Source organism: Pan troglodytes, chromosome 10 (genome assembly GCF_028858775.2).
Source record: "Pan troglodytes isolate AG18354 chromosome 10, NHGRI_mPanTro3-v2.0_pri, whole genome shotgun sequence".
NCBI classification, from domain to species: domain Eukaryota; kingdom Metazoa; phylum Chordata; class Mammalia; order Primates; family Hominidae; genus Pan; species Pan troglodytes.
The window spans coordinates 73,428,633-73,500,721 of record NC_072408.2 but is presented as its reverse complement, the minus strand read 5'-3'; the positions used below and the strand labels follow the sequence as shown (position 1 = coordinate 73,500,721).

Sequence of the window (72,089 nt, the reverse complement as noted above, 5' to 3'; positions counted from 1 at the left end):
AAAAAAAAAAAAAGAAAGCTACAGAACACACTAATATCCCCGATGAACATGGATGAAAAAATCTTCAATAAAATACTAGCAAACTGAATCCAACAGCACATCAACAAGATAATACAACATGATCAAGTGGGTTTCATCCCAGGAATGCAGGGAGGGTTCAACATATTCAGCTCAATAAATATGATTCATCACATAAACAGAAGTAAAAACAGAAACCGTATAATCATCTCAATAGATGCAGAAAAAGTATTCAATAAAATCTAGTTTCATTTTATGATTAAAAAAAAACCTCAACAAACTAGGAATAGGAGGAAAATAACTCAAAATAATAAAAGCCATGTATGACAGACTCACAACCAGCATCATACTGAGTGGGGAAAGGTTGAAAGCATTCCCCCTAAAAACTGGAACAAGACAAGGATGCCCACTTTTACCACTTATTTTCAATATATTACTGGAAGTCTTAGCCAGGGAATCGGGCAAGAGAAAGAAATAAATGGAATCTAAGTTGGAAAAGATGAAGTCAAATTATATGTTTGCTGATGATATGATCATATACCTATAGAATCCTAAAAACTCTTCCAAAAGACTCCTAGATTTGATAAAGGGATTCAATAAAGTACCAGATTACAAAATCAATGTACGCAAATTAGTAGCACTGCAATACATCAATAATGACCAAGCTGAGAATCAAATAAAAAACTTAGCTCCTTTTACAATAGCTGGAAAAATAAAATAAAACAGAATACCTAGGAATATACTAAGTCAAGGAGGTAAAAGATCTTTACAAGCAGAACTACAAAACACTGCCAGAAGAAATCACAGATGACACAAACAAATGGAAATACATACCATGCTCATGGATTAGAAGGATCAATATTACAAAAATGACCATGCTGCCCAAAGCAACCTATGGATTCAATGCAATTCCTAGCAAACTACCAAAATCATTTTTCTTGAAATTAGAAAAAACAATCCAAAAATTTATATGGAACCCCAAAAAAGAGCCCAGATAGCCAAAGCAATCCTAAGCAAAAAGAACAAACTTGGAGGCGTCACATTACCCAACTACAAATTATACTATAAGGCTATAGTAACCAAATCAACATGATACTGGTATAAATGTAGATACACAGACCAATGGAACAGAAAAAAGAGAATGCAGAAATAGAGCCAAATACTTATAACCAACAGATCTTTGACAAAGCATGCAGAAACATAAATTGGGGAAACGACACCCTATTCAATAAATGGTTTTGGGAAAACTGGATAGCCACCTGTAGAAGAATTAAACTAGATCCCTATCTATCACCATATACAAAAGTTAACTCAAGATTGATAAAAGATTTAAATCTAAGACCTGACACCATAAAAATTCTAGAAGAAAATCAAAAAAACTCTTCTGGACATTGGCCTAGAGCAAGAATTTATTACTAAGACCCCAAAAGCAAGACAACAAAAATAAAAATAAATAAATGTGATCTGATTAAATGAAAATGCTTCTGCACAGGAAAAGAAATAATCATCAAAGTATACAGACAACCCACAGAATGGGAGAAAATATTTGCAAACTATACATCTGGCAAAGGACTAATATTTAGAATCTACAAGGAACTCAAACAAATTAGCAAGGAAAAAATCCCATCAAAAAGTGGGCAAATCATATGAATAAATATTTCTCAAAATAAGACATACAAATGGCCGAAAAACATATAAAAAAATCAATATTACTAATTATCAGGGAAATGCAAATTAAAAGCCCAAAGAGATGCCACCTTACTCCAGCCAGAATGGCTATTAATAAAAAGTCAAAAAATAATAGATGTTGGCATGGATGTGGTAAAAAAAAAAAAAAAAATGGAACACTTATGCTCTGCTGGTAGGAATGCAGATTAGTACAAACTCTGCAACAAAAAGCAGTATGGAGGTTTCTTGAAGAACTAAAAGTAGATCTACCATTTTATCCAGCAGTATCAAAGGAAAAAGAAAAGAAGTCATTACATCAAGAAGACACCTATATGCACATATTCATCACAGCACAATCCACAATAGCAAAGATGTTGAACCAAGCTAAGTGCCCATCAACCAGTGAGTGCATAAATAAAATGTGGTGTATAGACACCATGGAATACTAGTCAGCCATAAAAAGAATCACATTATATTTTCACTATAAGTGGGAATGCAGAGGCATACAGAGTGGTATAATGGACATTGGAGACTCAGAAAGGGGGAGAAGAGGAGTGGGTGAGGAATTAAAAAAAACATATATTGGGTACAATGTAGACTACTCAGGTAACTAGTGCAGTAAAATCACGGACTTTACCACTGTATAATTCATCCATGTAACCAAAAGCCACTGTACCCCTAAAGCTATCAAAATTTTTTTTAAAAAGAGAAAGAGACTTGGCCAAATTATCAAAGCTGGGTAAGTTAAGAACCAGGACAAAGTATTGAATTGATATTGAGGTGATGAAGCTAAAATATGACATTTGACTGAGTTTTAAGTTCTCTTTTTTAACCAGTTTTATTAAGGTGTAATTGACAAATGAAAATGATATATATTCAAAGTGTACAAAATGATGCTTTGATATATGTATACACTGTGAAATGATTACTGCAATAAAGCAAATTAACATATTCATCAAATTTGGGTCTGGGTAAGGGAATTAAGAAGGAAAACTTGGTATGATAAACATGCAAGAGTAGCATAAGGGACGGAGTCTGCATGTCTTGTTCCAATGGCTATCTTGAGTTATTGTCAGTCTGGTACACACTTGTATCATCTTGACAATGGCTGTGTTGTTAATGAACCAGCCTGAGGTAATCTCTAGATGGGGAGGATTTCACAGCCGGATCTCCATGCTGGGTTTATTTCAAGATTAGCCCCTGTCATTTCTAAACAAGTACATAATTAGATAAACTAGCCCAGTGCAAAAAGTACCCAGTGGGAGGGGAGGGAAATAAAAGGCTTCAAAGAACATTCCAAGGCCAGAGAGAAGAAAAGAAGCATTTTAAAATGAATTATGAAGCTAAGTTACTTGGTTATGTTATTATGCATTATAAATTGAAATTCAATGGAATACTTAAAAATATTTTATTAGTAAAATCAAAATTACAAAAATCTTTAAATAAATACAGATTAAAGCCAGGCATGGTGGCTCATACCTGTAATTCCAACACTTGGAGGCCAACGCAGGCAGATCACTTGACTCCAGGAGTTCAAGACACCTGGATATCATGGTGAAACCCCATCTCTACAAAAAAAAAAAAATGATACAGAAGGGGGTCAGGGAAGTGCTGGGTAGAGAGGGTGAGGTCTCTGGCAAGCAGTCCACACTTGGGCCTGTGCCAACAGACTTAAGTGAGAACAGGCACTCCTGATTTCATGCCCAAATGTTGCATTTTCCAAGACCATTCTGGCCTACCATTCCCCCCATCCTATGCCCATATAAACCCAAGACCTTAGTGGGCACACATGCAAGTGGCTGAACGTCGAGACCAGCAGGCCAGCAGACCAGACATGGCAGAATGACATGACAAGAAAGAGAGAAGAGGAGGGATGTCTGGATGCTGAGGGGAGTTTGGCTGGGGGCGTTCATAGAAGAGTCTGGCCACTGGGCAGCCCGACTCCAAGGAAAGACCACCATCCCACTCCACCCCTGCTTCTGGCTTCCCATCCTTCTCATTGAGAGCCACCTCCACTACTCAATAAAGCCTTGCACTCATCCTTTAAGCCCATGTATGATCCAATTCTTTTGGGACACTGGGCAAGAGCTCAGGGTACCGAAGGCTGTCACACTGGCCCTCTGCCCTTGTGATAAGGCAGAAGGTCCATTGAGCTGATTAACATACAGGCTGTCTGCAGACAGGAAATCTGAAAGAGCCATGCCCATGCCCACTTGGGCTTCTGGAATTGCAGACACCCACCCCTAGACACTGCCATGGGGCCAGAGCCCAAAAGCACTTGCCCTGGCCTCTGCACCTGCCTGTCTGCATGCTCTCCCTACCCGCTACGGGTTTGAGCTTTGGGGCAACCAAGCAGGTGAGCCACACCCCTGTCACATGCCCTGAGAGGGGAATAAAAAGCTCTTCTGTTTCAAAAATACAAAAAAATTAGTAGGGTGTGGTGGTGCGTGCCTGTAGTCCCAGCCACTCAGGAGACTGAGGTGGGAGGATCACCCCAACCTGAGGCCGAGGCTGCAGTGAGCTGAGATCATGCTAGTGCACTCCAGCCTGGGTGACAGAGTGAGACCCTGTCTCAAAAAATAAAACAATAAATATAGATTTGTTGCTTTCAAAGACTACAATTACTATAAATTAAATATTGCTATGGCTTAATTAAATGTTTATGTCCCCTCAAAATCCATATATTGAATTCCTGCCAAGCTGTCTCTTGTGGAGAAAATCTACAATCTGAAGAGAATCCCCTTTTTTTTGAGGTCTTTTTCCCTGATTCAGGAGAAAATTAACTAAGAGTTTGGCTCCCTTTTAAGTCTGATAAGAAACACAATTTATTCTCTCTGAAGCCTGCTACCTGGAGTCTTAATTTGCATAAAAAAACTCTTGGTCTCTACAAGCCCTTATCTTAACATAGACACTCAACACTATTGATTCCAGGTCTTTAGATAAACTCTCTCTACCAATTGCCCTGTGAATCCACCTGGAAACTCCCACTTTGAGTTGTCCCGCCTTTTCAGATCAAACCAATGTACATCTTACATGTATTGACTGATGTCTTATGTTTCCCTAAAATGCATAAAACCAAGCTGTAGCCTGACCTCCGTGGGCACATGTTCTCAGGATCTCCTGAGGGCTATGTCACAAGCCATTGGGTGGCCATATTTGGTTCAGAATACATTTCTTCAAATATATTTTTTAAATCTATATATTGAAATTCTAATCACCAAGGTGATGGTATTAGAAGGTCGAGCCTTTGAGAGATGACTAGGTTGTGAGGCTTCTGTCTTCATGAATGGGATTGGTGCACTTATAGCTAGTCCCTTCCACCATATGAGGGTGCGGCGAGAAGACTTCTTCTCTGGGCCAGATGGTCCTCACCAGACACCAAATCCACGGACTCCTTGATCTCAAACTTCCAGCCTCCAGAACTATCAAAAATAAATTTCCATTTTCTTGATGTATTGCATTTTATTATAGCAGCTCTAAAAAAAGTACTTTATATTTGTTTCATTTTATTAGAGCTACTATAAAATAGCAACATAATAAAATTATTTGGTTTTATATGTATATATAAAATTGGTCAGTTATATAGATATGAAACAATTTTACATGATTTGAGATATATATTCACACTATATATATAAAATACTTGAATATTTTGGATATATATTTTGGATATATATCCAAAATATTTATATATTTATTTATATATATATATATATATATATTCAAAGTCAAATACAATCAGTAGGATACACTACAAATATATATTAGCACAACTTACTTAAATTCAAATCAAAGAATCGTATACACTCTGCAAGAACCTGTGTTATGTAATGTGGTTAATATAAGCTGAAAAAGGCATGGCTCCTGTGCTTCAGGAAATCCAAAAGTAATGAGGAAGGCAGACACATACATGGCATGCATAGATGGGTATAACACATAAGTTGAGAAAAGGAAAAAGAAGAATTCCAGATGCGGTGGCTCACACCTGTAATCCTAGGCCTTTGAGAGGCCGAGGCAGGCAGATCACTCGAGCTCAGAATTTCGAGACCAGCCTGAGCAACATGGTGAGACCCCCATCTCTACTAAAAATGCCAAAAATCAGCCAGGTGTGGTGGTGCACGCCTGTGGTCCCAGTGACTCCAGAGGCTGACGTGACAGAATCGCTTGAGCCCGGGATGCAAATGTTACAGCCAGCCAAGATCACACCATTGCACTTCAGCCTTGGCAACAGAGTAAGAACCTGTCACAAAAAAAAAAAAAAGAAAGAAAAAGGAAAGAAAAGAAAGAGAGAGAGAGAAAGGAAGGAAGGAAAGAGAAGGGAAGGAGAGGGAAGGGAAGAGAGGGAGAGAGAGAGAAAGAGAGAAGGAAGGAAGGAAGGAAGGAAAGAAAGAAAGAAAGAAAGAAAGAAAGAAAGAAAGAAAGAAAGAAAGAAAGAGAAAGAAAGAAAGAAAAGAAAAAAACAAAGAAAGAGGAGGAAGGGAGGAAAGGAAGGAAGGAAGGAAAGAAAGAAGGAAGGAAAGGAAGGAGAGTGTGAGGAAAGGAGTGACTAGCAAATGGATATTTTGAAAGGTCCTCTTTAAGCAGAACCTTGAATTAGCTTGATTCAATCATTCTATATTGTACACACATGTCATAATATCCTTGCATAGCCCATATTTATATGCAATTATAATTTATCAAAAAAATAAAAATAATTGTTTTTAAAAAGAAGATCCTTGGCAGCTAATCATAACATCAGCAAATGGGGATGAATAAATAGTCCTATCAGGAAAAGAATGAAAAATAAAAAAGCTATGGCAATCAATGAATGAAGGGTAGAAAACAACCAATAATTCTATGTTAGTAGAGAATTTGGATGTCAGTTTATGGAAGGTTAAAGAGATTATTCTGTTTGTGTTGGGAAAGCAGTAACATGATCAGATATATATTATATATTTTATATATATAATATAATATATTTTATATATAATATATATTATATATTTTATGTATATAATATATTATATATTTATATTGTATATAATATATAGTATATATTTATATTGTATATATTATATATTTATATATTCATATTGTATATAATATATAATATATTCATATTGTATATAATATATAATATATTCATATTGTATATAATATATAATATATTCATATTGTATATAATATATAATATATTCATATTGTATATAATATATAATATATTCATATTGTATATAATAAATAATATATTTATATTGTATATAATATAAATATATTTATATTGTATACAATATAAATATATTTATATTGTATATAATATAAATATATTTATATTATATACAATATAAATATATTTATATTGTATACAATATAAATATATTTATATTATATATAATATATATATATACATATATTTTTTCTGTCATCCAGGCTAGAGTGCAATGGCATGATCTTGGCTTACTGCAACCTCTGCCTCCCAGGTTCAAGCGATTCTCCTGCCTCAGCCTCCCAAGTAGCCAGGATGACAGGCACCTGCCACCATGCCCAGCTAAGTTTTTGTATTTTTGGTGGAGTTGGGGTTTCACTATGTTGGCCAGGCTGGTCTTAAACTCCTAACCTTGTGATCCACCCGTCTCAGCCTCCCAGAGTGCTGGGATTACAGGTGTGAGCCACCACGCCCAGCCGGATCAGATATATTTAAGGAAGTTGACATGGTACAATAAGCAGGCTAACTAGATAAGACAACCAAGAATATTAGGTATGGTATCCAGATGCGGGGTCCAGACTAGGGTCTTATTAGCAGAAATAAAAAGGAGACAATGAGGCAAGAGATATTTTGAAAACAGGATGAACAGAAAAATGGCACCAAATAGGATTCCAGTCGTTTCAGCCAGGTTAGCTGGGAGAACCTGTGATGCCATTGATATAGGGAATGACAATAATGGAAGTCTCTTGGGAATATCCATGTGAAACTGATAGTAGGCCAAAAAAGAGACTAACCAATAGGAGAAAAGCAAGAAAAAGATGGTGATTCAATAGTTATTTCATTTAGATGAAACTGTGAGCACAGATGAAACTACAAAGAAGAGTATAAAGTGAAAGAAGACGGGGAAGAAAAGCAAGTGCAAGAAATGTACAAATTCAAGAAAGAGACATTTGTTTCAAAATAGTAGCGTCGAGTTGGCATTTCTGACTTTTCCTGGAACTCATCCAAAAGCAATGAGGAAAAAGAAGAATAAAAGACTAAAGCTATTTTTGGCAAGACGAGAAGTCAGTTAAAACTTCACCATAATATAGGTGAAACGAAGTTCAAAAAGCAAATTCTTACAAGGAAGCAGAGAAAAAACATGCTGCTGCTGTTCACCTCAGAAGGAGCCAGAATGAAAGGACATTTCATGAAACACGGTGACACCCTAAAGTGCAAAAATCTATGTCCCTGGTCCACAATGGTAGGAAGAAAAAGCATGCACTAAATATAAGAAGTCAGTTTGTTTTCAAATGGTGCAGGCTAGGCCACATGAGGAACCACACACAGGGGCCATTTTGGTTGAAGCAGGCCTTCTCTGTGGCAGTAGAGGAGAGACTTTGCCTTGTTAAAGAAACAAACAAAACTTAGCTTGCCTGTCCAGCTATTCTGACACAAGACCTTGGTGCTCCCTCACACCCACAAATTCCTGTAGCTATCTGGAGGAATGTACTTGTTTCAGTGATAAATAATAAGAAGGAAGTCTGTTCAGAACCCACATAAAGATTCTAGAAGGAGGGGGAAAATAAGAATGGGGCGGGGGGATAGGAAGAAACAGGAAAATCAACTGACACATTAGGGACACTCAGCAGAATAATTTTGCAAAGGATTAAATAAAAATTCTTGCCGAATGTTTGATATAAATGAGAAAATCTTAATGTAGCAATTGCCTCTGTGGGAAAAAAAAAAAAAAAGAAGCAGCAGCAGCAGCAGCAAAGATCCACCAACTCAGCAAAGATTTAGTGAGAAAATAGAATGAGATGAAATAAAAGCTGGGAGAAATCAGAAATGAGGGGAATACATAGAATCATTACAGAACAAATATGAGGTGGAAGAGACACGGGGAAACAGGTACTGGTGAAAGTACAGCAAGTGACATCAAAGATAAAAATCAAGTGAGCTCACAAAATTAAATAAAAATGAAGAGTTACAAATAATTAGAGAAAAAGTAGTAGAAATTGACAAAAGGCAAAGACAGATAACACACGTCACCAAAATTCCCATGTTAAATAAAACTTCAATAATAGGACAGAAGATGCATTTGAAGTGACAGATGACCCTTGAACAACACGTTTGAACTGCGAAGTCCACTTATATGCAGACTTTCTTCCACCTCTGCCACCCCTGAAACAGAAGATCAACTGTTCTTCTTTCTCCTCCTCCTCAGTCTACTCAGTGTGAAGACAATGAGGATAAAGACCTTTACAATGATCCACTTTCACTTAATAAAAGGTAAATATAGTTTTCTGTTACGATTTTCTTAACAACATTGTCTTTTCTCTAGCTTACTTTATTGTAAGAATACACTGTAAACACATGGAACATACAAAATAAATGTTAATAGGTGGTTGACGTTATCAGTGAGTCTTCCAGTCAACAGGAGGCTGTTAAGTAGTTAAGTTTTGGGGGAGCAAAAATTTATACACAGATTTTTGACTGCACAAGGGGTTAGCACTCCTAACCCCAACGTTGTTCAAAGGTCAACTGTATACTAACAAAATTTCCTGAAATAAAAGTGGGTATGAATCTCTTCAGGGAAGCAATCAACCCTAGCTCTGAAGCCTTACCATTTCCCCAGTCTCTGCTTAGGAACAGGGCATTGGTCTCTTCTGCTTTCGGAGTCTTCAAGGTTACCTGGTATTTTTGCTCCCCTCCTTATACCAGTAGCCTGGTATATATTCTGGACACACTTAAGTGAAAACAGGAGTTTTCTTTTAGTACATAGTACTTTTAAAATACACGAACCAAAGCTACATCCGTACACACGTACATGTGTACATGTATATGTACACATATACATGCGTAACCAAAGACATATATGAATCATAATAGGGTAAGTGTCTGTGAACAGGAAGAGAAAGTTAGTGGCGAGTAAGAATGAAAGGGAAGGCCGGGCGCGGTGGCTCATGCCTGTAATCCCAGCACTTTGCGAGGCCGAGGCGGGCAGATCAGGAGGTCAGGAGATCGAGACCATCCTGGCTAACACGGTAAAACCCCATCTCTACTAAAAATACAAAAAATTAGCCGGGCGTGGTGGCAGGCTCTTGTAGTCCCAGCTGCTCAGGAGCCTGAGGCAGGAGAATGGCGCAAACCGGGGAGGCGGAGCTTGCAGTGAACCGAGATCACAATAACAGAACGTAATAAACAAGACGGTTATCTCAAATCTCATCACCTTAACTTAGGAAACAAAACAAAACCTGCTGCCCAAACAGTGAGAAGGACAACCAGGTAATAGGGAGAATACATTAGTATTTTTCAAATATTATTAGTATTTCAAAATATTATTCTACTACAATATTTTTACTTGTTTCCATTTCATTTTTGATTGGTCATTTAGAGAACAAAGTAAAATTCTCTATTTTTCCCATTTCCTGGACTTTCTAATGATTTCAGATCAATTTTATGGATACTTGTCATTTCTCTTAGGTCTAGGGATATGAATGCTGAATTTATAATGGCTGTGTTTCAAGATTTTATTTTTTGTCAGTTGTTTGGAAGCTCAAACACATTTTCCTAGTGTCATAATATTATAAATGTTAGTGAAAGGAAGTGGCAATGTATCAAGTATAAAAATAAAGAATGTCTGACAGTTGAATGCATGAAGATTGAAGACAGCTTATATTATATATTTTATTTCCCATATGTCATATTTAATAATTTACATATCTGTTTTCTTCCATGAAATCTTAAGGTTCTTTACAGTTAGAGCTGTGGGTTTTCAAAAAGAATGTATATAACCTAGCACAATACTTAGTGAATGTGTTTTGCTCAGAATAGGCCTTCAATAAATGTTTGTTTGATGAAGAGATGGATGAATATATCGTTGTTAACAACATTTAAAGTGAAAAACAGTTAAATTCATTTGTATTCTATCCTTCTATCCTTCTCAAAAGGAGAAAGAAATTAAATATTTGAAACAAGATTAATTTCAGTGTTTTTCCCTCCTACATTTCAAGCCTACTAGGTAACATAGAATGATATGACTTCATAGATAAGAAGTTCCTGTTCATCGTGCAAGTGACCAAACACTTGTAAGTAAAAGAGAGTGAAAAACAGGAGCTTGTGCATTAATCTAACCCTGTAAAACAAACAAACGAAAATAGTACCCACAGACTATAAGTGCTCAGGTTATTGCTCTGGCATACCATAGCGATGTGCAATAGGCTGAAGCCAGCCCCCAGGGCTCAAATCAAGGCATCCACAGTCCTGAGTTCCTTCTGGAGGCTCCAGGGGGAAATTATATCCTTCCCTTTTCAAGCTTTTAGAGGCTGCCTGCATCCTTTGGCTAATGGCCCCTTTCTCTGTCTTCAAAGCCAGCATCTTCTCTCCTCCATGACCCCTGCTTTCCATTTTTACAAGGTCTCTGATTCTGACCCTACTGTCTCCCTCTTTAAGGGCCTTTGTGATTACACTGAGTACATTGTCCTCACCTGGATAAAACCCAGGGTCATCTTGTCATCTCAAGATCCCTAACTTAAATGCCTCTGCGAAGCCCCTTTTACCATGTAAGGTAACACAGTCACAGGTTCTAGGGATTCAAATTTGGAGATTTTTGGAGAGCCAATATTCAGCCTACTGTACTGTCCTTCAGCCTTCATGAAAACAAAGATAATTGAGTAATTCAAGACCCATCACCATGTTTGCCAATCATTCGCCAACATTATTAAGTTTGGAATCAAACTAGTAATAATTGTAACCTAAGTATCAGTTGTGTATAAGTCCTCAGAGTCCTTGAGCCTGGTGTGGTTACAACTGAAGTACAATTTTACTAAAAGATTTAAAGAAAATTTCCTCCAACTCCTGCATTACATATAATTGGGTAGCCATTATGTCTCCATGTTTCTCAGAGCACTTGGGAGGCTTGCTCTTCTGCTCATCAGTAGTTCTGACTTCTTGCTTTTGCAGTATTCACAATCCTACTCACATCTGGTATCCTGTGCTTTCTATGCCCCTTTAACATGCTCTCCCACATGCTGGACATAGCCCTGAGGACTGCATTTCCTTAACCCTGACCCTAATCCAGACAGAGGCTATCTGGATAGCTGATTCTAGTTGAAACAGGAAGGCACAGAAGGTGTTTACAGCAAAGCACAGCAGGAACACAGCAAACATCTTAAAATGCCCTAATTCTAGCTCATCCTGGCCATGCCCTCCACCTCTTTTATATGGAGCCTCTCTTGGTATTATGCTTTAAGAAAATCAAGCACTTCAATTATTTTCTTATGAAATATGTTATTTTGCTCTGCTTATAAACTACACTTTGTTGACATACAAATATTTTAATAACTCCATTTGTTGGACTCTTATTATATGCTATTCACTGTGCTAAATCCTTTTTATGCATTGTCACTTAGTCTTCGAAACAACCTTATGATGTGATCATTATTATTATCATATCTATGAGACAGATGAGAAAATTTAGACTCATAGAGGATAAGTAATTTTCCCAAGGTCAGTTCACTCATAAGTGGTTAAGGAAAGATCTGAACACATAGGCCATTGAGCACAATGCATGCACACGTCACATCGTGGCAGTTGGAGAAATGGACAATGTGTTAACTAGGACAATCTGGTATTTCTGGCTTCTTCCCAGGGTCACAGATTCCTACTTATTTGAAAGGAGCAATGCTATCCAGTCCCATTCCCACGTTGACAAGCAGCAGCACAAGTAGGCAGGGACACGGGGCAACTTTGTGACATTTCCTATAGATAATTCACCTTTGTCTAGAGCCTCCTTTTCCCCAACATGGGCTCCTTCAGCAATGGGGCTGGCCTCTGTTGATATGTTTCTGTGTGACTTGGGGCTAGTAGCTGTCTTCTGCTCAAGACATCTGGGGACATAGATCTGGTAAGATGACCCACCCTCTTCATCCTTCGATGAGGGGTTACACTTTTGTCTTTACATCCTTGGTGGTTCCAATTGGAACAATTCCTTCCTACCCTACTCCAGCCTTAATGCCTCTCTAGTGAGTGTGTGGTGAACAGTGGAATTCTCCATCAGCACCCTTCTAGGAAGTAACCTGGGAGGATATTTGATATTAACAGTACCAACTCTCTTCTTGGCCTCACTCCTGAAATCTCATCTACTATCTTGCCCAAGGGCCCCATCTATCTAAAAGAAGAGAACATGCTATAAAGATATCTCTCAGTAGATTATATCTATTCTGAGTCTGGGTAGATGCTAGATGCCTCTATTTTTTTCTCTCCCCATCAAATTCAACTTTACTAAATCATTCAAGCTGGTTTTCATAGCATAAGGGCTTAGAATGCTGCGTCTAGGGCTTAAGACTACATTCAAATGAAACCCCGTCTCTACTAAAAATACAAAAATTAACCGAGTATGATGGCAAGTGCTTGTAATCCTAGCTACCTGGAGGCTGAGGCAGGAGAATCGCTTGAACCCAGGAGGCGGAGGTTGCATTGAGCAGAGACCACGCCATTGCACTTCAGCCTGGGCAACAAGAGAGAAACTCTGTCTCAAAAAAAAAAAAAATCTTCCCTTGACCACTTGCCAGCTGTGGGGATTTGAATAGGAGTTAAACATCTCGAAATGAGGCTCGGTTTTTTATCTGTAATTGGGGATGAAGTTAAGTGGTTAAGAGTTGTTACAGGGATAAAATGAGACAATGCATGTAAACACTGAGCAGTCTGAATGCCATATAAGTTCTCCATAAAGGTAAACTGAAAATGTTTAGGTATCTCTAGAAAATGACCTTTCTCCATTAATATTATCAAAGCAGTGAGCATTTTTCATTCATCGTATCGCAGGGTATTGTTCTGGAGGCATTCTTTTTCCAGGGCTGCTAGGCAGAACTTTTTCTGGTTTTGGTGGTCTTAAATCAGTTTGAGGGCTCGGTTCTATAGCTTCATGCCCAGAAAGTTCATCTTTTCTATTACTAGCCAAAGCCAGTCCTTCCACCTAGAATTAGATTACATCCCCTATGGTCTAATCAAGGAAATTGCTTCAGCAGTTCTTCCTTCTCTTCTCTGTTATCATTAATTTTCCCCCTCTCTATTGGATTACTTTTATCAACACACAAAGATAGTATCATTTCCCACCTCTTAAAAAAAAAACAACTCTTTTGACACCCATTTAATCCTTCAACTACTATCCCTTTCCTCTTTTAACCAAAACTCTTCAGTTGTCTATACTCCTGATCTCCACATTCTCTCTTCTCATTCCCTCCTCTTTTTCCCTCCTTAATCCATTCTAATCAGGTTTTTGGCCACCACAAAACCAGTGGACTTACTTTTCTTAAGATCAACAATGAGTCCTCGTTCCTAAATACAACAACACATGACAATAGATTGTTCCTTTTTAGGTTGACACCATGTAAGAGGGAGAATATATTGCCATGTGCTGTTGTGTTTAGGAATGTGGACTCACTGTTGCTGTTAAGAAAAGTAAGTCCACTGGTTTTGTGGTGGCCAAAAAACCTGATTAGAGTGGATTAAGGAGGGAATGTGAGGAGAGAATGTGGAATCATGATTATAGACAACTAAAGAGTTTTTTTGGTGTAAAGAAAAAAGAGAAAAGGGATAGTAGTTGAGGGATTAAATGGGTGCCAAAAGAAAGAGCTTACTTGGTATTAGGAGAGAATTACAAGTCAGGATATGCAACTTATGGTGGTTCATAGGCACATCCAATATTGTGGTAAGGGTAAGGTTCTAAAGACAAAAGAGAGAAAGAAGGCCAGGCACGGTGACTCTGGCCTGTAATCCCAGCACTTTGGGAGGCCAAGGTGGGCAGATCACGAGGTCAAGAGTTCGAGACCAGCCTGGCCAACATGGTGAAACACTGTCTCTACTAAAAATACAAAAATTAGCCAGGTGCAGTGGTGGGCACCTGTAATCCCAGCTACTCGAGAGGCTGAGGCAGGAGAACTGCTTGAACCCGGGAGGCGGAGGTTGCAGTGAGCCGAGATCGTGCCACTGCACTCCAGCCTGGGTGACAGAGCAAGACCCTGTCTCAAAAAAAAAAAAAAAAAAGACAGAGAGAGAGAGAGAAAGAAGTACATATAAGTTGTTTCGAAACAGAAAACATTGGTTACAGAGTCTTACGGCAGAAATTGACATCTGTTTATTAGTGGAGACAGGCAAGTGTTCTTATGCAAGCAGCTAGCTGTCCTTGTGTGGCTAGCTTTGTGTCCTTGTGTGGCTGCTAGCTCTCATTGTATGACTCATGTAGCAAGCTGCACTTTGAAAAAATTTCCTGTGGTATTTTTTTGGTGGAAGCATAGTGCATGAGTGCCCCTCCCTCATGGCCTTCTGGCTCTATTATCTTAGGGTTAGACATAAGCAACTTCATTTTGGTATTGATAACTTTCACAGTGACAATCACAGCATTTGATATAATTGATCACTTTTCCCTCCTTCCATTACTTTTATTCGCATAGATTTCAGGGTACCCTATTGGCTTCTGTTTTGCATTCTGTCTCAGTCTCTTTTGCCATGTCTTCTCATTTCGTTAACCTCTAAGTGTTGGAGACCCCCAGGGCGCAGTCTTCGGACTTGTTTTCTCTTCTGTTAACTTTTCAATCTTAGCTGATCTCATCTAGTTTCTTCTCTTTTCTGTCTGCCATCACCTCTCTTTCTCATCTAGTCCTATGGCTGAGAATAGTACCCATATGCTGATGACTCCCAAGCTATATTCATATCCTAGACCCCTCCTATGAACTCTAGGCTAACATATTCAATAGCCCACTGTTTATTTCCCTTTGGATAGCTAATAGATATTTCACACATGGCATTTATAAAACAGAATTCATAATTTTGTCTCCAAACCTTAGTCCTTCTTATCTTTTCCATCTCGGTTAATAGCAACTCCCTCCTATTAATGGTCTGGCCAAAGATCCTGGAATCACACCAATTTTCCTGTTTCTCTCATGCATTTCACCTAGTCTGTCAGAAAATCCTGTTAGCTATACTTTTAAGATATATCCGGAAAATCTGAGCACTTTTCATCACCTCAGTATATTTTCAGTGCCCAGCAAAGTGCCTGACACAGTTGTCATGCAATAACGATTTGTTGAAAGAATGGCGTGAATCAAGTTATATCCCTTCTATCTGTAACTTCCTTAACAAAGCTGAACACATAAGGTCTTTATGTGCTGTAATCTGGCCCACGCGTTCCTCTCTATTTTCATCTTTCGCCACTAACCAACCAGTATATTCTGCTTCAGTCATAGTGACTCACTTCAAGTTTCCTAAATCATCATGTAGTCTCATTCCTCTGCACCTTGCACAATGCCATTCCCTCAGCTGAGGTCTTTTTTGTACTTTAACAATCTTTCAAGAGTCATCTCAGCAAAGAAGAGTCTTACTCTAGCCGAAATACCTCCCTCTGTGCTTGCCTACCTCATGTACACTCTTTCACAGCACAAATCACACTCTACTGGGGTGTGCCTGTTTCCCTGTCATAATGCTAAGTTCGCTGCCTTTCACCTCTTGGTTTGGTATTTCTAATGTGTAGCACAGAGCCTGGCTTTTGGAATGCAGTGAATGTGAACAAATGAGTGAGTCAAAGGACTCCTCTGTGTACAAAGTTTGTTTACATATAAAATCATAAAACAAGAGATAATATAAGGATATATTCTTTCACAATAAATACGAATGAATTATTCTTCAGCAGCAACACTTCATACTGATCTTTAAAGGAAAGATGACCGAATATTTGCTTTGAGAGTAGTTTATTTTATTCCTCAAAACGAATCCAAAGAAAAAGACAGGATAACCCATCCTCTTCCTCTTCCTGGAACAATCATTCTCTCTTTGGACTAAGTAAAAATATTGTAAAAGAGTAAACTCTAATTTCATTTTTTAAAATTCATCAAATTTCTGTGTGCCATATGCTGAACTAGATTCATCACCTTCCCCTTTTACTACCACCACCTCTCTCTCTTCCTTTGTCTCCCTCTCTCAAGATTGGGAGTAGCCAAGTGTCAGGTCTAATCAAAATTGTGCTATAACCATACAAAGGATATAAAATGCTTTATTATCATAAGTTTGCAACTATATTTTAAAAAGCATGCGTGGGCAGAGACTGAAAAAGTAATATGAGAGGCAGTTCACCAATGTTTACTGAGCAGTACTGTGACCCATGCATTGTTCTGGATGAGAAGATTACAAAGAAGGAACAGTCCCTCTCCTGGAAGAGTTCAAAGTCTCTTGGTATTTATGTAAATTGCTATAATGTCATTTGATAAGTAACAGTGGTGCCACTTGCTCTGTTCCCAGCTTAGAGGACACCAATATGCCCCAGCAGTCAAAACTACTCAGGTGTCTGTGGTCCACTAGGATTTATGGGCCTGTAGGGAATTACTGTGGAGAAGGGCAACTAAATCATTAATAGGAATCAAGATTGTTATTGGGGTGTAGTAGGGGTCCTCACATGATTACCAAAAGCTCAGTGCTGGTGTCTCTGAAGCACAGCAACTGCAAAGGCCCTACTCAAACAGCCAGTGTATGGGGGCGCAAGTTGTCCCCTTGCCCTTCAGTGCTGGAATGGCTCATAGAGCCTGCCCCTTTCCCAGGCATGGCATTGATGTCTGTTCACAGCCTCCCTTATCTGTGTCTGCATGAAGCACCTTCTTCCAGCACCAGTCCCAGGAAGGGCTGGGCCCTCAGTTAATTCACAGACTAAGAGATGTAAAGTATCCAGTACCTCTCATAGGACCCAAAACATCAAAGACTTCTTCTCTCCCCTCAAAAATGGCCAAGACCTGAGAAGTACAAAATCCTTTTACCCTCTGGGAGAAGGCAAGCCGACACACTACAATCCATTCCTTCTGTTTGTATCAGCCTCCATCTCAGAAATGTAAAAGACTCTACTTCCAAATATAGGCTTGCAAACATGCTGAAAGACAAAATGCATGCTAGGTCAGAGATGCCTGCTTTAAAGTCTTTTTTTTTTTTTTTTTTTTTCCTAAGAGAGGTGTGTGTGGGTGTATATGTCTTTGAGCCTCTTGGCTGGATCAGGGTTTAAATGCTCAGGCGTGGTGGCTCATGCCTATAATCCCAGCACTTTGAGAGGCTGAGGCGGGCAGATCACTTGAGGTCAGGAGTTCAAGACCAGCCTGGCCAACCTGGTGAAACCCCCAACTCAACTAAAAATACAAAAATTATCTGGGTGTGGTGGTGCCCCTCTGTAATCCCAGCTACTCAGGACGCTTGAGAATGGGTGGCAGAGGGTTGCAGTGAGCTGAGATTGTGCCACTGTACTCCAGCCTCCTGGGGGACACAGTGAGAATCTGTCTCAAAAAAAAAAAAAAAAAAGAGTTTAAATGATGCCTCCAGAGTTCTTTCTCTTTAATCCCTACATGTCATTGTTCTGCTTCCTCAGGGAGAACATCAGTCTTCCAGCCCATTTCAGAACAGCAAAGCCCCCCTGCCACCCTACCCTACCCTTGCCCTGAGGCTTCAGGTTAACAAGGTCCTTAGCACCCAGTCAGCACGAGAAAGATCCTTTCTTTCCAAGACTCTCTGGAAAGGACTCCAGTGGGCTCTGCTTGGTCATATGCCTGGCCCTAGACCACAGCTGTGTTAAGGAAAATGGGGTGCTTAGATGGACCAGCTTGGGTCACACACAGTGCAGAGAATGTGAGGGAAACCCTCACCGGATGAGAGAGGGATCAATTCCTAAAAGGAAAAGATTTTTAGCAGACAACAAAACAAAACCAAAAAACCAAGTGTCGGCTACACTAGAGGTGACCAGTAAAGCTGACTTCCAAATTTCTGCTGCTAGGGAATGCTGATTGATCAAAGTGCAGAGAGCATATGAAAAATGGAGTTTTTAAAACGTTGAGTTTAAGGCGCCTGTAGGATATTTGAATGAGCTGGTCAGTAATTTCTTGGAAAAAATGACCCAGGGGCATTAAAAAAAGGTGTATGTTTAAAATGTACATTTTAAAATATAAAATGGATTCGTGTCAGTGTGCATCAAGGTATGCAACGGGAAACCCACCACAATTCTAAAGTGGGGAAGTTCTTTAGCAATTATAAATAATTTTTTTTAATTTTAGAAATTTACAGACACTTGCAAGCACCCCAAAAGCCGCACTTCCTCCAAATATCTCTGGACTCCCACTGCTTGACTTAGTTTTGGGGTCACCTCATCAGAGCCTACTTGGCCTACTGGCCCCAGACGAGGCGGCCGCGGACTACAATTCCCAGCGAGCACCGCGAGGGGCGGGGAGGGGGCGGGGCGAGGGACGGCCGCGCGCGCCAGCTGCCAGGCGGGGATCGGGCGGCGCCGAGCTGAGGTGGTGAGGGACTAGCTCCCGGATGTGGAGAAGCTGGGGAGAAGGCGTGGGAGGAAGATGGACTCGGTGGAGAAGGGGGCCGCCACCTCCGTCTCCAACCCGCGGGGGCGACCGTCCCGGGGCCGGCCGCCGAAGCTCCAGCGCAACTCTCGCGGCGGCCAGGGCCGAGGTGTGGAGAAGCCGCCGCACCTGGCAGCCCTAATTCTGGCCCGGGGAGGCAGCAAAGGCATCCCCCTGAAGAACATTAAGCACCTGGCGGGGGTCCCGCTCATTGGCTGGGTCCTGCGTGCGGCCCTGGATTCAGGGGCCTTCCAGAGGTGCGCATGTGCGAGAGTGGGCGGCGCGGCCTGGGCGGGGGTCGGGAGAGGGAGTCGGGCTGCTGGAGGGGCTGGGGCCTCCGGGGCCACCGCTCTTGGAAGGGGGCCATCTCTCATGCCAGGGATGTGCAAGATCCGGGGTGCCTGGGGCCGGGCTGAGAGCCCAGGAGGAAGGGCTCCAGCTCCTTCCTTGTTCCGTAGCTGCCAATGGTCATAACCTGGGACAGTTTCTGTCTCCGCCCTTGAGAATCATCCGTAAAAGGGGAGATTACACCTCCCCAACCGTCCCCTCCTCCCGGGTTGACCTTACGGGGAAAAGTAAAGGAGGCCACCCCGGTGCAACATCTGTGATAATATGTGAACTTCTTTGGATGGGGGCCATCGAAGCTCCCCTGTTGCTCAGCCTCTGATAACTGCTTGGTGCTGCTCGATTAGGGAGGCATCAGGTTCATGAATGGAGTTGAGTGTCGGGGTGTCAGAGCTGAATTTCAAGCTCAGCTTGGAGATCTTTTCCTAACCTTTGAAAAATACTCTAGCTATCTGCCTGTGAGTCAGCACAATCTAGAAAACTCCCTACATTTATAAATACGTGAGACTCAGTGGGAAGGTGTACAACTGACTGTTTTATGATATATTAATACTTATAAATCATTTAATCATACTTTTGGAACCTCACCTGCCCTAAGGACAGTTTTAATTATGCATAATTTAGATACATTGCCAAATTGGTCAGGAGTTACAAGCTGATGTCATTCATAAAAGAAGGGAGATCGAATTCTGTGCCAAGAATGAATTTACACATATAGCTTCAACCTAACTACATTTGAATGTGTCGTTATTGTGGAAATTAATTTATGTTAACCTTTTGATGTTTCGATTTTTAAAGAGAGGACTGTTTTTGAAGTCATCTCTTTTTCTTTTTGAACCTATATTTGCTTACCCATATTAATATATGGGTAAATGATTTTCATTTAACCAGTCTTGTTCAAAAAAGGGAGATGCCAAAAAAGTATAAATATACGAATTTTTTTAATGTTTCAACCCAAAAGAAGTCCTGGATGGACCAAGGCAAATAGGAGCCACCACTCAGAAGATAACACTAGTGCAATAGGAAGTGTGCGAAGGAGAGATAGGGAAGGACCTGGGGATTTTGTTCAATTCAGTAGCTATTTACTGAGCCCTAATTTCTGCTATACATGTCCAAGGGAATACCAAGATGATTGGGACACAGTTTTTGTCCTTGTGAAGCTCACAGACTTTAGGATATTTTTACATTCTTAGGGTACAAACTAAAAAGGACTGAGAGAAGTAGGTGCATCCAGCCTGCAGTAATATAGTGAAATATCATTTTTGTGAAATGAACTAGAGATCAAAATCATATTCACAGTAAATGGAGAACAAAACTGTTAATACCATTTACAACTCTTAGGTTGTATATATCAGGAAACCCTGTTCAAACTGGCATAATGAAAGAGGGAAAGGCTTATTAAGGTACAGTCAGATTCAAGGACAAAAAAATGATTCATTCATTCAGCATACTTACTGCCTCCCTACTATGTAACAGGCACTGTTGTATGTACCGAACCAGGTGTAGTAGCAGTAGAGACAGCCCTTAGTCTCATAGAGCTTACGTTATAATAAGGAAAGACATGCAGTATACAAGAACATTAATGTGTGTTGTATCACGTTATGATAAATGTTTTTAAGAAAAAGTAAAGCAGGATAAGAGGATGGTGCACTTTGTTGCCAGAATCCTCAATTTCTTAGCTCTGGATAGACCCTTTATGGTTTCAAGGTGGTTGTACTGAGAACTGTAGAACTCTCAGGGTACCTAATGACTTGCTCCAAACCTCTGCTCCAAGAGACTTGACCAAGCCCTAGCATGGCTTCTAGCAGCTTAAGGCCATGTCCCTAGGATGATCTCAGGTTCCCTTAAAATGGCTTCCTGAAGAGGCTCAAAGCTGCCAGCATTTCCTGATTGTTCCAGGAAAAACCTGGTGATAGGCCTCTGAACCCTCTTTTAGAGCAATTAGTTTAGAAAGCTTGCAATTATAAAAACTTTCCCTGCCTTTTGAGATGTAAATCTACCACACAAAACTGTTTCCTCAAGGACCTGAGAGCCCCAGAACCCTGTCAGTGAAATGCAAACATTCTAGGAAATAACTCTTACTCTCCTTCCCAGTCCCTCTGGGAAGATAAAGGGCAAAGTTCAGTGGACACCTTGCTTCAACTTGCTCAGTTGCCTTGTCTCATAAAGATAGAAGATTGTTTCTCTTCAGATAAGCACCAGTTAACAAATCCATATGGCCTAGTCACACGGACTAAGCCCTGTTAGCACCCCTCAGTGCCTTTCCCTTAGCACAACTCAGCCTTTAAAGTCTCCAGCCTTTCGTTTTCTGGGGCTGTGAATGCAATTCACGTTGGACTCTTTTCCCTATTGCAGTAGTAGCAGAATACAATCTGTCCTTAACACTTTAGTCGCCGATTTTGTGTGTCTTTGATAGCAGTCCTCATATTCTTACAGGTTTAAATGTAAGTCAGAAGGAGTGTTCTCCTCGAAGCTGGAAGTTTCATTGTGCCTCATTGGGTGCCCTGCTCATTCTTCAACCAGTCACTATGGCAAGAGGAACATAGTGCTTGTATTGCTACAGTATAGCTTCATCTTCCACTCTTGAAACCAGCGATGGAGCCCCCACTGAAAAACATGACAGGTTCATCAAGCGGAAAATTGGAGTACAATTACCAAAAGTGAGGGGGAATAGATTCTGTTGGTCAGAACCCAACAACCAACCATTACAGCAGGCATTGGGGATTTTGCTATGAAATGATTGGAAAATATATATATATATTGACCAATGATTTTCCCATTTCCACATTTTAGCATTTGTACAAAACTTCTTTTAAAAAAAAGACTCTAGTATCAACCTTTTCTGTATCAAGTAGTTTTATTTAATACTTCTAGACTAGAGTGTAAACTCATTGACCACAGGGATAATGTTTTATACTTCTTCAAGCCACCTATGGTATCTGTCACTATATCAGTGGTGGCGATTAGAAGAAATAAAATTGGCTGGGCACGACGGCTCACACCTGTAATCCCAGCACTTTAGGAGGCCGAAGGCAGGCGGAGGCCAGGAGTTGAAGACCAGCCTGGCCAACATGGCGAAACCCCATCTCTACCAAAAATACAAAAATTAGCCAGTTGTGGTGGTGTATGCATGTAATCCCAGCTACTCAGGAGGCTGAGGCAGGGGAATCACCTGAACCCGGGAGGCGGAGGTTGCAGTGAGCCGAGATTGGACCACTGCACTCTAGCCTGGGCAACAGAGCAAGACTCTGTCTTAAAATATATATATATATATATATTTTTTTTCTAAACTAGCAAAATGAATGTATTTCTAACTTAACAGTATCATGTAACAATGTGAATTTACTCTGTTCAAGTTTTGTGGCTATGTGCTATTTGTCATCCTTTCCAGGCATCTGGAGAGATTAGGTCAAAAGGTAATAGAAGGGACCAGCACTTCTTCCTCCATGAAGCCTTTACTGATCCCCTCAGTGAAAAGTAATTGTGCCTTTGTTTTCCCATACATAGCTACGTCGTTTGTACCTTCATTTAGTGCATGCCCTATGCAGGGAGATAAGATCACAGACTCTGAAATCAAACTGTGGATTTGAATTCCAGCATCACCATGTGTTAACTGTGCAAACTTGGGTAAATCGCTTAACCTCTCTGTGCCTCAGTCTCTTCATCTGCAAAATGTACTGAAGTGTCTGCCTCACAGGCTTGTGGAGGGAATTAAGTGAGATAATGTATGTGCAGCCCTTAGAATAGTGCCTGGCACATAGTATGTATCTGTTATTGACATTTTCCTCCTATGTAGAAGGTTTTTACTATCTTCCATGCTTGTAAAATGGGAAACTCTCCCATTGCTTGTCAAACGGGAAAGTTGTAATGATCTTTAAAATTATTTCTGGTGCTAACATTCTTTGACTTTGAAGAGTTAGTGGAAAGATGTCTTTATTCTCTTTTTCAGTTTCAGTGGCCAGAGCAGACTTTTTCTGTAAAGGGCCAGATAGTAAATATTTTAGGTTTTGTAAGCCAGATGGTCTTTGTTGCAACCACTCAGCTCTGCTGTTGTGTATGTTGTGAAGGTGGCCATGACAATACATAAATGAAAGAGTGTGGCTGTATTCCAATAAAATGTTACAGAAACAGGCTGAGGAGTGGGCAGAATTTGGCCTGGGGAGACTCCTGCCATACTAGGTGAGAAGCTAAGCTTCTTATGAGCAGGTACCCTCTTATTCATCATGGTGTGCTTTATATACTAGATCATTAAAATGTGTTGACTTATATTCACTTGACTTACTATGAAGCTGTAAGAGGACTTTGGAGCACCCTTCCTGCCTCCTACCCTCTCTTTTGTTTCTTCAAAAAATGTTTACCTTAGGAGAGAGCTGAAGAAAATTGCAGCTGTCTGATTTGTGTTTTTCAGGGCTCAAAGATACCTTTGAGATTATTTTGTTCAAAACCACGATTTGACTTAATTGAGGCAGATTTCTCTGGCCTGCTCAGAATCAAAGCTAACAGTACTTTTCAAGGTTGCTAACTTTGCATACTAACTAGGCTAGTTAGTAGTTAAGAAAAATGCTGAGATAATTTTTTTTCCTTTAGTAAAGAGTTATTGCCAGAGTTGATTTTGTAAGAGCTTAATTTTCAACAGTGGTTCCGTGCTGTGTAAGTAAACCTCAGAACAAATTGATTTGTAAGTGTTGCCTAACATACTTAGGAAAAGTAAACATGTTTTAGTTTTATGCTTAGGGTATAGACTTTTGATTAATGAAAGGCCTATGCTGTTATTATCCCTAAAATGGCAGCTTCTGATTTAAAATAGTTATCACAGGCACCATGGTTGATATTCCTGTTGGTCCTGTTAGATGTGGTGTGACTTCATTTGAGGCTAAAGCCATTGGCATTAGACTTTGACATTCACTCTGCTTGACTGGCCTGTTTGTTCACTTGCTCATTTTCTCTTTTGCCTAGCCCCATCTTATGTCCCTAAACCAAAGGAAAATTATCTACTCAGTCTCTTTCATAGGTTATGATCATAGTATTTTAAGTGTACATATGGGATACTGTTTTCATATTTTTTTCACGGTGTAATTGCTTAACATACAAATTAGACATTTGGACCTTTGAAGGTCTGGAAGCAGAACTTCTGAAGATTGAGTGTGAGGATTAAATGAGACAGAGTAGATGTTACTTTATTACCATTCCTATTTTGGTATTTTGAATAGCTAACATTTATTAAATGTTTATTCTGTAGTAAATGGTTTATATTTAATCCTCTAAACCATATGAGGTACCCACTATTATTACTTACCTCCATTTTACTGAAAATTGAGGCATAGGGAGATATGGATTTTTCCCATGGTCATATAGCTAGCATGTGGTGGAGCCAGAATTGAACCTCTTCCTTCAGAAACCATCCTTTTAATCCCTTACTGTTTCATTCATTCAACAGATCTATATTGAGCACCTGATATGTAGCAGGCACTGTGAAAGTACTTTGTAAAAAGTAAAGCACTGAAAAGAGCGTAGTTACTTAATTGATCCCTCGCTTCTCTTTTCCTAATGGTTTAAAGAGAATTACACCGCTATATTGGCCTCAGTCTCTGTCAGTAGGCCAAGACTTTCTCAAGAAAATAAACTACGCTCTATATGTTATTACATCCCTAGTGTCCAGAATCGTGCGTGGGACAGAATAAGCACTTAGTAAATAGTTCATAAATTAAGGATGAATGAATGAAAGAAGGAAGGAAGGAAGAAAAGCAAACCTCCTCCAAAATTCTATTTTTTTTTCTTGCTTTTTAAACATTACTTAAAGACCACTGAACCCTCTGGTATTGAATTTTCATTGCAGTAAAAATCAGGATAATGAAGTAAATGCCTTCAGCAATTTATTTCAATTAATGTAAATTAGATGCCAAATTACCATGTCTTTTGCCCTGTTTATTTTTTATTGTATTCTAATTTCATCTTATCCTCTCGTCACCTCTATTTTAAAAATGCACTAGGTTTTCATTGCTACTTTACTTTGTTATATACCTTTGACTATGACATTTCCCAAGAGAACATTTTTTTCCCACTATTTCAGATTTCAAGATGGAGGAAAATGGGGGCTCCTGCGTTCGCCCTGCATAGAGTGACATAAGTAGATATCACGGGATTCTTGACCCCTAGCCAGTGGCTCATCTTGTTTGCTAGGCTTTCTTTGATTATTTTTTCTTACTGACTTTATCCCTTGATTTAAATCCTTCTATAAATATTAAAGGGAATAAACGAAATAAATAAATGAAATCCAGGGATGTTAGAAGATTTTCTTTAGTTTTTCACTTTCTTTCCACTCATGATAATTGAGCATAGACAAACATGCAGTTCAGCCGAGCGTGGTGGCTTACACCTGTAATCCTAGCATTTTGGGAGGCTGAGGTGGGAGGGTCACTTGAGGTCAGGAGTTTGAGACCATCCTGGCCAACATGGCAAAACCCCATCTTTACTAAAAATTGGTCGGGCGTGGTGACAAATGCCTGTAATCCCAGCTACTCAGGAGCCTAAGGCATGAGAATCGCTTGAACCTGGGAGGTGGAGGTTGCAGTGAGCAGATAATGGGCCACTGTACTCCAGCCTGGGTGATAGAGCAAGACTCTGTCAAAAAAACAAACAAACAAAACATGCAGTTCATCTTTCCCTCAGTAGATATCGAAAGAGTGGGATAAAAGGAAAAAAATATATGTGTGTGTGTATATGTATACATATACACACACACATATACACATTATGTATATACGTTGTATATAATTTTGTATGTATATAAAATAATGTGTATATATGTTTGTGTGTGTATATATATATATATATACCAAGTATATATATACACACACACGTACACCAAAGACTATAAGTCATTAAGATATCTTTGCATAAATCACTATTAAAACATGGTGGGGTTTTGTTGTTGTTTTTTGTCTTTTTTTTGAGACAGGGTCTTGCTGTGTCTCTCAGGCTGGAGTGCAGTGGCGCGATCTCGGCTCACTGCAACCTCTGCCTCCCAGGTTCAAGCGATCCTCCTGTCTCAGCCTCTCTAGTAGCTGGGATTACAGGTGTGCATCACCATGCCCAGCTAATTTTTGTATGTTTAGTAGAGTCTGGGTTTCACCGTGTTGGCCAGGCTGGTCTCCATCTCGTGACCTCAGGTGATCCACCCGCCTCGGCTTCCCAAAGTGTTGGGATTACAGGTGTGAGACTCCAGGCCTGACCAAACATTGTGGCTAGAGTAGTATTTACATCTTCTGCATCTAGCAGTGGGAATTTGTGACTGTCCAGGAAACAAAACTTCAATAGAAACTGGTACCCCTCTCCAAAACAGCATTTTGCCTACTCATCATTTTGTAAAGGCTAAATAGGCAACCTTGTAACCTGCGGTTAATAGAGTATTAAGTTAAATTCTTTTGAGCCAATGAAGTCATGTTCTTCATGTTTGTTGTTATCAATGGCTATAACCCAGCTGATTCTACATCTATATACCCATTGTTTGTTGTTTAAAAAAGAAAGAGTTGTTTCATCTGATTTTTTTTGAGCCCAGACTTGGGCATTTATTATCTTCGAAGCTTGAAACTGTTTCACCTTTAGGGTTTGGCTAAGCCAAGTCCATTTTTTTTTTTTTAGCAAGCATATTAAAATATTTTATACAATATTTTGGATTTGGATGGAGAATAGGCAAGATCTTTAATTTTCTTTAGATTTGACTTCTAGTGCCTTTTAAAAAACGTTTATTTTAGGTTCAGGGGTACATGGCAGGCTTGTTACAGAGGTAAGTTGCATGTTGCAGGGGTTCGGTGTACAGATTATTTCGTCATCCAGGTAGTAAGCATAGTACCTGATAGGTAGTTTTTTGATCCTCACCCTCCTCCCACCCTCTACCCTCAAGTAGGCCCCAGTGTCTGTTGTTCCTTTCTTTATATAAAGCATATCTAGGACTGCATTTTTATTCATTAATATATTTATATACAAAATACTTTATAATTTCTTACATTTTATACTCCTTTGGATCTGTAACATTATCATTGTGCAAAAAATATTCTCACATTATATAAGCTGTATTTTATGGTTACAGAGCTCCATTTTATTGTTAATGATTTCTTTTGATTTGGCTGTTAATTTCTTTTGATATCTGAACAGTGTATGGGTTTCGACAGACCATGATGAAATTGAGAATGTGGCCAAACAATTTGGTGCACAAGTTCATCGAAGAAGTTCTGAAGTTTCAAAAGACAGCTCTACCTCACTAGATGCCATCATAGAATTTCTTAATTATCATAATGGTATGAATTTGATTAATAGTTTTTTCAAACCCTTATGTACTTTTCTACTTCCTTTATTATCTTATAAGACTTGTTTTAACATTTGAATTCCAAACCTTAATATTACTTGCTTGCAAGGAACTTTTTTTTTTAATATCCTTTTCATTTCTCTTGTCTTTTTAAGAGGTTGACATTGTAGGAAATATTCAAGCTACTTCTCCATGTTTACATCCTACTGATCTTCAAAAAGTTGCAGAAATGATTCGAGAAGAAGGATATGATTCTGTTTTCTCTGTTGTGAGACGCCATCAGTTTCGATGGAGTGAAATTCAGAAAGGAGGTAATCCCTTTTCAGTCTTTATTTTAGCTCATTTTATTGAGAATCAATTTTTTTGTATATAAATATCCTTTAGGCATGAGGAGAGTAAAAGGGGAGCTGTAAAAGAGAGTATTTGACTCATTACTTTAGTAGGTAATGACATTTACAATCAGCTGTAAATCTGTTGTCGAGCCAACACAGCTAGACCAAATTAATTCTTTGCTTTACTCTTTACAAAGGGACATTCTAATCCTCTTATTTCTATTTGCCTTTCGAGGCAGATATGCTGTTTTTCTAGATGAAATACTTTTATGTTTGTTCTAGACATGTTTGATGAACTCCATACAAATCATATGGAGATAGAAAGCATCCACCAAAGTGTTCTGAAGGATCTCAAGAATGACATTTTGAAGTTCTTCCCCAAATTCCTAACTCCATATATAAGAAGGGTTCCCTAGGGTTTACTAGGCATTTTGCCTGCCATGTCCGGTGTGCTATAAATCTTATCCGGAGAATTATTATAAACACTGTGTTTTTCCATTCAGTAATGTACATTTTAGTTGTTTCTTAGGAATTCCATTTTCTGTTGAAATTTTCCATTTTTTAATCCATTTTAAAAAAAGGTCATTTCCTCTAATTTAACATATTTTTGATAGCTATTTGAAAGTCCTCGATTGCAGATTTCAACATCTAGTCACTTACAGTTCTGTACTCTGCTTCTCTCTTGATTGTGAGTCACCTATTTCTGCCTCATTTGGCTCATGTTTAATTGTATATCTGGCATAGACACTTGAGTACATATTTTCCTCCAGAGAGGGTACACCTTTTCTTCTATCAGGAAGATAGGATAAGGGGCTGATCACTTTGATTCAATTAGGAGTTGGGCTGGGTTGAAACTTTAATTTCATCTCACCTCTTAGTATAGGTGTCTTATTAGGAGATACATCTTGTATGTGTTACTGACACTCACATCCATACCCTACTCTTGCTAACAAGACCAAGGGATCTAATGACCACAATACTATTATGATGTCTCCCTGCTTTCCAGCCCATTCCCAGCTTCCCACACAGTACACTCAGCCAAAGTCTTGTAGGGGGGAAGCATTAGGTGGGGAAAAACTAGCTATATGTTTGTGGTTCCTACAGATGACAATCTGTAACTCAAGTCCACAGGGTCATTGAAAGCCCTTCTAGTTTTTGCCTACCTCAGCAGAGTCCCTCTGATTATGCAAAGCTTGATCTTTCTTGTACCTTCTCCTCATACTCAGCAGATATGCCCAGGGAGAAAGCAGCCACTGATACTAGGAAAGATTTGTCCCTCTCTTTTCTTCAAAGTACCACTTGAATTATCTAGTTGGTTTATTACCTGTCTCTACCCCTAGATTGTATACTTTTTGAGAGTAGAGAGAGTTCTGGTCACTACTCTGTAGCCAGTGCCCATAAAGCTATGTTATCTCTAGCTATTTAATTTGTATTTGCTAAGGTTTTTTCCTGGGTTATTTCAAACACTGGGGTGGAATTGAACAGGGGATGGTTTAGTTAAACAAGTAAGTAGAGGTTATTCCTAGAAGCCTGTATAAACACAGAAATGGCAGCAAAAAGTGAAGAAAGATTCTGGAGAGTAACCAGCTATTACACACACACACACACACACATACACACATTTGAGGAAAACTCAGTGGAAAGGCAAAGGAATCTCTACATGACAGTACCAAAGTCTTCATTGATTACATTATGTTCTATTCATTAATGTTGACATTGCTGAGCCTTTATTATCAGGTATACTCATAAACATAATTTATTATTATGTTTAGTATATTTTTAACTAATGGTAAGAATGTATAATATGTTACATAAACATTTTCATCAATATAAAATCTTCAATAATTTAATGGAGAAATCTTTACTTTTCAGCAATAATTGTATAAAAACTTCTCAACCACATTAGATAAATAAAACTTATTTCTGTATATGCAAACAATGAGAACTAGATTAAAGGGCCCAAATATTAATATAGGTATTTTATGACAAATTCAGTTCTTTTAAAGCTACTTTAAGGTTGTCTTGATGTCCTCCCAAAGCATAATATTTGTATGAATACCTTAATTGTTCCACATTTCATTATAAAATACTTTAGTTTTCTAGTAGCTATTGGAAAGCAAAGATAAATCATCAGAATTATTACAGATTTTATTCCTTTAAAAAAGTTCTTTTTTTTTTTTTTGAGACAGAGTCTCACTCTGTTGCCCAGGCTGGATGGAGTACAGTGGTGCAATCTCGGCTCACTGCAATCTCCACCCCCCGGGTTCAAGCGATTCTCCTGCCTCAGCCTCCCAAGTAGCTGGGATTACAGGTACCCACCACCATGCCTGGCTCAATTTGTGTTTTTAGTGGAGATGGCGTTTCACTATGTTGGCTGGGCTGCTCTCGAACTCCTGACCTCAAGTGATCCGCCCGCCTTGGCCTCCACAGTGCTGGGATTACAGGCGTGAATCACCACATTCAGCCTAAAAAAAGTTCTTTATCAGGCCGGGCGCAGTGGCTCATGCCTGTAATTCCAGCACTTTGGGAGGCCGAGGTGGGCAGATCACGAGGTCAGGAGTTCGAGACCAGCCCGGACAACATGGTGAAACTCCATCTCCACTAAAAATACAAAAATTAGCCAGGTGTGGTGGTGCATGCCTGTAGTCCCAGCTACTTGGGAGGCTGAGGCAGGAGAATCGCTTGAACCCAGGAGGCGGAGGTTGCAGTGAGCCAAGATCGCACCATTGCACTCCAGCCTGGGTGACAGAGCGAGACTCTGTCTCAAAAAAAAAAAAAAAAAAAAGTTCTTTATCTAGATAAAGAAATGCTCTGCATTCTGAGTTCATTTTTATTAACTTTTTTAGTTACTAAATTAACACTTTCTATATTCAGGGCAACGTGGACTTACTCTAACTTTTTGCTTTTAGTTCGTGAAGTGACCGAACCTCTGAATTTAAATCCAGCTAAACGGCCTCGTCGACAAGACTGGGATGGAGAATTATATGAAAATGGCTCATTTTATTTTGCTAAAAGACATTTGATAGAGATGGGTTACTTGCAGGTTTGTACCTTCATTTTGCATAACCCTTTTAAGCGCTTTTGTAGGCATACTTTGAGTTCTAGGGAAGAAGTATGGTACAATTTCTTTATGATGAAGAAAAGTATCAACCTATAGAGGAAAGGTAATAGCTAACAACATTTGCTATCTGAGGCATTTATCCTGCAGGTTTACCCCAAAGTGATCTTTGGAATCCATTCAGTAAATATGCAAGGAATTCTGCTACAACGATAAAAAAATGAATCAAGTACTGCGTGTCTACACATGTCCTGGTACTCATATTATTCCACTCAAAACTATGTAATCCATGTTTGTGTTATAGTTATATTGTGGCTGTAGGGTTGAATAACTTCTATTGCTTTAAAAAGACAAATAATTTCATAGAGGTGAAAAGAGTTATGACCTGGGTGTCAGGAAACCCGGAATCTTTATATATATATATATATATATATATATATATATATATATTTATTATACTTTAAGTCAACTGCCTCTTACTATGTAAGCTTGAATATGTATCATTTTATCTGTCCTGACTCTCATTTCTCTCATTTTCAAATAACAGATTCAATGTCTCTCTCATTTTAGAGCCTGCAACATGGTTGCATCATATATTTCTTAACTTGTTAATTTTAGTTATCATTATTATTTATTATTTACTGTGTACTGCAGAGTAGGTGAAACACTTTGCATATGTTATGTAATCTGCATAGCGAATGAATGGACATTTCTACCCAGTTTTACAGAGGAGGAAAACTGCCTCACTGAAATATGAAGTAATTGACTCAAGGCAAAAACAGCTAATAAATGGTACTGTCAGGATTTGGATTCAGGTTCTTATGTTACTCAAGAAATAGCGGTTTTAAAGAGAGAGAGAGAGAAACCTCTCCATTGTGTAATAAAAATTCTAATGGGACTATTATTCTGAGCAAAAGAGAGAAAAACATTTTTACAAATCTTCTGGTCAATGTATAGGCAAACTATAGACTAGCTGTTTAGTTAAATTTAAGTGTTCAGACAAATTAGATTTGACACACATAGATATTACCATTTTTAAGCTTTTTTCTAAGGAGGACCATGATTAACCCATTCCTAAAGTGTGGAGAAAAATGTTTCTCATTAACACAAGGTTTATGAAGAGACTGACAATTCTGAAAAAAAAAAGTGAAATTGAAATTGTCCAGTAATTGATCTTGTCATTCAAATAATTACTATCAGAAGAAAGACCCTTTCTCTTGCTGACCCTTGCCTAGAATCAAGAGACTGCCCTTGCCTTTGCCCGCATGTGACTTGGATGACTATTAGTCATTTTCATCAGTAGCTCAGAGATCTAAGAAAACTCTGTACAACAGATGCTACAGTTATTTTTCCTCCCCTGTGTTGCCTGTTAGTTGCAAATTAGAACAGAAGTTCCAAAAACCTTTATACTGCTTTTGGATGATGACAGGAGAGACTTCTTGAAAAAAAGGAGGATATGATTAAGGGATTCCCACAAAATCCCTTGTGGTCAGAAACCTGGAGGATGTAATATTTCTGCTTTTTTCAATATTAAAATAGAAATTTTCTTAAATAGGGAACTTGAACTGTTTAGAAAGAATTTGAAAAATGTTAAGGTTATTTCTTTTGTGTGAGCTTTCTCCTTAAAAAAAAAAAAAAAAAAGCTGGGCGTGGTGGCTGAAGCATGTCATCCCAGCAATTTGAGAGGCCAGCTTGAGGCCTCAAGGGAATAGCTTGAGGCCAGGTTTCCAAGACCAGCCTTGGCAACATAGCAAGATTTTATATCTACAAAAAACTTTAAAAATTTAGCCGGACATGGTGCTGTATACCTGTAGTACCAGATCCTTAGGAGGCTGAGGTGGGAGGATTGCTTGAGCCTAAGATTTCAAGGTTATAATGAGCCATGATTGCATCATTGCACTCCAGCCCGGGAGGCAGAGCGAAACCCTGACTCGAAAAAATAAAAAAGTAAAAATAAATTTAAAAATCATTTTTATGTGACTGATTTTTACTGGGTTATTCATTTTTCTCAGTACTGTAGAAATGAATTCATTGTTCTGTATTATAATAAAGTTTTGATATATGTGAATGAATATTAAAAACAGTATTCATGACATTTATACTACCTTTAGGGTGGAAAAATGGCATACTACGAAATGCGAGCTGAACATAGTGTGGATATAGATGTGGATATTGATTGGCCTATTGCAGAGCAAAGAGTATTAAGGTAAAAACAAACCTTTATAACCTTTGTACTAAATCTTAATTATATTTCTAGATACTGATTTCTGATACTTCAAACATCTTAGGATCTTTGTAATTACTTTGTTCATGTGAGGAAGACATATGTAAAATATGTGTTTACATGGCTTCAATGAAGTGAGAAACATCTGGTTAGACCACACTACTTTTACTTACTGTACTATATGTTAAAATATATATGTGAAGTAAATTTGGAGAGTAATGTTTGAATAATTGAATGGAGGGTGACATTTCATGTATTGGTTTAGCCAGATGAGAGGGAGTGATTAGTACTGCACTTGTACTCAAAGGTCTATTTTGGTTTCTTTTAGATATGGCTATTTTGGCAAAGAGAAGCTTAAGGAAATAAAACTTTTGGTTTGCAATATTGATGGATGTCTCACCAATGGCCACATTTATGTATCAGGAGACCAAAAAGAAATAATATCTTATGATGTAAAAGATGCTATTGGGATAAGTTTATTAAAGAAAAGTGGTATTGAGGTATGTGCTCCCTGAATATAGCAGTATTTTATAATATTTTGATTCAGGGTCAAAGAACATGCAAGGAATTAAGAGATTTAAATTTTTAGTATTAACTCTTAAAATATCTGAAATTTGGCCTTCATACGCCTAGAAAATTATTATACTATTTAGTTTTAGATGAGTAGAATTAGGAATTTGTTAATCAGCAAATAATATTTCTTGTTTACTCAGTAAATATAAACATAACTACTTTTAAATGGGAGCTATCTAGTGTTTCCCAAAGGATCTTGCAGCAAGAAAGATTCCCTAGATAATAGGTGTACCATTTTAGAAAAGGACGATATCCTGTGGATTTTTAAAATCTAGCTTATTCTTATGAATGACATTTTTGATTCAAAATAACTTAACGTTTAAGTGTATTTTTTTTAAATGAAAGCTAGCTAAGATAATTATAATTTACCAGAAATCCTAAATATGTATTGCTAAGCAGCACAAGAGAGAGGTTATAGACTTTCCTCTGGATAAATTGAATTATAGGAGAATCTTAGAGTAGTATCAGACAATATATGTTGTAATTTTTACCTGTAGATAGAATCCTTTCTATTGTAGAAAATAAAATACTGTGTCTCACCTTTATTGGGCTATGAGAAATAAAATGAGCTTTGTTTTAAAGCATCGTGATTTTAAAACGACAGTCAGTTTTCTTACTTGGACCTTCAGAAGGTCAAAAGATGACTCGTTTGTGATTTGGACTGTCTACAAGGTCAATTATTATGAAAGATTTCTGTTTTCTTCACTTTTTAATTTTTCCCTTCTTCCTCCAATCCTTTTTTTTTTTTTTTTTAAGGTGAGGCTAATCTCAGAAAGGGCCTGTTCAAAGCAGACGCTGTCTTCTTTAAAACTGGATTGCAAAATGGAAGTCAGTGTATCAGACAAGCTAGCAGTTGTAGATGAATGGAGAAAAGAAATGGGCCTGTGCTGGAAAGAAGTGGCATATCTTGGTTGGTATCTTTTTATTCACCCATAGTAAAATGGACCAGGATTTATTTACTTATTTTTAAAGAAATACATAAATGACAAAGCACATCCTCCAAATGGGTATGATTGTAGGGAAATAGGAACTCTCTTAACACTGCTGATCAAACTGTTAAACTGGGACAGTCTTTCTGGAGGTTAGTTTGATAATAGGTATCAAATGTAGAATGATTATTAGCACAAGCTGTGAAGTCAGACTGTACCACTGATTAGCCAGTTGTGAAAAGATGAATGTTGTTTCCTCATTTGTAAACTGGAGATATCAAGAGTACCTATTACCGTAGGGCTCTGGAAGGGATTAATAAAATAATATGAGTAAAGCACTTAGCAGAATTTCTAGTACATAGGAATTACACTCTGAATATTTTTTGCTGCTAATTGAATGTACATACTTTTTCCTCCAAATTCCAATTCCAGGAAAGAAATGAGACAAATGGGCCAATAGTGAAGTTAAAAGAACCCACTTAAATGTCCTGTGAAAAATAGAATATCCCTAAAAAGGATTACTATGCAACCATTACAAACAGTGCTGTGACCTGTATTTATTTGCATGAGCAAATATAACAATGTTTTTCACTTTGATATTAAGCAATACACTTACCAGGTACCTATGATGATACGCAGCATGGAACTGGTTGTGGGAACTGTAGGCTTTCTGCTTGCAGAGCTTACAGTCTGATGATGTCAACATTTTAAAATTGATAAGTTATTAAGATGCATAATAACTATAAATCATGTATGAAAGCAGTATTTACAAGGGTAATATGAGCCTCAAAATAAGAAGCACAGGAAAAACTTTGGGAGCATGTGATCTAGAGACTTCAGGAATAACCCTTAAACCACACATGAAGATTTAATGGACATAAATGCTGCAGAATGTTTGTTAAAGACAGATCCAATTTTTATTAGAAGAAAATTTTAATGGAATGTATAACAAATTCCAACTATACTTATTATCTTTGGGATGTTAAGCAAGCTTCTGTATACCTTAGTTTTCTGCTTAGAATATAAACACAAACCAAATTTTATAAAGCCATTAGAAAGAAAAACAAAGATAATATAAAATGCTTAACATAGTGCCTACAGATAGTAATAAGTGTATCATTTATATAGGTAAAACTCTAGAATTATATGTGTCAAAATGTAGTGATTATCTACAAATAGTGATAATTAGGATGATTGTGACTTTTTTGCTTCTATTTTTTAAAAAAATATTTCTACCACGAATACGCATTACTTATATGACATTAAAAAAAACACACACACACACTTTAAAAGGAGAGGTAAGAAAATGGAGAAGAGCATTTACATTTTTATTTAAAACTCACAGCAGGCCAGGCATGATGGCTCATGCCTACAATCCCACCACTTTGGGAAGCGGAGGCAGGCAGATCCCTGGAGCTCAGGAGTTTTAGACCAGCCTGTGAAACATAGTGAGGCCCCATGTCTACAAAAAAAAATAATAATAATAACTCACCAATGTTTTATATGGGTGACATAAGTGTATAAAAATGTATTTCTTAAAAAAATCAATACTTTTATAAGTAAAATTTAGTAAATAGAGCTTAAAGGCTGGATTATGCAAATACTAATTTTTTTTATTTTAGTGAAAACGATTTAAATTTCAACACATTTAATAATAAATGAGAAAATTTCAGTAGATAAGCATAGAACAAATGTAAAAGAAACTCTCTTCAACCAAGATTGTATTATTGTATGTGGTCTAAAGTATAGTAATAGTTTTACTCAGAATGGTGAATTAAAGATACTGGGAGCTTCTGAAATGCATCCTATTCCAAAAAAGGGGTTAACAGAGAGGGAGGAAAAGGATATCGTTATGTCAGTATGATTTAGTATCTATTTTTATTCTTTAAAAATGGTAATTTTTCAGCAAATATTAATAAATGGCATACCAATCAGAACCATTACAGATTAAAAGAGATTTAAGAGATATATATATATATATATATATATATATATATATATATATATAAACAAAAGACCATATGTTAACCTTATTTCATTCCTGATTCAAATAAGTCAGCTATAAAAGGACAATTTTGAGACAGCTGGGGGTATCTCAACATATACTAGGTTATTAGAGGATATTAAGGAACTATTACTGATTTTGTGGGTTTAATGATATTCTGTCAGATAAAAAATTATATTTATCAGAGATAAATATTGAAGAGTTTTTGGATAAAATATTATGTCTGGGAATTCCTTCTTCTCCCTTTCCCCAAATAAACTAGGGGGCAGTGCATAGAAAACAATATTACTAAGTGATTTTAAATTCTGATAATTTTTCAATATAAAATTGGGGTTCTCGCATATGTTTGAAATTTTGCTTAATGAAAAATTTAAATAACTTAGAATTCATATATAAAATTTCTAACATTTGTAATATGCATGGCAGGTAGCAATTATGCTCCATTCTTCTTCTCTAGCTCATAAGAGTTTATTTTTGATTGCTTAGGGAAAACCCTGGACCTCAATTATACTGTAAAATATTTTTGTTCCATCTAATCTTTAGTATTCTTATATGCAGTGCCCCTAGGTCTTACTGAAGTTGCCAGAGTTACCTGTTGGTTGCTGTCTGCATTATTTAGCTAGAATATTGTCTCTTTAAATGTTTGCTCAGTATTTATTTTACTTGATAGGAAATGAAGTGTCTGATGAAGAGTGCTTGAAGAGAGTGGGCCTAAGTGGCGCTCCTGCTGATGCCTGTTCTACTGCCCAGAAGGCTGTTGGATACATTTGCAAATGTAATGGTGGCCGTGGTGCCATCCGAGAATTTGCAGAGCACATTTTCCTACTAATGGAAAAGGTTAATAATTCATGCCAAAAATAGAAATTAGCGTAATATTGAGAAAAAAATGATACAGCCTTCTTCAGCCAGTTTGCTTTTATTTTTGATTAAGTAAATTCCATGTTGTAATGTTACAGAGAGTGTGATTTGGTTTGTGATATATATATATTGTGCTCTACTTTTCTCTTTACGCAAGATAATTATTTAGAGACTGATTACAGTCTTTCTCAGATTTTTAGTAAATGCAAGTAAGAACATCATCGAAATTCACTTTGTATTGTACCCTGTAAAACTGTGTGTTTGTGTGCTTTCAAAGATGTTGGGATTTTATTTATCTGGGGACAGTGTGTATGGTAAGACATGCCCTTCTATTAATAAAATTACATTTCTCAAACTTGATGAAAACTGCCTTGTTGCTCTAGAAGAAATTTACCATGCATTTTCTTTCTTTCCTTTAAACATTAACCAATCTTAGTGAGAAACAAGCCACTTGATGCCGGGGTAGAGCATCTGATTGTACTTCACATATGTATACGTAACAGCATATGGTCTATGTGGGGGTTGGTTCCAGGACCACCCACATATACCAAAATCTGTGCATACTCAAGTACCACAGTCAACACTGTTGAACCCACATATACAAAAAGTGGGCCCTCCATATACTGCATGATTCACATGCATTTTTGATCTGCACATGGTTAAAAAAATTCACGTAAAAGTGGACCACACAATTCAAACCCATGTTGTTCAAGGATCAGCAGTATACACAAAGACAAATATCCAAATAAATTTATATATTATGAAGATTATGTATTTATTTGGAGGAAGCAAATTATTTGCAGTTACCCCTGAGAGATAATGGTAATTTTGCATACAGGAATATCTTAGAGATATTACGGGTTTGGTTCCAGACCGTTGCAATAAAGCGAGTCATAGGAATTTTTTGGATGCCAGGTACATAAAATGTTATGTTTAAAGTAAACTGTAGTCTATTAAGTGTGCAGTAGCATTATGCCCAGATAAACAATGTATATACCTTAATTTAAAAATATTGCTTAAAAATGCTAACAATTACCTGAGCCTACAGCGAGTCAATCTTTCTGCTGCTGAAGGATGTTGCCTTGAACAGTGGTGGTTGCTGAAGGTTGAGGTGGCTGTGACGGTTCCTTAAAATAAGACAACAATGAAGTTTACCACATCAATTGACTCATGAAAGATTTCTCTCTAGTGTGTGATGCTGTTTGATAGCATTTTACTCACAATTGAACATCTTTCAAAATTGAAGTCAGTTCTCTCAAGCCACTGTTTTATCAGCTACATTTATGTAATTTTCTAAATTATTGGTTGTCACTTTGTGTTCATAGCATCTTTACCAAGAGTAGATTCTATCTCATGAAACCACATTTTTTGCTTATCCGTAAGAAGCAACTCCTCATCTATTCAAGTTTATCATGAGATTGCAGTGATTCAGTTACATCTTCAGGCTCCACATCTAACTTCATTCTCTTACTATTTATACCATATCTACAGTTACTTCCTCCACTGAAATCTTGAGCCCCTCAAAGTCATCCATGAGGGTTTGGAATCAACTTCCAAACTCTCATTAATGTTGATATTTTGACCTCCTTCTATGAATCATGAATTCTGTTTTTTTGTTTGTTTGTTTGTTTTGAGATGGAGTCTCGCTCTGTCGCCCAGGCTGGAGTGCAGTGATGCAATCTTGGCTCACTGCAAGCTCCACCTCCTGGGTTCACGCCATTCTCCTGCCTCAGCCTCCCAAGTAGCTGGGACTACAGGCGCCCACCACCATACCCAGCTCATTTTTGGTATTTTCAGTAGAGACAGGGTTTCACCATGTTAGCCAGGATGGTCTCGATCTCCTGACCTCGTGATCCACCCGCCTTGGCCTCCCAGAATCATGAATGTTCTTAATGGCATCTAGAATAGTGAATACTTTCCAGAAAGTTTTCGATTTACCTATTTCCAACAGAGGAATCACTATTGATGGCAGCAATACCCCTAGAACTGTATTTTTTAAATAACAAGACTTGAAAGTTGAAATTATGCATTGATCCATGGCTTCAGAATGGATGTTGTATTAGCAGGCATGAAAACAACATGAATCTGCTAGTACATCTCCATCAGAACACGTGGGTGACCGGGTGCATTGTTCATAAGCAGTAACATTTTGAAGGAATCTCTTTTTCTGAGCAGTAGGTTTCAACAGTTGGCTTAAAATATCCAGTAAACCATGTTATAAACGGTTGTGCTATCACCCAGGCTTTTCTGTTTCATTTATACTGCACAGGCGTGGTAGATTTAGCATTATTCTTAAGGGTCCTAGGGTTTTTAGAATGGTATTGAGGATCAGCTTCAATGTAAAATCATGGCTGCTTTAACGTTCTAACAAAAGGATCAGCCTGTCCTTTGAAGATTTGAAGCCAGACACTGACTTTTTTCTAGCTATGAAAATCCTAGCTGGCATCTTCCAACAGAAGGCTGTTTGGTCAACACTGAAAATCTGTTGTTGAGTGTAGCCACCTTCGTCAATCATCTTAGCTAGATCTTCTGGATAACATGCTGCAGCTTGTACAACAGCACTTGCTGCTTTTCACCTTGCATTTTTATGTAATGGAGATGCTTCATTCCTTAAACCTCATGAACCAACATCTGCTAGCTACCTGCTTTTCTCCTGTAGCTTCTCCATCTCTCTCAGCCTTCATAGAATTGAAGTGAGTTAGGGCCTTGCTCTGGATTAGGCTTTGGCTTAAGGTAGTGTTGTGGCCTGTTTGATCTTCTTTCCAGACCACTTGAACTGTCTTCATCTCAGAAAGAAGGCTGTTTGACTTTCTTATTATTTGTGTGTTCACTTAAGTAGCACTTTGAGTTTCCTTCTATAACTTTTTCTTTGTATTTAAAACTTTGCTGACCATTTGGCACAAGAGGCCCAGCTTTCAGCCTATTTTGGCTTTTGACATGCTTTCCTCACTAAGCTTAATCATTGCTAGCTTTTGATTTACAGTGAGTGATGTGTGACTCTTCCTTTCACATGAGTACTTAGGGGCCATTGTAAGCTTACTAATTGACCTAATTTCAATATTGTTGTGTCTCGGGGAATAGGGAGGCCCAAGAAGAGGAAGAGAGATGAGGGAGCAGGTGGTTGGTGGAGCAGTCAGAACACACACAATATTTATGGATTAAGTTTTCTGTCTCTATGAGCATAGTTCACAACCCCCAAAACAATTACAACAGTAACATGAAAGATCACAGATTCACAGACCATCATAACAGATATAATAATAATGAAAAAGTTTGAACTATTGTGAGAATTACTAAATTGTGACACAAAGACATGAAATCAGTAAATGCTGTTGGACAAATTGTGCCAATAGACTTGCTTGATGCAAAGTTGCCACAAACCTTCAATTTCTAATAAACAGTATCTGTGAAGTACAATAAAGCAAAGCTCAATAAAACATGGTATGCCTGTATTATATATGGTTATCGTCACAACTTTACAGCTGACATAAATCACTCTTCTACCTGATTAGATTCTAATAGTGGAGCATTATCTCATAAATGTGGATATTTACCTGATAAAAATCATTTTTGGTGGAACATTTACATCTATTTCCACCATAAAAATAATTCATGTAAAACTCTGACAAGAAGTTGACCTTCCAGGTCAACTATACAGGAAGCTGCTTTCCTCTGTCAGGACTGTTGGATTTGGGTACTCCAGAGTATGCCCCTGTAGAACAGACATAAGTTGGAGAAAAAAAAAAAAAACACCAATTTATTTTAAAAACTTTAAATTAATGGTTTATTTTAAATTAAACCATTAAACCAAAATTAATGGTTTATTTATTTTAAAGCTATTAAAATAAATTAATGGCTTATTAATTTTCTTTACATCTTGTCCTAGTTTTACTCTCATCCTTCCGGTTTTCCTGCTATTAAGTTTATTTTTTCCCACCCCTTTACATTTACACATCCACAAAGGTTCTAACCCCACTTCTTGTTCTTTCCCAGGTATCACATCTTTATTCAAGGTTTCAGCTACAATCTCCATGCAGACGAAACTCAAATATAATCTTCAACCCCAATACTCTGTTGTGAGTTCTAGTCACATCTCAAATTCTTCATATTGTAGGCCAGGCTCCTGGACTTCATCCCTCAAGTTTCTGATTTTATCATTATTAAAATCTTACAGCTTTTCAGTTTCTCCTTTTTATCTCTATTCAGATACCAAAGCTTGAGTTTGATACTACTAACCCAGTGTCCTTTCAATTTATTCAGTACTGTCACCAGATTACTTGTTCAGATTTTTGCTAGTTGTTAACCTTTTTGAGATCTTTTAGTGACTCCATGCTGACGACCACAGAATAAAACATACTTCAAACGAAACACTGTAGCCTGGTCACAACCTAATATTTCCAGCCGTCGTTCCTACAAGTTATTGTGGGCCTCTTCACCCCAGTCATAGCTTATTCTCAAGTCCTACCTTTATCAGCATGAACAATTCATTCCTCAAAAAACTTCTGCTAAAATACCTCCAAAATCAATTTCTCTGTATGAGTATAAACCATATTGGAGTCCTTGTTTCGTTTCAATGACTCCAAGCCAAGTACAAGGAGATAATTCAGTTCTCACTGTTACAACTACTTCCTGTGTTCCTAGTAGTAGGAAATCTTACTCAAGAAAATATCACATGTTCAGCTCCAATATGTAAGGAACTTAGAAGTTGCCATTCCCATCCTTACATCCAGAAAAACTGGACAAACTGGATTTTGTCCCATCCTTACATCCAGAAAAACTGGATTTTGGTAAGTCCAAAAATCAATGGCTTTTGGACCTACCAGAGAACCAAGGACTCAGGGCAAACAGCCACCCATCTGGAGAGATATGCACATCCAGTGAGATACAAGAGCATCTGATACTTGCTTACTTTTGCCACACATCCAGCAGAAGCTCCTGGATGCCCTAAGCTGATAGGAACACTTAACTAGTAATTTTCATGAATTGCTAGACCCTGAGTATGGTCTAATGTGAGAGTGAGAAACTCCTCGTGGTTGCTGTCATGCAGGGGGCAGGCGTGGAAATACTGGAAATACTGGTATTTCCAGAAATACCAGTGGGTTCTCACAGGGAGGTTCTGAGGATTCAAGAATAATCTTCCAATGGCCCTGGTAGGAGGAGGTAAAGAATAGTCATTGTTAAATCCTGCCAGCCCCTTCTCCCTCACAAAGAACTTGTCTCCAGTAGAAAGGACTTCTCCCCAGAGGGCAATACTGAAAACTCACCTAGCTAGGAGAACTCTGAACTCTGCTCAACTCCAGCCCACTTTCCCATCTCACCTAAGGGACAAAAAAATCCATAGTCAGCAGGGGAGAAGGCGGCAAGGAAGTCGATTGAGAATGCCACAGCCAGGGAAAATGGGGAGCAATGGGAAAAAAAACTATCCCCCTGGAGGAGAAATTGAAACACTTGCGAAGGTCATCTCCCAAGACACAAGCCCACTAAAAGACCAAGACACAGATGATTTTAGAGTGCTCCCTCTGTTCCACACCATACACTACACCAATAAGTCTCCAATGTAATAAAAGTGGATTTCAGCCAAAAAAGCTACAAGACACAGATTTTCTCTAAGGAAAAAATACAAAAGGAAGTCTTAAAGCCAAAAACAAGGACACTGAAAGAATTTGAAATCTCTGGTATCTATAGCTATAAGAAAGATTAAATCGCATTTTAACTCCGAGCAAGATTAATATAATTTTTCACACTAAGGACTTCTCTTGGTACCTATTACCTTAGGCAATATATCTGGTTTTCAACAACAATAACAACAGAAATTGTAAGATATACCAAAAACAAGAAAAAGCAGGGTCTGAAGAGACAAAATAGTCATCAGGTTCAGACTCAGATATGACACAGATTCTGGTACTATCAGGCAGGCAATTTAAAATGCCATGGTAACCAAAACACAGGTTCAGCCACTTGCCACGTGCAGAGTCCAATTAACAAAAGCAACTTCTGGTATAAAGAAAGTGACTTTTTATTCCAAAACTTGCTTAGGGGAAGAAGTATAGGCTCTTGCCTTTAAGAGTACTGCTTTGCTTTTGGAGCAGAAAGCAAGTGGTTTTAAAGGGGGCCTGGCATGCTAGCATGAATGGCATCCAGAGGAGAAGGAGCAGGTGTGTATTAGTTTCAGCGGCTTATTGACCCCTGGGCAGTTTAGCAGGTGGCTGCTGGCCCCTTCATGGGAAGATCTAGGTAGTAAAAGCTTTTGAAAATTCTCCAGGTGAGAGAGAGTTTTGCAGCAGGCACACTTTGGATTGTAGATGGACTGTTTTTCGAGGCAGCCTCCTGGTGGAGAGTTCTGCTCTTGAGCTTCTGAGCACATAGTTAAATGAACGTGCCCTGTAGGGAGTATCTGATGAAGTGGTTGTAAAGACTATACTTCCATTTCTAAAGAGTTAACTAGAGAAATGGGGAAATGGAAGAAAGAGAAGAGAGTGAGAAAATAAACTATCTCTTAGAAAAATGGGAGTATAGCTGGGCGTGGTGGCTCACGCTCGTAATCCCAGCACTTTGGGAGGCCAAGGTGGGCGGATCATGAGGTCAGGAGTTCTAGACCAGCCTGACCAACACAGTGAAACCCCATCTCTACTAAAAATATAGAAATTAGCTGGGCGTGGTGGTGGGCGCTTGTAATCCCAGCTACTTGGGAGGCTGAGGCAGGAGAATCACTTGAACCCGGGAGGCAGAAGTTGCAGTTAGCCGAGATCGTGCCATTGCACTCCAGCCTGGGCGACAGAGCTAGGCTCCATCTCAAAAAAAAAAAAAAAAGAAAAAAGAAAAGAAAAATGGGAGTATTGGGTTACGATTCCCCACTGCCAAGTTCCATTTCATTTCTATGGGATTTAGGTGCCATATTCATTCTGGCTGCTTCCTGCTGAAAGGGGCATAGTCATTGTGCATCAGAATGGAACTGATCTATTTGGAACTGGAAATATTCATGAGTACCCGGATTTACAGACGATATTGGTTGGAACATTATACTGTGAGGTCTGGAAAGTATATGAAAAATCCTGTCTTGCATTTCTCTACACAGGGTGCAACAGTAGTAAAATCCAAAGCAGAGAAGTATGCCTATTCTTGCAGCCAGGGCTAAACTGATAAGTAGCTTCCACCACCAGGACAATCCTGACCTGAAACTGAATGCTAACTATTGATCTAGCAATATGTGGGGTTAGAAATAGCTTTGATTTGTTGGTTTGTGTCTTGCAGGCTATCAAGACATTTCCTGTATTATCTTGGATCTTTATGTAGCATTTAGTCTTAATTGTCATGCAGATTCCCCACTGCCAATTATAACCAGATATGTTAACAGGTTGGTTAAATATGTGTTCAACGGATTATAGGAAGAGCTGTGAATATTCACAAAAGTGATCATAAATCCTGTCTAGTTTCTGAGAATGAATCAGTTTAGTTAGCTAGCTGTGTCTCATCTAGGAGGTGGCATTGCAGATGGGTTAGTCCTCTGTATGTGATGAAGGCAAACATATTTTTAATAAGAGGCATTTCTATAGAAACAGAAGAAAAACAAAGGTTAATGTTGGGCACAATTTATCTAGATGTTAGACTCAAAGCATCTTTAGTTACAGAGGAGGGCGGTAGCAGGCTGACACATTTTTCTCTCCTGTATTATGAGGAATAAGGTAGTAGTGATTTCACCAAGTCCAAATCAGAAAAATGGAAGAAGGCCAGGCACAGTCTTACACCTGTAATCCCAGCAATTTGGGAGGCTGAGGCAGGTGACCACTTGAGGTCAGGAGTTCAAGACCAGCCTGGCCAACATGGTGAAACTCTGTCTCTACTAAAAATACAAAAGTTAGCTAGGTACACTGGTGCTCACCTGTTGTCCCAGCTACTCAGGAGGTTGAGGTAGGAGAATTGCTTGAACCTGGGAGGTAGAGTTTGCAGTGAGCCAAGATCATGCCAAAGATCACTTTGTTACTCCAGCCTGGGTAACAAAGTGAGAGTTTGTCTTAAAAAAAAAATGGAAAAGGAATTTGAAAGCATTCGTTTAGGGACCTGTAACCCAGAAAGAATTCAGGATTTAGTCCAAATTGCAGAAAATAATACAAACTCTAAAACAAAGGACAAAACTAGAATCAAACAACAGGTGTACTATAGTTTTTTCTGAAATATAATTTTTTCTCTCTCCAGTTCCTGTTATACTAAAGACAAATCATAATAGGACAAATTTATTTGCAAAATAAGTTTTAGTCTTATTTATACTTGGCCTGATTATTTGCAGAAAGTGCAGCAAGAATAATTATTTGTCATATTTGCTCCTTTTAAAACTGGCTTTGCTGAAATTTTTACTTATAAGAAATCTTAAATTGACCTTTTAAAACCTTGAGCACAGCCACAGACTCATCTGTACTTGCAAATACTTGTATGAATTGGGTGAATTCCTCTTCTTGAGGTCTCAAGATAATTTGGGGCTCTTGGGCATGTCACAAAGTGACATTCTTACTTACTACAGGTCAGGAAATCCTGTGCAGGGACTGCATGGACAAGGTATGAGGCCAGTTTTTTCCAAGAGGCTTTAGTTGGCTCTATAAGTCAACTTTGATTCCTTAAAGCAGTCTATTTATACCTGGAAGTATGCCATTTCAGTCAAAGCCTTGGTAAAATAACTGGTGTCTCCAATGGTGTCCTTTCACAGAAGAAAACAGATTCTTCTTGAACATATGCAGGTAACTATACTGCCATAAATTAAGTATACTTACAAATAGTTTTCAAATTCTGGAGAAATCAGGTAAAAACAAAGAAAAATTATCCGAATTTTGCTCAGGGGAGTGTACTTTACTCAACTGTTAAAAGCTGTAAATAGCTCAAAAGGAAAAAGGATTTTTGGACTCTGAAAAAATCAAAGAATTAGCAGTGTTTCAAACAAAGTGTCATAAAGATTATTTCAGTCTTCCATTAGTTCAGTCTATGTAATTTATTCCTGTTCTGTTTGATATTCATAAATGCATTAGCTTTTTATGGGAGTTTTGGAAGTTTTTTTTTCTTTATTCTAATGTCAAAATCTCCAGTTATTAGAAACCTGCCTTCAAGAGCACCTCTCAGAGTCCTATAGCTGGTTATAAAACCACCTTTGAAAAGAATCAGAGTAAAATAACAATTATGGATGACAAAAGTCTCAGAATAGCCACAAAGACACAATCAACAAGGAAATCTGGCTATGTGGCACATAGTAATTTAGCATAACTATCATAATCATTACTGATAACATATGTTAAGACATATCATAATTACAGGAATCTTATACAAGTTTGGAACACATGCTCAAAACATATTTATATGACTATAACTCAAAGAACTGTAAACACCATTTTATATTTGACAATGTTTCCTGCATGGTTTTTATATACCAAATAAGCCAAATATGTCTCTTTTAGACTTTAAGGGACCTGATATCTGAAAAGGTTAAACAGGTTAAAAAAAAAAAAAGAACTTAATTTAGAATTTGACTTTTGAAAGTTTGTCAAATATCAAAGGTTTAAACACTTGGTATTACAAAATAAAATCTCATGTCACTATAAGTAAAAGGGAAAAATCTTTACTTATTGATAGAGGATAGACAGCTTTTCAAATAAAACCCAGTAAAGACAGTATGAGGCCAACTGAATCTGTCTCTTCTTTCCTTTCTTTTTTCTGTCATTTATTCAAAAGGCAAACAAAATATTTTTATTATTTTTTAATATTACACAAAAATTTACTCAAAAGAGAAAGCCAAATTTCACCTTTGCATTAGTGTACTATTAATGTTAAACCCAATTTTCAATAAAACCTTATAAACAAATCTATCCAATCTTAATTAATTTGACCATAAAGTAAAATTTTCATAAATTTTTTATAATCCTTTACAATGTTGTGTTAAAGAGCAGATCAACTTTCTAAGAAAGCCTTATTATTCAGACACATGGGCCCAGATTCTGGTCCTGCATCAGTGTGCTTTTATTTTAATGTTTGATTTATGGAAAAACTAAATAATCCCTTTCAAATTTTAGCCAGCTTTCTCACACTCGTAGAACTTCTTTTACAAGATTAATCTCTCACAAATCTTTCACAATTTGTTTAAATTTTCAGTTTTGTTCTATCGTTCTTTTAGCTTAGGCCAATCCTTAAAAACCTCGGAATTAGACAAAATTACATTCCCTTTAACAAAAACCATATCATACTTATATGCCTTCTTATAACCTTTTACCAAAACCACATTCTACTTTCCTTGTATATCTTGCGTATGAAACTGTTTCTCCAGTAGTCTCAATTACATGTTACAATGTTAACTCTCAGCAACTTTTATTTTTTGTGAAAAATCTGGTAAGTAAGTAATTTTAACCATATATTGGATTGTAAAGCCCAGGACAAGGGACAGAGCTGCAGACAACTGTCTGACTCTTCCAGCCTAGGTAGGGAACCTACCTAACTCAGTATGTCCTTAGACCTTACCTAGAATCTAATAGCTGTAAAACAGGCAAGTCAAATTATTATTATAACTCATAAAAGTATTTTATGACCTTAAAGCATCTAGCATCAGGTGAGCACTCACAGTACCTGGTTTTAACTTTGTATCACTGAAAAAGGAACTGAACAGGTAGAAAAAACACTCTTGAATCACCAATGCCACCCCTTGCCCCCTGCCCTGACCCACTGTGGCAGCAGCAGTGTGGGGCAAAGAGTGTCTCTGAGTCCTGGGGGAGGGAGAGCATTCCAATTGTAAGGCATTGAACTCAGTGCTGCCCTGTTATAGCAGAAAGAAAAAAATCAGAGCAAATTCAGCTGATGCCTGTCTATGGAGGGAGCATTTAAACCAGCCCTAGCCAGAGGGAAATCACTGATCCCAATTGTCAGACCTTGAGTTCCTACAAGCCTTGCCACCACGAGCTAAAGTGTTCTGAGGCTCTAAATAAACGTGAAAGGCAGTTGAGGCCACAAGGACTGCAACACCTAGGAGAGTCCTAGTGCTGGACTCGATCAAGAGACAGTGGACTGGAGGGGCACGTGACCTACTAGACACCAGCTGGGGCGGCTAAAGGAGTTCTGGCATCCCTGCTCCCCTAACCCCAGGTGGTTGCATAGCTCCTGGCTCCAAAAGAAACCCCTTCCTTATAAAAAAGAAGAAGAAAACCCAAACTCATCTTTTCTTCCCTCAGTTTCAAAACAGTTTCCAACGTTTACATTCTAGTTAGACCACATGAGTCCTATCTCAGCACCAGCAGCTTAGTAACAGCATATTTAAAGTAGGGAGAAAAGAAGAGAGAGGGAAAGACAGCCTGCACAGGAGCCAAGCCTATGCCCCTATGAAGTTCGTACTGGGCATAAGAGCCAGGTTTCACAAGTGGGGTGTGAGAAAGAAAGGAGGAGAAGAAAAAAAAAGGTAAAGTGACCAGATGGAAACTTGGGAACCTTCCAACTATTACACAGTGTGGGGGCACCAGGCCCACCCTTCTCATTTATCAGGGAGAGTCTCAGCACCCTAGGTGGGCAGCTCTCCGAGATAGTCAGGAGGGTGAAATGGGAGGTAGAGAGCAAAGAAAGGTAATAGGGCCCATACAAAAAGTCATTCATTCACACACGCAAATGATGTGCTTCCAAATGAGTCCCCAGTCAAGGGTCTGGGTGAAGTCCTGAATCCCCCGCCCCAGTTCCAAATGGCTCCTCAGGAAGCTGAGTCTGAGCCAAGTTCCTATGGAACTTCATATTCAAATAAATACAAATGCATAAAATGCTCAAATGCTATCACTAGCAGCCAAGTCTTAAATACAGTAGGGCCTTGGGCCAGGCGCAGTGGCTCATGCCTGTAATCCTAGCACTTTGGGAGGCCAAGGTGGGCGGATCACCTGAGGTCAGGAGTTCAAGACCAGCCTCATCAACATGGAGAAACCCCATCTCTTCTAAAATACAAAAATTAGTGGGGCATGATGGCGGGTGCCTGTAATCCCAGCTACTTGGGAGGCTGAGACAGGAGAATCGCTTGAACCTGGGAGATGGTGGTTGCAGTGAGCCGAGATTGGGCCACTGCACTCCAGCCTGGGCAGCTGAGCAAGACCCCATCTCAAAAAATAATAATATATATATATAGCAGGGCCCCAGTGACACCCCAAAAGAGCCAAGTCTTAAATAGGGCAAGGCCACCCAGTTTGGGTACACTCCAACTACTCACTCAATTTCAAAGTTTGTCACCGTCTTAAGAGGCCATTTTGCTTGTACCAGTGAAGCACCAAAGGCAGCAGTTGTCATGCCATGAGTCAAAAGGTAGCTTCCCCCAAAACAAATTCATTTTTCCAGCTTCTGGGAAGTTTCCTAATGTTCCCATTATGGGGTCTGCTAGCCATGAGCAGCTGGCACTCACAGGTGACCCCACACCTCACCTGGTAGTGAAACTGGGCTGACAAAGTTAGCTCACCCAGGGCATGAAGTACTTCCCCATATGACCCACAAAAATTGTAACCAAAACACAAGTCCAGTCACTCCCCACTCCACATTTTGTAACCAAAACACAAGTCCAGTCACTCCAATTAACAGGAGCAAGATATAAAGAAAGTGACATTTTATTCCAAAGCTTGCTTAGGGGAAGCGGAGCAGGATCTTGTCTTTATGGGTACCACTTCACTTTTGGAGCAGAAAGTGGGGTGCTTTTAAAGGGGGCCCAGCATGCTGGCATGAATGACATGCAGAGGAGGCAGTGAGCAGGTGGGGGGTCTGCATACTAGCCTCGGTGCCTTATCTACCGGGTGGTCAAGCTGGTAACTGCTGGTCCCTTTGTGGACAAGACTAGGTTGTAAAAGCAGCAGAAAATTCTCCAGGTGGGAGAGAGTTTCACAGTGGAAATACTTTAGGTAGTAGATGGACTGTTGTTTCTTTAGGCAGCCTCCTGGTAGGAGAGTTTCACTCTGGAGCTTCTAACAACCTAGTTAAATAAACTTGCCCTCTAGGGAGTGTCTGGTGAAGAGAAGGTAAAGGCTATAACTGCATTTCTAAAGACCTAAGTAGGAAGTGGGGAAAAGGAGAGCGAGAAGAAGAAAGATAGTAAAAAACTATCTCTTAGAAAAATGAGGGTACACAGTTACACTATGATTAATAAAAAAAGGATGGAAAAAAGTACACAACATGCAAAATCAGATAGATAATGTCAATACAGACAGAAACTAAAAGAATCAAAAGGAAATGCTAGAAATCAAAGAAACAGTAGCAGAAATGAGGAATGCCTTTTGGTGGTTTATCAGTAGACTTGAGATAGCTAAGGAAAGAATAGGTAAACTTGAATATTCGTCAATTTTTTTTTTTTTTTTCCTGAAACGGGGTCTCACTCTGTTGCCCAGGCTGGAGTGCAGTGGCGTGATCTTGGCTCACTGCAACCTCCACCTCCCAGGTTCAAGTGATTCTCCTGCCTCAGCCTCCCAAGTAACTGGGATTACAGGCACGCACCACCATGCCCGGCTAATTTTTGTATTTTTAGTAGAGACGGGGTTTCACCATGTTGGTCAGCTGGTCTCGAACTCCTGACCTCGTGAGCCACCCGCCTCGGCCTCCCAAAGTGCTGGGGTTACAGGCATGAGCCACTGCGCCCGGCCAGAATATTGCTCAATTTTAAAAGTTCCCAAACTGAAAAACAGAAGGAAAATAAATTTTAAAAAAGAATAGAATATGCAAGAACTGTGGGCCAATATCAAAAGGTATAACTGAATACCAGAAGGATAAGAAATAGAACAGGACAGAAGAAATATTTGAAATAATACATGGCTAAGAACTCCCAAAACTAATGACAAACACCAAAGCCAACCTTTCTGTGGCTAAGCTTCCTGGCTCTAACTGAAGATAATAACGGTATCATCAAACTACAAATCCAGGAAGCTCAGAGAAGTCCAAAACAAACAATTAAAAATAAAATCCTACAACCAGGCATTTCATATTCAAAGTGCAGCAAATCAAAGACAAAGAAAATCTTGAAGGAAGCCAGAAGGAAAAAAAAAAAAAAAAAAACAACCAGAAGTAAGGATACAGATTATATCAGATTTTTGGCTTCAGAAACCATGTGAGCAAGAAGAGTGAGGTGAAATCTTTGAAATGCTGAAACAAACCCTGTCAATCTATATTTCTATATTCAGCAAAATTTTCCTTCAACGGTGAAAAATAAAGCCTTTTGTGGAGAAAACTGAGGGATTTCATTGCCAGCAGACCTGCCCTGCAAAAATGTTAAAGATATTCTTCAGAGAGAAAAAAAATGATATAGGTCAAAAATTATACAAAGAAAAGCATTAGAAAAGGAACAAGTGAAATTAAAATAATATTTTTAATTGATCTAAAAGATAGCTATTTAAAGTAATAATAGTAACAATGTATAGGGTGACTATAGCATATGGACAAGTGAAATAATTGACACCAATGTCACAAGGAATGGGAGGAATGAATCGGGAGTACAGTCTTATAAAGTTATATAATGTTATTTGAAGGTGGACTTATTTTAAAATATATATTGTAAACCCTAGGGATATTACTAAATTTTTTATAAAAGATATATGATATACCAAGTAAAGATATAAAATCAAATCATACAAAATGCTTAATTAACCCCAGAGAAGTCAGAAAAACAGCAGGAGAAAGAAATAAAGAACAAATGCAATGAATAGAAAACAATTACAAAGATGGTAAATTTTAATGCAACTATATCAATAATCACTTTAAATATGAATGTTCTAAACACACCAGAGACTGTCAGTTGAATTAAATAAAAAAAAAAAACTAGACTTACCTGTGTGCTGGCTACCACAAACCTACTTTAAATTTAAAGACTCAGAAAAGTTAAAAACAAAATGATAGGAAGAGAAATTCCATGGTAAATCGATCAAACAACAATATCATATGCTCTGTCAGTTATCAATTACTATATAACAAATAGCTTCAAAGCATGTTTACTTGAAAAACTAACTACTTTTTCATAATTCTGTGGATCAGCAATTTGGGCTAAGGTAAGTAGAGTTGTTTTCATGGTCTCACTCTGTGGTTGCAGTCAGTTGATGGTGGGAATCGATGAACAGTCCAAGTCAATTTCCCTCACATATATCTACTGGTGTCTGGGCTGTTCTCTTCTTGCAGTCTTTCAACTTTAAGGAAACTAGTTTGAGTGTCTTAACGTGACAGTCTCTGAGCAGCTGGAAGGTGAGATTGGATGCTGCAACACTTTTTGATAACTTCCCCAGAAGTCACACAATGTTACTTCAGCCTCAATTTTACTGGTCAAAGTGAGTCAAGTTACTGACCATCCAGCTCAGATCAAGGGGTCAGAAGATGGAGTCTACTTTCTAATGGAAGGAGTTTAATTTTTAATGCATTATATATGTTGATACATCTGGGTTTGGAAATTTGAGAAGGTGAAAAGAGAAAGATCTTTTTGAGGGTTTTTATTATAATTATTTTGCATTTTGGAATTTGGACAAGTTTAGCCAACCTTTCCGTGGCTAAGCTTCTTTGCTCTAACTGAAGATAATAACAGTATCACCTCACAGGATTGTGAAGATTCAATGAGATAATATACATAGCATGTCTAGAGGAGTACCTGGCTCATGTAGGGCCTCTAAATGTTTATTATTATTGGCAATAAATGAACTTAGTTTCTAGCTTCAACATTGTCACGAACTAGCTAAGGTATGCTTTTCAAGACATTTAACACCCCCAAGCCAGTTTATGTGACTATAATCTGAGGCGCTTAAAATAGATGATCTCTATTGTCCCTTTTAATTGTCCCTTCTAATTCTACAGATGTAAATGTACTAATGTTTTACTTAGAAGAAATATTTCACATAGAAGAAACATATATCATATTTATGATTAACATGGGCATTTAAGGCTCTGGGGATGATTGGCTACAAATTATAGTGCAGAAGTCTTAAATTTCTTAGTAATCAGTGAACTTAGAAAAGAAATATTCTTTATTATTATGTATGTATTTATTTGTAGAGATGAGGTCTCACTACATTACCAGGCTGGTCTTGAACTCCTGTGCTGGAGCCATCCATCCGCCTTGGCCTCCTGAGGAGCTGGGAGCAGAGGCATGAGCCACTGCACCCAGCCAATACTCTGTATTAAACCATGATTCTTTGAAGGGGAAGCGCTATCAAAAGTAAGTAATTTTATTTGTGAAGATTGTTTACCTTTTCTCAATTTAACAATGAATAGCATTTAGCATGTCAAAGATTATTATATTTCCTGAAATTGTTAGGTTGGTGCAAATGTAATTCTGGTTAATGGCAAAAACCACAATTACTTTTGCCCCAACCTAATAAAAAGCCAAATAAGGCACAAGCTCACCACCTCGGCAAACAAACATAGGGGAATGGGATGATATGAGTCTGGCGAGGTGAATAAACAGAGGCCAGATTGTACTGGTTTTTGTGAGTTACATTAAGACATTTTTGCTTTATCCTGAAAATAAGGGTAGAGAGAGACCCTTAAAGGGCTTGAAGCAGAAAAATCTTTTCAAGTGGAGGTGAAATTTGAGCTGGATCTTAAACTAGAAAATTTCATTGGTGTCAAAGGACAATATCAAAAAAAATGGAGTTAACGTTTGTGTTCAGATAATGGAAGAGGTCGTTATCTGTATAGGCCTGAAAGGATCTACAAGGTAATGGTAAGAAATGAGACCAGAAACACAGGACCAAATTGGAGATGACCTTCAAAAGAAAACGCTTGATTCCTGTGTTGACTTTGAAATGCTTAATTTCCTTCTAATCCAATCTATTCCACTACCACTTTACTTGTCTACTTTATGCTTTCTGTTCCCTTTGTAAAACTCTCAGTGACTCCATGCTGCCCACAGAATAAGGTAAACAATTCCCAGTCCAAGTGTTATAGTTCTCTTTTGTATCCTTCCTGCCACTCCGCCCTGATTATGAAACCAGCAGACAGCCAGGCGTTAGCCCTCCTCTCCTTCCCCCAACCCCTGCCCTTTCTTCTCTTAAAGCCCTCTCTTCCTTCACAGCCTTAAGTATATATCGAAGTGTTCATTGGCTTAATACTTACCTTCAAGTTACAGAAGATCGAAAAGCCTGTTTATTTTGTCGGCATCATATTGCGTCAGCGTGGTGGACGCTATGTTGGGCCGTAGAGCTCACCCTTGAGCCTGGAGGTCTTATCCCCCTCAGCTGCTGGAAGTGTTGTCAGTAGACAAGCCTCAGCTGTCAGGCCTCTTCAGCGCTGCCTCACCTAAGGTTACTCCCTTTCTGGGAGTAGCCCACATCCAATGACTGGATGGAGGCAGAGGATAAAAGCCCTGCTTCATTACCCCAAGAATGGACAACAGCTGAGAGGCCAGGCTAGCTTCAGCGCTCTCTGTGAGTCAACTGAGGCTGTATAGGAACCATCTCCTCTCTCTCCACAATCCTCCTCCTTCGTTTTCCATCTACAAGTGCGATCCCAGGAGCCTGCCTTCACAAACATCATGGACATTAATCTCCCTCCCCAAGTCTGCTTCTCAACCCAGGACACCAGGAAATATTTTTGAATGAGCAAGTGAAAGAATGTCCAAAATACCCTATACCTTTTGGGATGGGTACTGGCTAAAGTAATTACTGTTATCTGAATTGCCAAGCTAAGCATGTTAATGATTTTCTAATTATTTAAAGGACCATGTGTGAAGTCTTAATAATGTCTGTTGTACTCTCCTGCATTTGGTCATTGGTTCTTTGCTATATACTGATCCAAATTACTTTTTCCAAGTTTAAAAGCTTTTTTTTTTTTTTTTTTTTTTTTTTTTTTTTTTTTTTAGGAATGTGTCACCTTTGATAACCTGGTGCTTTTATCTGCCTGAACTGGTTGGGAAAGTTCTACTAAATACAGTACTAAAGAAAGTTGGTTTGTCCACATTTCATTGGTGACATTCCAAGTGTAGAACCTTTTCATGCTTTGTTATTGAATAGCTCTCAAAATTTAAAGTTGATGCAATATTATTTGTATGCTGATGAAAATACTTGATGTATTTTTAAAATTTCAGTGGTTGACATTTTGGCCACTGGGTGTCATCACAGATCTAGGTTTTAAAATGTGCAGTTGTCACTTGCTGACTGAAATTAATAGAGTCTGATGACACTTAATGGTACATCTTCATCGTTTGACCTTCATATATCGAGTGTCAATCTCCACTATAGGAAATTGTTTATAAAGTACAATTTGGATACTTTTTAGTCTTTCTTTACAACAAAGCACATGGATAGAAGGAAAACTTCTAACAATGTCTGGAGTGAGCCTTGAGTGGGGAAGTGTGGTGGGAAGGCTGAGATAGAAAGAGGACACGTAAATGATTAAGCTACTGCCTTACTAGAGGACAAGCACCAACCGAAAAGAAAGATGTATTCCCAGCCTGGCACGGTGGCTCAAGCCTGTAATCCCAGCGCTTTGGGAGGCCAAGGCAGGTGGATCACTTAAGGCCAGGGCTGTGAGACCAGCCTGGCCAACATGATGAAACCCCATCTCTACTAAAAATACAAAAACAATTAGCCAGGCATGGTGGCGCACGCCTCTAATCTCAGCTGCTTGGGAGTCTGAGGCACAAGAATCGCTTGAATCCGGGAGAGAGAGGTTGCAGTGAGCCGAGATCGTGCCACTGCACTCCAGCCTGGGTAACAGAGCAAGACTGTCTCAAAACACACACACACACACACACACACAGACACACGCACACACATGTATTCCCTAAGCTACCCAGATCTATCACCTGGTTACCTCAGGCCATTACCATGACCTCTATCTTAATTTCTTTTAATCCTCACAACCTCTATAAAGCACTTTTATTTCATTTATTTTACGGATGTGGAAATTGAGGCACAGAAAGGTTAATGATTATACCCAGGGCCAGACACTAGGTGCTAGATCCAAAATTTAAGACAGGGAACATTCCCAAGTGTAGCAGATTATACCTTGGCGAAGGCTTAGGCAGTGTTTCCTCAAAGATGGTCCCTCAACCACTTTCATCAAAATCATATAGTAATTGCTAAAATATATATTCCAGCACCTTCCCAGTGCTACTAAATCAGAACTTCTGGGATAACGTCTGGGAATTGGCATGTTAGTAAAATTCCATCGGATGACTTTTATGCACACTGAATTGTGAGAATCTATTAGAGGAATGAAATTGTGAAGGCCCCCTTTTCTGGAAAGGAAGGAGAGAGAGCAGCCCTCTGAAAGCACAGCAGAATGGAATCCAGGCTCAGGAACCATCCTATAGTCTCTTTAATAGATACTCCGTGTGCATTGGAGACCTTCTTCCTGATTACCAACAGGCCTCAGGTGGCCTCATCCCACCCACCTGCCTCCAGACATACACCTGTTCGTTGGTAGAGACTCTAACTCACTCAAGTCACTGTGGGGAGCTTCCAGCACATTCAGATGCCTAGAATAACCCAGACCAATCAAACCAGTGTCTTTTGGTATGAGGCCCAGATAATTGCTATTAAAAATATTTTTCCCCTGTGATTCTCATGTGCAGCCAGAGTTGACTACTACTCTTCTTGAGCAACAATTCCCAAATGGAATTTTAAACAATTACTTCAGAGGTAATTAGCATGCTGATATTTTGCAAAATGTGCTTTGAGAAACGGTCTAAAAGAATATGAATGTACAACTGGGAAAATAATGCCAATGAAGTTAAAAAGGTTGGACTATGACCCCTCTAGGCAACATTAAACTAAGGCTGGTTTTGTTGCTCTGGAGACTGGGCAGCTTTGGACCATAAAGAGGGTGAGGGGTCTGTCAAGGAGCCATCAAGTTCAGCCATAGTCTCTCTGCTCATGCCTGACCCATCTGGCCAGAGGGTCATATTTTGCAAAAGATGAGACCCAGCTGGCTATGTGGGCATGCTGGACACATGCCCACCAGAACAACTGTACATTAGGTGTACCTATTGTGTCCGAGGGAACATTGCTTACCTATTGCAGCCTCTGAGGCTTCATTTTGAGCCCCATTCCTGGGTGCCCCAACACACAGATTCATATCTGCAGACCTCTATCGTCACACTTTTCTTATTTAATTGTCACCCTTCACTTCTGTATGGAGGCTCAGAAGAGATGACCCCGTCTGGCTTAATCATCAGTATTTTCAGTTTGGTACAGCTCCTGGAGTCCCTTCTAAAGGACTTCCTATCCTTCCTTCATCACTGTAAAAAATAGTGGGATAATTCTTCAAAATGAAACCCCTTTGTGCCTGCTTAGCAGAAAACCTGAAGTACCTATGAGAGCCAGAGTAGATGACTGTGGCTGGGGAGTGACCTCACATCTCTTTATCCTGTTCCATACACTTGCACCGCATTCCTTATTCTCTGTGTTTCCAAGGGGTGGTGTCCCTGAGGGAGGCATTTCAGGGCATGGAAATGGTACTGACCTGGATGGGCCCTCAAGGGGTCTTTCTGTACTACTTCCTCATTTTAAGGAAATAAATATATTACTTCTTAAGTTTACTTCAAGTTTCATGTCTTGTATTTTATAGCAGAAACCCAGGCCTAGAAAAGCCTTTGTAGAGCCAACACTTTATGAATGAGGCCAAGAGTTCACATGAGCCTACAGATTACCCTTCGTATATCAAATGAGGCCCGACTAGCCCACTGACTAGGTGTCCTTCCTGCCATACTTGTCCCTTTGCTGATTGGCATCCTAGAAGGAGTACTGTGGCAAGGGCTGTCACTACAGCCTCATTACTCTTTGGGCCTCAGCTTTATTTACATTTTGTAGAGGACTCAAGGAATTCCTATTTAGGTTTTATGAATCTCAGGGAGGATATCCATTAGGTACAGAAGCATTATAACCTCAGTTGAAATTAGAAGCTGAACTCTCATAAGATGGGATAGTTGGCCTTTATTGTATGAGCAAAAGAATGAAATATTTATTGAATTGTCTAGAACTGCCTTTTGAAGCAAAATTAACATTATTAGTTTATATATTTACCCGATGCCTTTAAAATATTTCTGTCTGGAGCAAATAAACTTCTCTATATCATTTTCCAGCTCAGCTGTATACTACCTAGCAAGATTTAGCTGGTCACACTAATTTACTTTAATTAAAATTCCCTTGGACCAATTACTCAGAAGTATGCTCTCTTTCTAAAACCCAGTTAGTCATCACTAGGATGTTCTCTCCCTACCTGCCTGAATCTCCCTTCGGCTGTCATTTATGCAGACCCGGTAGACTGTGAAACTTTCACAAAATGAAGGAGCAATCTAACTAATGGAGAACATCTAAAGACCTATGTCTTCTCATCTCTATTAAGTCAAATTGATACTGTAAACTGATATGATCCATTGAAAGAAATAGCAAATTTGAATTGAGTAAGAGGACATTTTTAGAAATATACATACAAATACGTGTTTATCGTAGATACAAATTGTCTCAGATGTGTACTGCAGTTACTAATTGCAGCTTGAGAATTTCCTTTTCATCCCAACAATAATATACAGCCAGTCAACAATTAGGGATGAGTAAACTCTCATAGCTACACAGCAAGAGTCATGATTATTTAAAATTACTAATGATTATATTGCAATTGAACCAAAACTGCTCAAATTTATTTACCTAAAAATCTGTTTAGTTATACCTTGTGTTCCTCATACTTTGGAAATGTGGCAATCCACTCTTCTTATCTAAATGGGGCACAGCATTTGCCTGTAATTAGTTTCCTAACTGGTTACTCATGGGGCTAGGTGTGTGGATGACTCCTTATTTATCAAGTGTCATGTTGCTTTTCATCGAAAGTAGCCACAAGGGCCATTTCCTCTGCTAAATGGAAATTCCACCTAGGCCTGTACCTGTGCATCTAGGAAAAAACCAAGAATTCTTTTATTAAACTAAAGTATAAAAATAAATAAAACCAATGTGAACATTGTTTAAATGCTACATTATCCTTCTTTAACACTGATTTCCAACTACATGATATGGTTTGGCTCTGTGTCCCCACCCAAATCTCATGTCAAATTGTAATCCTCATGTGTCAGGGGAGGCATCTGGTGGGAAGTGACTGGATTATGGGGGCGGATTTCCCCCATGCTGTTCTCATAATAGTGAGTGAGTTCTCATGAGATCTGATGGTTTAAAAGTATGGCACTTCCCCCCTCGCTCACTCTGTCAAGCATAAGACGTGCTTGCTTCCCTTTTGCTCTCCGCCATGATTGTAAGTTTCCTGAGGCCTCCCAGTAATGCTTCCTGTTAAACCTGTGGAACTGTGAGTCCATTAAACCTCTTTTCTTTATAAATTACCCAGTCTCAGGTAGTTCTTTATAGCAGCGTGAAAACAGACTAATACACCTAACTTTAATTGGTATCTTATAAATCTGTGAATGAGCTGCTTAAAGGCAGAAAGAGGTTCTGCTCTATAGTCTTACACTTTACAAGGAGAAATTATCAAAGAGAAAAGGCTAAAATACATTGAATGAAACCCACCAACCTCTCTGCCAGATGTGTTTATCATATAGGTAGTAGCTACAGGCTAGTTTTATAACTTATAACTGATTTTTGCTTACCTTTATGTTTGAAGGAGGATGGGTAAAATTTCTTATTACACTCAGAATGGATTAAGAGGCACTGAAAGGCAAGAATCAATAACATATTGTGACTGGTTTGATTTGGAAAGTGGAGGAAAAGCAAAGAATTAGGTGACACTAAGCATTCATGCCTACAGGATCAGGAAGCTGCACAGTAGATAAAAAGACAGGAGTGTGTTTATTCATTCTTCAAATCATGCATTAATTCATTCATTCTTCCATGCAACACACATTTATTGAACAATTTCTGTGGAAAATACACTGCATCAGTTCCCGAAGAGGCTGGTTATGAGCTCTCTGTATGTTTACAATAAAATGAGGGAAAAAAGGTTTACACAATGTGAAACAGCTAAATGATAATGGAAGAGAACATATGATTAGGTTAAAAACAAACAATTGACTAATGCAGACATGAAGTACTAGGAGAATACAAAAATAGGATCAATGTGGGTTGCAGTATTGGAACTGAGTTTTTCCAGAAGACATAGAATTTAAGTTGGTCCATGAGCTCATTCACAATGAACATTTGTTAAACATCTATTATGAGTGCTGTGCTTGGCTAGGTGTGCTGAAGGATGCAAAAATGAACAGCACGTGAACTCTGATTGGCAAGAACTTTACAAACTGGAATTGCAGGTGGACATTTACTTAATAACACAGGCTCAAATGATAAAATGTGAAAAGTAAAATATAAGCGAAGAGTCTATGGAGAGTCAATGAGGAGGAAATGAAAAATAACAGGGGCAAGGACTGGGGACTATCAGAGCAGGTTGTCATAGAACTGGTGTTAATCTACTATGGGATGAAATGCCTGTGAGCCACAAACAAATGCTTGGGTGGGAGAAAGTGCTGGTTGATAAAACTTAGAAGAATCGTTCACATTTAGCAGTTACTCATTGACAACAAAGGGGCAAGGGTAGAGCAGAGAAAGGAAGAGAAGAGTGGAACATATAAATGACAGAATCAGTAGGGGAATAGTGGAAGGTAGCTTGGATGGGGAAATGCATATTGAGTTGCTCTTAGGAAATGAAAAAGCAAAGCCAGAGTTTGTGGGGAGACATCAGGGAGAAATCCTTTCTGAAAAGGGAAAAACCCCAGTGGGCACGGACATCAGGAAGTCAGTCTGCAGCAGTCTCCAGGACTGCCAGGATAGATTTAACCTACCTGGCTGGCTTGACTGGCAATTTCTTTCATTCTCTGGGCAATGATCCAGGAGATGAATGAAGGATGAGTAGTAAGACTTGAAAGAACTTACCCAAGTCTATTTGTACATTCTCGGACCTTGCTCTGCCCTCCAAAAGCAGAGCCCCTCCCCTTCCCAATGGGTGTAAGTTAAAGTTAGGGAAGATGGCATTCTCACTAGAATCTAGATACCCAGTGACTAGGTACCTTGTACCTGATATCTACAAGTAAAGAAAAAAAATAAGTGACCCCTTAGGATATTTTAGGTTTATTTGGCCTCTTTAATGAAAGAACCAACAATTTACAATTTATATTGTTGTATTTGTGTGCACTAAGACACAACTCCTGGGTGGTGTTTATTATTGAAGTATTGAACTCATGGGTACAGAATAAACTTTGACAAAATGATTCTTCCAAAGTTTCATTTTAGAAAGATTAACCACGAAAATGATTTTAAAACTGGTTATTAAAATTTTTTATGAAAAAGAAAAAGCTAAAGATAATTCTCGACATCATATACAGTTGGGTATCATTAAACTGTCTCAATGGAAGCAAGCCAAGTAAGGACCAGCATCTACATCTATTGTATGCTCTGACTTGCAGGATCAATATGTCTTAATTTATATCCTAAGCTATGTCAGCCACTATCAGAAGTCCAAGATTCCCAGGTCATTCATCATCATACAGATGCTCATTACCATAATGTTCTATAAATCTTCTAATCTGATGCAACTTCCCACTGGAACCCAGCAAAAACTGCAGCAGTCAGAAAGATTCTTATATACAACAAACTATCTGGTGTCTAATAGACACTTCAAAGAGCATAGCCAAAACAGAAGTCTTTAATCACTTGCTTCCTACCCACCCACTAAAATCATTCTGCTATCAAGCCTTCTGATATGGTCTGGCTCTGTGTCCCCACCCAAATCTCACCTTGAATTGTAATCCCCACATGTCAGAAGGGGGGTCTGGTGAGAGGTGATTGGATCATGGGGATGAATATCTCCCTTGCTGTTCTTGTGATAGTGAGTTCTCATGAGATCTGATGATTTAAAAGTGTGGCACTTCCCTCTTCACTCTCTCTCTCCTGCTCCACCATGGTAAGATGTGCCTTGCTTCCCCTTCCGCCATGATTACAAGTTTCCTGAGGCTTCCCCAGTCATGTGGAACTGTGAGTCAATTAAACCTCTTTTCTATACAAGTTACCCAGTCTCAGGTAGTTCTTCATAGTAGTGTGAAAATGGACTAATACACCTTCACACCTAAATAAGTGCCATCCTCAGATATTCAGTTGATGAGCCAAAAATCTAGTCTTTATCATCTATTTCTTTCTGTCTCTTACATCTATTATAGGTTCACCAGCTCAATATCCATATTATATCCTGAAAATGTCCATTTCTCACCATCTCCACTGCTCTAATAGCCCAAGATGCCTCTTCTCTCACCTATACCATTGCAATAGGCTTTTATCCCTGCACCACTGCCCTTGACCCCTTAGGTCCATCTTCCATCTAGCCGTTGATTAATCTTTCAAAAGTGTCTATTAGAATGTCTCACTCCCTTGCGGAAAATCCTCCACCTAGAATAAAATCCAAACTCTTTGCCACGCCTCCAAGCTCATCCAGACCCATTTATCATCCACATTGGATTTCCTAGGTCACCTTAAGGTCTTTGGCCAAACACACCAGCTAAAGCGGTCACTGTCTACTGCATTAACCTTATTTTATCTTCTTTATAGCACATATTGGTACCTAGCATATCTCATATGTCTACTTTTAAAAATTATTTTTATTTTTTGAGACAGAGTCTCACTCTGTCACCCAGGCTGGAGTGCAGTGGCATGATCTCAGCTCACTGAAACCTTTGCTTCCTGGGTTCAAATAAGTCTCATGCCTCAGCCTCCTGAGTAGCTGGGACTATGGGCACATGCCACCATGTCTGACTAATTTTTGTAGTTTTAGTAGAGACAAGATTTTGCCATATTGGCCAGGCTGGTCTGGAACTCCTGACCTCAAGTGATCCACCCACCTCAGCCTCCCAAAGTGCTGGGATTACAGGCCTGAGACACCATGTCCAGTCTCATACGTTTACTTTTTAAAAAAACAACTACATATCTACCTCCTCTAGAATGTAAGCATCTTGACAGCAGAGACTCCAAGTTTTTCATGTGCCCATACAATCTAAAATAGAGCCTGGAACATAAAATGTGCTCAACAATATTTTTGACTCATGGATAATGTACTGGAAATTAAGGTTCTTGGCTACACCTTTATATTTTTTACCTTAAGCAATTTTTTATCAAAATTGGATTACAACATCTCAAAGTTACCTTACAGATCTAAAATACTATAATGTCATCAAATATAGTCCTATTTCAGTTTTTTCAATTTCAAAATTATTATAATGTTGAGAGACGATGATATAGACTCATAGGATTTGGTTCCTTTAACACTACTTTCATTTTTTTTACTTACCAGCCTCATTAGATCTCCTTTGCCTTACTCGGATGGCTTTGTCATTCTCTGAACACCAACATCAGGTGTGATTTCAGCTCCAACATGAAGACTTCACCAGATCACATTTGATTACCTTTCTCATCTACTAACCTCATTTATTTGGGAAGGGAGATGTCTAAGCAAATCTCTATGAATGTTAATTTTGAAGGGAAAAAACTGAATTGCATGAAGTCAATAGGAGAACACTTTATTTATAACAAAATATACATATAAGATTTATAAGGATCTAATTGCTTATTGAATTGTGAGCTCGATACAAAAGACTCCAATAGATTTGTTACTAAACATAAATTTCACCATGCATTAAGATACAAAACCAAAGTGTTTGACTGAATTAACTAATTCAGCCCATTGCTTTGAGTTCAGAGCTCAGTGTTATATACAAAATACAATTTTGATTTCCCATTAAGCCTTGAGTTAGCTATGACATATGGAAACAATCTGACATAATTTTTATATTGTCATCTAGGTAATAAATAACCCTAAAATAAGTGTTTTCATTACAAGGTCCTCTAGGCTAACACTAATGCAATAGAAAAGTATTGATTACAGGAGAGAGAGAATTCTAGAAATTAGATTAATGTTGGGAATTGTTTTGGAGAAAAGCACACATATTCAAAATACTGTAAAGAATCATAAACATCTCAAGAAAAATTGCGCTTTTCAAAACTGGAAAATAGGAAATTTTGTGATTGAACTAATGTCATTAAAAATAAAGAAAATACTGCTGGAATGCCAAGCCGAGACTTTTTTTTTTTTTTTTTTTTGAGACTGAGTCTTGCTCTGTCACCAGGTGGGAGTGCAGTAATGTGATCTTGGCTCACTGCAACCTCTGCCTCCTAGGTTCAAGTGATTCTCCTGCCTCAGCCTCCTGAGTAGCTGGGACTACAGGCATGTGCCACCACGCCCAGCTAATTTTTGTATTTTTAGTAGAGACAGGGTTTAACCATTTTGGCCAGGATGGTCTTGATCTCCTGACCTCGTGATTCACCCGCCTTGGCCTCCCAAAGTTCTGGGATTACAGGCGTGAGCCGCCATGCCTGGCTTCTTTTTGTTGTTGTTGTTGTTGTTGTTTGTTGTTGTTACAGGGTCAAGCTCTGTTGCCCAGGCTGGAGTGCAGTGGCACGATCATGGCTCACTGCAGCATTGACCTCCTGGGCACAAGTGATCTTCCCACCTCAGCCTCCTGAGTAGTTGGGACCACAGGCGCATGCCACCATGCCCAGTTAATTTTTGTAGAGATGGGGTTTCGCCATATTGCCAACTGGTCTCAAACTGCTGGGCTCAAGCAAACCAACTGCCTCAGCCTCCCAAAGTGTTGGGACTACAGGCGTGAGCCACTTTGCCTGGCGTAGACTATTTTTTCATATTTTATTCTCACCACTATACTGGAATATGGTTATTTGATATAATCTATTAAGTGTTTCCACGTTAGTAAGATTATGTTTGTCATTGTTATGACACTGGAGGCTATTTCTACACAAACGTCAGGGAATGTTGAAGTAAGAATATTTGTCTAGAGGTCATAATCATCCAAATAGGCAGAAAATAAATTGTCAGATATTTGTTATTTTAGAAAATCCTTCACGTTTTTTGTTGGACATTAATGCAGCTTGAACACCCACAGTGATATGCTCTTTCTGAATAGAAGTATTCTTGCCTTATTGAATATCCTGAACAATTTGGCCATTCAAAAAGTTTATGTGTTCTTTTTTTTAATTTAAAAGATGTATTTATTTTTTATTAAAAGAATTCATTCATTAAAATCATTAGTGATATTTCTCAGCATGACTGCCATGAATACGAGCAAAAGATGGAAATTTAATTTCAAATTGTATAAGATTTGCTGAAATTACTTGTATTTGCATATTGCATTTCTTCGTATGGTCTTTTTGCAAACCTAAAATAAGTTTAGAAGATCTAAAGACAAATCTCAAAAATATGTATAATTAGATTAGCTCATGCATCTGGTTTAACACAGTATACTGTTTTCAAACTCAGAATGTAAGGAGAAATCTCACATGGACAGGTAGACATCTTTCTAAACTCTTTGGACTGCCAACATTTAAGGCATTCAATAATCTGGCCTTATGCTCAGGCCTAAGCCTACATTGTTCTATGTGCACTCAAAATTTCAGTCAGACTAGACCTCCTGATTAGCGTGAGGAAGAGAGAGAAAGATTTTCAACCTGCTGCTTTACAACCAAAACATTGCAGCAAGGGCTGCAAGACAAGCAGACTGCTTTCCAGCACTGATGCATTTGTCTATGCTCTTCCTCCCTCCTAGAAAGGCCTCCCCATGGGCACACTGCACTTGTTAAAAATCTTACCCACCTTATTCTAAGGCACAACTCAAATGTCTTTTACTCTGTAAAGTATTCCTTGACTTTGAGGCTTACCCAGTAAAGTATGATCTCTTATTTTTCTGGACACATAGCATTTTGGCCTTTTTCATCGTGATAAGACTCATAGCACCTGGCATCATGTCTTGTCTATGGTAGGCATACTAATATCTGCTGAATGAATAAATGAATAATTATGGTGATTCAAACAGAAAATCTCTCAACTAATACGTCTTGTTCACAGCGCTTCACCCATATGTAGTAGTGTGCCTTTGATTTGTTAGAAGGAGAGAAACAACAGAAAAAAAATTCGACTAATATATCTTTTTTTTTTTTTTTTTCCGAGACGGAGTCTCGCTCTGTTGCCCAGGCTGGAGTGCAGTGGGGCGATCTCGGCTCACTGCAAGCTCCGTCTCCCGGGTTCACACCATTCTCCTGCCTCAGCCTCCCGAGTAGCTGGGACTACAGGGGCCCGCCACCACGCCCAGCTAATTTTTTGTATTTTTAGTAGAGACGGGGTCTCACCTTGTTAGCCAGGATGGTCTTGATCTCCTGACCTAGTGATCTGCCCGCCTTGGCCTCCCAAAATGCTGGGATTACAGGCGTGAGCCACCGCGCCTGGCCAACTAATATATCTTTTAACCGCAGAATGGAAACGCATTCAAATAGAAGTGTCAACAGTTAATTACAAGAGAAAAATAATTTTCAGTGAAGTGGTGTTATCAATTGATCAATGGTACCCTGGCTATTACCTTCTTTTGCTCAAAATAAAGGCAATTTTAATTGATTTAAAAATATAGAAACTGAGGCCCAGAGAAAAGAAGAAAAGCAGGGAAAGACCACCGGTCTCATTCAAAATGTATTATTCTGCTAGACCCTATCACTTCTTGCCCATTAATAATGGGTTTCTTTGTCAACCTAGACACAGCACAAATGTGAATCATCTGCCAAAAACTATAAAAAAACTACCCACATTACTTCACTATTGATAAATAATACATTTTAACAATTATAAAAGATTTTCTTTACATGACTGGGTTTTTTCCCCGCCACTTAAAAACAAAAGGAGTGTGAGGGTGGAGATAAACTGGCTACACAAATGCATGGGGATTAATTTATTAGAATCATAAACCAGTCTATTAGAGACTCATTATCAGTAAGAGGCATGCAAGTATAAACAAAATTAGTTATATAAAAAGAAGTAAATTGGACATTTATGGGGAAACTCATTTGGCCATATTCATCTTCTCATGTAAAAATAGCTTTGCAATAATAACCAAAATTATCTACTAGTCTATTGCCATATGTGGCTTCTTCATTGATGACACTCAATGCTTCTTGAATTTTTTTTCTGATCCCAATAAGATCATCTTTTTCATTAAAGCAAGCACAAACAATTCACTCACTTACTCTCCAAAAAAGTGAGTTACATTTGGTTTCTTTCTTCAGAGATAAGAAGTTGATGTAACCTATTTCTATATAAATCATTGAAGATACTTATTCTTCTAGGATTGCTTGCATTCACAATTAAAGCGAGAGAAAAGTGACACCTAACATTTATAGAGCTTTGAATAGAAGGGCCAAGAGTCTCACAGTTTGCATTTTGGTGTAGTGTTGCCATCTTTATAAGTTTCTATTTTTTTTTAACTTTTATTTTATTTTAGGTTCAGGGTTTAGGGGTATGTGTGCAGGTTACTTATATAGGTAAACTCATGTCATAAGGGTTTGTGTACAGATTATTTTGACATCCAGGTATAAAACCTAGTACTCAATAATTATTTTTTCTGATCCTCTCTTTTCTCCTGCTCTTCACTTTCAACTAGGCACTAGTGTCTGTTGTTTCCTTCTTTGTGTCCATGTGTTCTCATCATTTAGCTCCCACTTATAAGTGAGAATGTGGCATTTGGTTTTCTGTTCCTGCATTAGTTTGCTAAGGAAAATGGTCTCCGGCTTCATCCATGTTTCTTCAAAGGACATGATCTTATTCTTTTATATGATTGCATGGTATTCCATGGTGTATATGTATCACATTTCCTTTATCCAGTCTGTCATCGATGGTCATTTAGGTTGACTCTATGTCTTCACTATTGTGAACAGTGCTGCAATGAACATATGCATGCATCTATCTCCATGATAGAATGATTTTTATTTCTTTGGGTATATACTCAGTAATGAGATTGCTGGGTCAAATAGTAGTTCTGTTTTTAGCTCTTTGAGGAATTGCCACACTGCTTTCCACAATGGTTGAAATAACTTACATCCCCACTAACAGTGTACATGTGTTTTTTTCTTCTCTGCAACCTCACCAGCATCTGTTATTTCTTGACTTTTTAATAATAGCTATCCTGACTGGTGTGAGACAGTATCTTGTTGTGGTTTTGATTTGCATTTTTCTAATGATCAGTAATGTTGAACTTTTTTTCATATGCTTGTTGGTCACATGTACATCTTATTCTGAAAAGTGACTGTTCATGTCCTTGGCCCACTTTTTAATGGGGTTGTTTTTTTCTTTTAAATTTAAGTTCCTTATTGATGCTGAATGTTAGAACTTTGTCAGAAGCACAGTTTGCAAATATTTTCTCCCCTTCTGTAGGCTGGCTGTTTACTCTGTTGATAATTTCTTTGCAGATGCTCTTAAGTTTAATTAGATTCCATTTTTCAATTTTTGTTTTTGTTGCAATTAATTCTGGTGCCTTCATGAAATCTTTGCCAGTTCCTATGCCCTGAATGGTATTGCCTATTCCATTGTCTTCCAGGGGTTTTATAATTTTAGGTTTAACATTTAAGTCTTCAATTCATCTTGAATTGATTTTTTTGTATATGGTATAAAGAAGGGGTCCCATTTCGGTATTCTTTATATGATTACCCTGTTATCCAGGCACCATTTATTGAATAGGGAGTCTTTCCCCATTGCTTTTTCTTGTCAGCTTTGTTAAAGATCAGATGGTCATAGGTGTGTGTTCTTATATCTGGGCTCACTATTCTGTTCCATTTATGTACATTTCTGTTTTTGTAACAGTACCATGCTGTTTTAGTTACTGTAGCCCTGTAGTATAGCTTGAAGTTGGGTAACAAGATACTATCAGCTTTGTTCTTTTTGCTTAGGATTGCCTTGGCTATTCAGGCTTATTTTGGTTCCATATGAATTTTAAAATAGTTTTTTCTAGTTCTGTGAAGAATGTTATTGAATTTGTAAATTGCTTTGGGCAGTATGACTTTTATTTATTATTCCTATCCATGAGCATGAGATGTTTTTCCATTTGTTTGTGTCATCTCTGATTTCTTTGAGCAGTGTTTTGTCATTCTCATTGCAGAGACCTTTCACCTCCCTGGTTAGCCGTATTCCTCAGTATTTTATTCTTTTTGTGGCAATTGCGAATGGGATTGCCTTTCTGATTTGGTTCTGAGTTAGGTTGTTGTCGGTGTATAGAAATGTTAGTGATTTTTGTGCATTAATTTTGTATCCTGAGACTTTGCTGAAGTTGTTTATCAGCTGAAGGAGCATTCAGACTGAGACTATGGGGTTTTCTAGACATAGAATCATGTAGTCTGCAAAAAGGAATAGTTTGACTTTCCCTCTTTCTATTTGGATGTGCTTTATTTATTTCTCTTGCCTAATTGTTCTGGCCAGGACTTCCAATGCTATGTTGAATAACAGTAGTGAGAGAGGGCATCTTGTCTTGTGCCGATTTTCAATGGGAATACTTCCAGCTTTTGCTAACTCAGTATGATGTTGGCTGTGGGTTTGTCATAGATGGCTCTTATTATATTGAGGTATGTTCTTACAATATTTAATTCACTGAGAGGTTTTAAGGGATGTTGAATTTTATCAAAACCCTTTTCTGTATCGAGATAATCATGTGGATTTTGTCTTTAGCTCTGTTTATGTGATGAATCACATTAATTTGCATATGTTAAACCAACCTTGCATCCCTAGGATAAAGCCTACTTGATCATGGTGGTTTAGGTTTTTGGTGTGCTGCTAGAATAGGTTTGCAAGTATTTTGTTGAGGATTTTTACATCCGTGTTCATTAGGCATATTGGCCTGAAATTTCCTTTTTTTTTTTGTTGGATCTCTGGTAAGTTTTGGTATCAGGGTGATACTGGCCTCACAGAATGAGTTAGGGAGGAATTCTTCCTCCTCAATATTTTGGAATAGTTTTAGTGGGAACAGTACCAGACTTCTTTCTCCATCTGGTAGAATTTGGCTGTGGATCTGTCTGGTCCTGGGCTTTTTTGGTTAGTAGGCTGTTTATTACAGATTCAATTTTGGGACTTGTTATTGGTCTGCTCAGGGAATCAACTTCTTCCTGGTTCAGTTCTAGGAGGGTGTATGTGTCCAGGAATTTATAAATCTCTTCTAGGCTTTCTAGTTGGTGTGCATGGAGGTGTTTGTAGCAGTCTCTGATGGTTATTTGTATTTTTGTGGGGTCAGTGGTAATATCCCCTTTGTCATTTCTAATTATGCTTATTTGGACCTCCTCTCTTTTCTTCTTTATTAATCTAGCTAGTGGCTGATCTTATTAAATTTTTTCAAAAAGCCTACTCTTGGATTTGATGATCCTTTGAATGTTTTTTTGTGTCTCAATCTCCTTCAGTTCAGCTCTGATTTTCATTATTTCTTCTCTTCTGCTAGTTTTGGGATTGGTTTGTTCTTGCTTCTCTAGTTATTTAGTTGTAATGGTAGGTTGTTAATTTGAGATCTTTCTAACTTTTTGATATGGGCATTCAATGATATAAATTTCCCTCTTAACACTGCTTTAGCTGTGTCCCAGAGATTCTGGTATCTTTGTTCTCATTAGTTTCAAAGAATTTCTTGATTTCTCACTTAATTTCATTATTTACCCAAAACTTGTTTAGGAGCAGGTTAATTTCCATGTAATTGCATGGTTTTGAGTGATTTATTTTTAAGTCTTTACTTCTATTTTGTACTGTGGTCTGAGAGTGTGTTTGGTATTATTTCAGTTTCTTTGCATTTGCTGAGGATTGTTTTATGTCCAACTGTGTGGCCAGTTTTAGAATATGTGCCATGTGGTGATAAGAACAGTGTATATTTGGTTTTTGGGTACAGAGTTCTGTAAAGGTCTATCAGATCCATTGGTCCAATATTGAGTCCAGGTCCTGAAATGTTGTTGTTAATTTTCTGCCTCAATGATCTATCTGATACTGTCAGTGGAGTAAGGAAGTTTTCCACTATTATTGTGTGGAAGTCTAAGTCTCTTTGTAGGTCTCTAAGAACTTGCTTTTTGAATCTGAGTGCTCCTGTATTGGGTGCATATATATTTAGGATAGTTAAGTCTTCTTGTCGAATTGAACCCTTTATGATTATGTAATGCCCTTCTTTGTCTGTTTGGATTTTTGTTGGTTTAAAGTCTGTTTTGCCTGAAATTAGGATTACAACTCATGCTTTTTGCTGGTTTCCATTTGCTTGGTATATTTTCCTCTATCCCTTTATTTTGAGCCTATGGGTGTCATCGTGTATGAGATGGGTCTCTTGAAGACAGCATATCTGGGTTTTGCTTTATTATCCAGCTGACCATTCTGAGCCTTTTAAATGGGGCATTTAGCCTGTTTACCTTCAAGGTTAGTACTGATATGTGTGAATTTGATCTTGTCATTGTGTTGCTA

General features: G+C 38.4%; 1 protein-coding gene and 1 long non-coding RNA gene across 2 annotated transcripts; one reads left to right on the top strand and one right to left on the bottom strand.

Moving 5' to 3' along the window:
• The first annotated feature begins 19,141 nt into the window (after nt 1-19,141).
• On the top strand, nt 19,142-38,214 carry CMAS (cytidine monophosphate N-acetylneuraminic acid synthetase). The gene is given in 8 exon segments (NM_001280379.1): nt 19,142-19,487; nt 27,730-27,872; nt 28,036-28,191; nt 31,122-31,255; nt 33,382-33,476; nt 33,823-33,994; nt 34,824-34,977; nt 37,672-38,214. Coding segments are annotated over 8 exon segments (1,305 nt in total). The 5' UTR covers nt 19,142-19,227; the 3' UTR covers nt 37,863-38,214.
• Nucleotides 36,050-44,655, bottom strand: LOC104001594 (uncharacterized). The gene is made up of 4 exons (XR_673468.5): nt 43,124-44,655; nt 41,414-41,571; nt 38,896-38,986; nt 36,050-36,458 (listed from the first exon to the last, which is right to left on the bottom strand). It is a non-coding gene; the product is annotated as an uncharacterized LOC104001594 (long non-coding RNA).
• Nucleotides 44,656-72,089: the final 27,434 nt, after the last annotated feature.